Here is a 72,089-nt window from a genome sequence, read left to right as displayed (position 1 = left end):
ATAATAATAATAATCAAGCATGACAATATTTTCTGATGATAATCACATCATAATTAAGCCCACATCTTATGGATTGCGTAACCAGTTTTCTCTCTGACTTTTCACTCGTGGTGATTGGTGACGTCTTTTAACATCGCTAGTAATGCTGGTGTTCTCCAAGTTTAAGGTTATGGAAAAGAGTTGCAGAAAGAATTGAACTCAATTCTTTTCCAACTGTTTTCCATAATAACTTCTTTCACAAACTGGAAAGTCTATTTATAAATTTACTGATGAGTAAACATTCAACTTTCCAATTTAAGAAACCTTGCCCTGTACAAACAGCTTCCACTTCTCGAATTTTCATCATCAATTCCTTAATGCTAATCTCATCTCCAGGTAACTCTCCAGTGGAGCAAAGGTAACTTAGTTAATTTCAATCTTCTTAAAACTCAGTTTTGTCTTATAATTCGCAAAAAAAAAAAAGAAAAAAAAAAAGATTCTATACTCTAATGCGTGTACATTCAGATCTCTAGATTAAATCACATATCTCTATTGCGGATTATTATGACTTCTTCTCTAACTTGGCGTTAAACATCACATATATTGCTTTCTCTGCTGCAAAAGAACTTTGTTTTCTTTTTCGCTTTCAGCGTTACTTTTCTACACAAGCCTCAAATCACTACAATGAAATATAGTTCCCACATCTGGGAATAGGACCGCCACAAGCTTCTTGGCTCTATTGAAAAGAGGGCTGTTAGGATAATTAATGATCAATCTCTTACAGAGTCTCTCCAATCTCTGCCTCATAGACGTTCTATTTCTGCTGAATACCTTTTCTACTTTCATGAGTACCGTTCTTCCGAATTGGCATCTGTAATTCTCCTGATCTTTTTCGGGCACATGTAGTTTCGTCCAATAATCCTTTTCTGATATTTTTTTCTGAGACGGGGTGAGTAGGGAAATCCATAGTTTCGTCCGGTTATCATTTTCCTCCTGGTGCTACGAGGATGGAAGATGATAACATTTTCCATCAACAAGTAAATTATCGACCCTATCAAGTGATTGTGTTTTTAACTACGGAATGTATAATTTTTATTACTCCCCTAAATCCAATATGTAGTCATTTATTTATTAGCTTTCATAGATATTTCCTGTTTCTTTTTTATTTTAATTTAATGTAAACTGCAGATGGAAAAACAAATCTTTATTAGATACAAAATAAATGAGATTAGTGAATGACGCTTAGCAATTATCATTTTCGGTGGTTTATCATTATGGCTGTTTAAGGGCACAAGGGCAGATGAGGCCAAAATGTGCCAGCTCCTATATTATCATTCTACAATAATATAATCATATTGTATAATAATCATATGGTACAACAATATAATCATTTGGCACATTTTGGCCTCAGCTGCCCATCAAAGGAATTCATTATATGTGTATTTGTTTAAGGCAGGTATACAGTTCGGATAGATCAGTACTATTTCCATGGTGTGGGTAAGTGATAAAGGCTCTTACAATCGTGACTGAGAGTGGAAAGTATTTTTTTCTGAAATGGGAATAGTGCGTACAAGCTAAGAGTATATGTTTGACTATAAGTGGTGTTGTACAATGCTTGTATGGAGGTGGGTCATTCCCCATGAGAAGAAATATATGGGTTAGGTGTGTATGTCCTATCTGTAGTCTTGCCAGTACAACTTATTCCTGTCTGAAGCAAGAAATCCACAATGCTGGTTTCTCTTTGATTTGGAGCAATTTGTTATTCATTTGTGACTTCCATATTTCTGGCCACTGAAATGTACAGACTTTTTTAATATGCTACAAATAATCCATGGTATTTGGTAAACTGCTGGAGGTTGTACTGTTTGGTTGCCTGATCTGTTTCTCTCATTACCTGTGCTACAAGAATGCCCTAGAATCCAGAAGAACTTCACTGGCAAGACTACAGATAGGACAAAGAGAGATAGGTTTAAACAGGAAAGGATTCGTTTTATTATGGGATGCAATACTGAAAATTTATTGTCCAGTGCAGATACTTCACTCATGGATTCGGTGTACATTACACTGCTATCGTTGTGGAAAGTGTTAATATTCTCTAAGGCTAATTTAATTGCATATAATTCTGTAGTATAACTGCTGTATTCAATCGGTAGTAATATGGAGACTGTAAAAGAAGGAAAGACAGCCGCGTCACCAACGGGAGAACCTGTTTTCGAACCATCTATGTATATATTAGGCAACTTTACGTATTGTTGAGGGCATGTCCTTTATGCAGTTATTTAATATTTTCACCATTGCTGAAAATAGGTATTGCAGTGAGGAAGATTTACAAACCAGGGCGGATCAGGTATATCATCTCTTGAAATATATTGTCATATTTAATTTTCGAAGTGTGAAGCAAATCTTTTAGTCTAATTCCAGTGGGTCAATTTTCAGTCGAGTTACTGTTATAGAACGCTTTCCATTCAGGGTTGAAAAGTAACGGTCGAACGGGATGGGCTGGAAGGAGGTATGTTTTGGATGGTATAAATTCTGGTTAGTGCACTTTTCCTAGCTGAGTCATGGACACGGCATCATAATCTAAACGACACCTGATAAGATCACGATACAAATGTAGAAGAGTGTATCTACCAGCACCCCCATATCATAGCAGAAATGGACCTAAGTATATTAAGTTTCTTTAAACAAACAGTTCGGAGATATGCTATATGTGAAACAAAGTTAAGTTTGGTGTCTAACATTAAACCTAAGAAACGAAGATTACTGGTGAGATCGAGAAGATTGTTTTATGATCTGAGTGCATTTTAGGTTTTTTGTATAAGTGAACTGCAATTGTTTTTTGTTCTGATAAACGATATTCATTCTGCAGTGCCCATGTTTCTAACTTATTTATGGAAAGTTGCAGCTGACTTTCAGCGGTATGAATATTTTGTGAATGGCAAGATACATTAAGATCGTTAGCATACATATATAGTTTTACAGTATTGGGATGACCTGTGCTATAGTGTTCAGTCGAAATGAAAAAAAAGGTAGAAATAAGTACTGATTCTTGTAGGACACCTTCTTCTTCTTATTGACTCTAGGACAAAGAGAGTACAGATTGATAGCGGACCTGAAAAGTTACGTGTTGAAGAAAATTTCTAATGAATTCTGGTAAGTGTCTTCACAATCAAGCGGGGAAAAAAATTCTCTCATTATTCCATACTTCCAGATAGTGTCAAAAGCCTTTTCAATATCAAGACCATTACAAGATGTTCATTTTTGACGTAAGCATTGCGGACGTTAGGCTCTGCTTTCACCATTAGATCCAAAGTGGTTCTACTTTGTCGGAATCTGAACTAATTGTTGTTCATAAGTGGTTTAGTTTCAAAAACCCAGATAAGCCGCCTGTATATTAGTTCTTTCTAGAGTTTTACTTAGGCAGCTGGTAAGGGAGATAGGTCGGTAATTTTGTGGGAGTGATTGATCTTTACCTTGTTTAGGAAAGGCTAAAATATCGGAATGATGCCAGGAAGAGCGATATGTACCTTCAAGAAAAATCCAGTTATAGAATAATAAATTCGAGGCTGTACTGTTTAGATATTTCAGTATTACATAGTAGATTCCATCAATCAGGTCCAGCCGCACTGTTGGGTGATCTATTTAATGATGTGTGTAGTTCAAATGGTTGATTATAGGCAAGATATTGGGTAGCATGGAATTTTATCTTGCACCTTTCTGCAGAAGCTTTGATTTGAAGAAAAGAGTTGTCATATGCTGAAGTGGCAGATGTTTAGGAGAAAGTCTCTGCATGGGCATTAGCTATTTCTTCAGAAGAAGATAGTTCCTGTCCATTCATGGTTAAGATGGGAACAGAAGGAGGTCGATATTTAACATTTAGTTGCCGAATCTCTTTACGGATAAATCGACTGCTAGTATCCTTTGTGATAGGCAAACTTTATCGATGAGTTTTTTGGGTTTTTTTTTCTAATTTGTCGAACATTTTCTTTTTCCAGAACAGGTTCCAGGCTTTATTTTTTTCCTTTCTGGCATTGATACAAGCTGTGTTCCACCAGTGTTTAAAGGTTTTTGTGTTTACGTGCAGATACGTGAGGGAGGTATTTCTTCGGTAACTGCGGTCAGTATTTGTTTTATAATATGCTCAGTGACATCACCAATGGGCTGTAGTCTAATTAATTGGCTATCAAAGGAAAGGCGGGTTGAATACTTTTCCCAATCTGCTTTGGAGAATTTGGCGCTTGGATTCTGCATATAATTTGGAAATTATTGCTATTATGTGGATCGTTTAAAACTGTCCATTCTATACAATACGGAGGAATAGATAGTTTGATCAATTGCAAACATAGACTGCGAGTAGTAAACACTCGATGTATAATTTATGCACACATTATAATTTGTTGTAAGTCTCAGCTTGATATTTTCGAAAAACATCAGCTTGGTGTTCGATATTTTCATTTCTTTTCATCTATAGCTAGGACATCAGTAAAGCAATATTTAAAGTTATTAACAATCAGAAACTCTCTCTCCAGGTTATTAACACTTTTCTGCGCAGTTAAGTGTACCAAATTTTATTAATCAATGAATCGAATTGATCGAATATAATGTATTGATAATATTTTATTAATCAATGAATCGAATTAATGAAACTACTGAACTTCAGTACCCGATACATTCAGTACCCGATAATTTAAAAATAGGGTGGCAGCAAAAACTAACCTCTCTTTTGAACTATTTACTTTAAGGGGATTTCCTAATACGGATCAAGCTGTATCCCTAAAATGTCACCTGCCGACTTGACCTCGAATGAGACTGTATAAAATAATTTAGGCAAATCACTTTATCAGAGGAAACTACAATTTTCCCCACTTTTCAAACCCAGCCCGACGCGTGCTGCAAGTAGTAGCCAGCATCTATTCAATGTCTAACTAAACTCTCAGGTCCAACTCTTACTCTTCCCTATTTTGATCTCTTCTTCTTCTTCTGATCTCCGGAACAACCTTAGTTCGTGTGTATTTTCCGAAAGTTATAATGTGCAGAAATTCAAGACTAGTGTGCAAAAGTAACTTCTGCTTGCTCAGCCTTCAATCTATGCAATGTACTGGTTCCAAAACCTTTACTATTTAGGGTGGTCATAAAAAAAAAACCTATAGGAGATTGAAATCAGGCTGTCAAAATAATAAATAAATAATTACTGAATTTCAGTTGCGAATGGCAGCCTTAGTTAAGGTGACGTTCAAATGCTGAAAAATCAAGTTAATAAAAACTGGAGACTTAGTTACAATTAGTCCTTTACCATAAACATTCTTTTCAGTCATTTTTGATGGGCTTTTAATCTAATGATTATGTAATTTCTGTAATAATATTTTTATGAAATGTAATTTTTGCAAATTTTTCAAAAAAATTCCCTTCGATCAGTATTTTTAGACACCAATCCTGATGATAACTAAAAATACGAGCATTATAAACCCAGGGTTTATAATGCTCGTTAAGTACTTCAGTTTATCATGCTAATCTCTTCCATATACACATCATTTGAGGAGAGAGAGAGAGAGAGAGAGAGAGAGAGAGAGAGAGAGAGAGAGAGAGAGAGAGAGAGAGAGAGAGAGAGACGATGTCTGCCAATTGTAACAATCGATAAGACAGCTATAAAGTTGCTTTCAGCGGTTTTATATAAATACTACAGGGTTACATCATCTCTGGTATAAACGAAAGATAAAGTTAGGAGATGATGTGCTATTTCAGTGCGCAATCAGGACTCAGTGATCCCAGAGATTATGCAAAAACTGTTTTACTCACAGCATAATGCAATAGCTCAAGGGGGCTGTTTACGATAAACACGAAAAGCCTTCCTGCCTTAAACATACTGACAATTCATTTAAATAATTAACCCAGTTACAGTATAAATACTATCAGTATAAACAGTGCGATTCATATAATTTCTTTCTAACGCCCTGTGAAATCCTTTGAATTTGTGATCGTTCGGGTGTATAAACAGAAAATTCATTTTACTTATATAAAATTCATTGAAAGATAATTCAAACCGGCGGATTTGAACCCAATTTACCCTTGGGCCTGGGTTTGAATCCACCGGGTTCCATCCGAGATTGTAGTTGTCGGGTGAGTGTTGCATGGTATTATCCTTCGGAAAGTCAGGGGACAAAGCCACACACTGATACTCATTAACTTACGTGCTCTGAGGGGCAAAAAAAAAAAAAAAAGAAAGAAAAAAAATTCCAATTTAAATGTTGAAATTAATTAGTTCGTATTCAACTCCACTGAATGGAAACCAATAAAACTGCAAAGAAACAAAAATCATCTTTCAGAAAAATCGACTGATTTGAAAAGGTCTAGATCTATTTATTCGGTTTATCAACTAATCGTTATCACTTCAAGAACGAAAACTAGATAAATCCTTTAATGCTTTATTATATGCTTCCTTCTACGCATAATGACTATTCAGTAGTCAGCAGAGCAATATTACCCATCACAGCCCGAAATCTATTCTATAGGAGTTAAATAACTACAACTGTAAACAATTTAAGTTGAATAAATAATTGTTTTTGTAAATAATTTCGGTTAAAGAAATAAATGTATACAAAACACAACTATTGTAAAAATACTATTATATTATACTAATATAACCGTATTGCATACTAAATTAGATACGAAACTGTATTTTTGAGTGTGTTATCCTCTGAAAATTGGAACTTCAGTATGAAATATCTTACAGATCAAGCATACGTGCTGCTCCATGTAACCTACGACGACACACGTCCCTGCTTTACATCTTATTATGTAAAATTATTCCCCTTAGCCAACCGCTGTTCAGGAATGGCCTATGAAATGAGTAATAATAAGATACTGCTACTACAATTACTACTAAAAATAAATAATATACTAAAAATAAATAATTTACTAAAAATAAATAATATACCCTGTAATTTTGCTTTTCTAGTAAAAAAAAAACGGTTGGAAAGCTATCAGAGCCGTAATGAAATTCAGAACTTCCAAAGGAGTTATTTTTATTATATGTACTTACTGAAAGGTTAAAGTATTTTAGAACATCTTAGGACCTACAACTGAAATGCTCTCTACAATAAACCGGTGGAATAAGCTACCAACCAACATATAGGTTACTGCAAAATCATCATCAGAAAAATCAGTCGAGTTTTCTGAAAGATGAATTTTGTTTCTTTGCAGTTTTAGTTGTTTCCATTCAGTGGAGTTGAATACGAAAGTCCCTTCAGACTTTCGGCCCATATCGATGCTTTTGCACTAACCTATATGTTATTCATTCTACCTCGTAGCATGAGGCCTTTGCCCTTAAATATTTCATAGGCTACCAACCAACTTGATTCAGGAACAGCTCATTCTAATTTCTGACCTGGGTGTCTCGAAAGAGGTAAGAATCACCGGCAAAACCAAATAGTGGTTCAACGAGCTTGTAAAACAGGCGTTCGTGGCCAAGAAAAAGGCTTATCAGAATTGGTGAAATTCCGGATTTAATGAAGACCTCACGGACTATAAGAAAAAAAGGAGCCATTTTCTTAAAAAAGAAATTACTTGCTCGCTACGAAGAGATTCTAAGAAAACTACGATATTCAAAATGAATTGTCAGCAAAAAGGCTACTAAATTTGAAATGAGGAAACTACATTCAGAAGAATGCGAAGGAATACTTTGAAAGGATGCCAGGTGAAGGGAAAGCTATAAATGATTAAGAATATCGGTCAGAGAACATGGCACAACATTTTTTGGTAAAATGCGGTGTTTGTGGGAATGCATTATACGACGTCACTGTTTCTGGAGAAGATCTCATTAGTGCTATTAATGCCTTGCATAACAAATCTACAATTGGCTGAGACAGGTTCTCAGTTTTCATTTTAAAAATATATATAGCGCCTATATTGTTGATGTGTTGTTGCAGATATTCCAAAACATCCTGAAAGATGGAGTTCCTCCCCGGAGATGGAATCGCTATGTGAGGCCAGTGCCAAAAAAAGAAGAACCCTAAATTCCCTTCAGACCTTCGGCCCATATCGATCAGTTGTTCGCTATTAACTCTCCTCTTTGAAAAAAGTAATCCTCCCTGCAAAACCCAACAGTGTTTTGCGCACAGGCCCCTCCACCTCCATACCGTAGTACAGAGGCGATTCACTACTACTAATTTGTTGGAGACCCTGTTTAGAGTTCGACAAGCTTTAAATGAAAATCCCAAATTGATATCATGTTCCTTGACATTAAGGCAGCTTTTGATAATGTTTCCTTATCTGCCCGTGAAAATATTTTGTCAGTTTACTTCCGCATAGAAGGAAATTATTACAAATTATCAAAACCATTTTAAAGTCAAGACAACTAATCGTACAACATCAAGAATTTTGTGAAGAATACACCCTCACTTGGGGCATCCCTCAGGGAGATGTTTTATCAGCTTTGCTTTTCGGGGCCGCCTGGAACCTTTTCTATCGTAGAATCAGTTTTATTTCATACGCCGATAATATTTAGTATTTTGTTGTGTCTAACGAACTAGTCCTTGTGTCCGACGTCAATTCCCACCCACGCCAGCCCTAAGCTTCATGGATTGCACATACGTTTAAGTAAGATAGGTTTAAGGTTTAACTATGACATGTCAGCACAACTGACAATAACTAATAATAACATAAAGAATAGAATAGAGTTATCTATTTCTGAATGGATCACAGATTAAGTAAGTCAGCATCTACACAGACCTTGGAATGACGTGGGATGATGGCCTTACCTTTAAAAGGCACTTTCAGAACACCAGAACAAAAACCCTCGCTGTCATTTGTTGGGCTGTAAGACAGGAGATAACTGGGATTCAGAATCAACAACTAGTGACCCAATACATCCAAAGATGTATCATTCCTGTTTCCTTATATGTTTCAAGTATATGATCTCTGCCCTAAATACTTATACAGTATTAGGAAGTTACTCAGCCTGGAACACTGGTGCTCCAGTGGTTGAATAGGATTGCCGGAAAGCCCTTTACAATTTCGAAAGCCATTGTATATGCAAACTTGAACGTTGCTCCCTGGATACAGATGGTCACCGTGCGCAGCATCTGCACTCTTGCACAATTTCTGATTGAGAGTTTAGATGCCCCTCAAATTGATAACCTTGTGGTCGGGCCACGCTCTGGGGCCCGGCTCTAGTACCCTCATAGTCTCCGAAGCGCTCTCCATCACGCGGAGGGACTAAGGCGACTTGTTTCCTGCGAATACTTTGGAGCTCTTTAGAGATTTAAAATTCGATAGGTATTGCCATGACAAAATCTATAGGAAGCTGATAACAGCGGATTGGTATACTACACTACAAATTTAATGAAGAGGGGAGTGTACATTTCTTTGGAATTTGCGCCTGTGAACTCTTGACCATATATAATGAACGATTTTTGCGTCTTCAAAAGGCTCTGTGAGGACTGCAGAAATTCTATGAGATTCATTCATAGTAACTGTTGTTTGTATTCATGTTGCTTGCATTAAGTGACTGTTGATGTATTTATTCTAATATACTATTTATTGATGTATTTATTCTAATATACTGTTTATTGATGTATTTATTCTAATATGCTATTTATTGATGTATTTATTCTAATATACTGTTTATTGATGTATTTATTCTAATATGCTATTTATTGATGTATTTATTCTAATATACTGTTTATTGATGTATTTATTCTAATATACTGTTTATTGATGTATTTATTCTAATATACTGTTTATTGATGTATTTATTCTAATATACTGTTTATTGATGTATTTATTCTAATATACTGTTTATTGATGTATTTATTCTAATATGCTATTTATTGATGTATTTATGCTAATATACTGTTTATTGATGTATTTATTCTAATATGCTATTTATTGATGTATTTATTCTAATATACTGTTTATTGATGTATTTATTCTAATATACTGTTTATTGATGTATTTATTCTAATATACTGTTTATTGATGTATTTATTCTAATATGCTATTTATTGATGTATTTATGCTAATATACTGTTTATTGATGTATTTATTCTAATATACTATGTATTCTAATATACTATTTATTGATGTATTTATTCTAATATACTATTTATTCTTATGTATTTGTTTATGAATTTATTCTTATGTATTTTCTGATTTTCTTTATTGCTATCTATTGTAGGATGTCTATATTAGCCATCCTCCTAGATATTCTCTGTACAGGAGTGTTAGATAAATAAACTGATAATAATAATAATAATAATTGAATTCTTAAATCACTCCGAAAGAAATTGCAGTTTGGACGCACATAAACGCTTTATTTCGCAATATACTACTTGTAAATAAGATGGTAAAAACGTGATCTATTCTTACCGTATTTATTTTCACCTTATAGTTTTATAGGCTCTATTTTACGGCTAATGATTTTTGGTAATTCTCAGCAGTTTTTAACCATGGCTGATAGCAATATCGTAATTAATTATTAATCAGAAAGGCACTTTTTGTAAAAATCTGAGGATAAATTATGAATCATAATTATCCTCTAAAATGAGTATTCTCCAAAAAATTTTCAAAGTCGGTTCCCACTTTTTGGACGATCGTCAGATTGCTATTTTTAGATAAAATAAAATTTAAAAAAAATTAATTAATTAAAAATAATAACAGATAAATAATAAAGATGGCTTCCCCACCACTAAGTCAAAGAAGCCGGGAAAGTCATCTGTACGGAACTTCTCCAGCGCTACGAGAGTGAAGGAAAGATTTTTCTTTCACTCATAGTCACAGGTGACAAAAGCTGGGTCCACCATTATGACCCTGAAACGATGGAGTGGCACCGTCAAAATTCACTTCTCAAGAAGTTCAAAGTATAGCCTTCTGTCAGTAAAGTCATGGCGACAGTGTTTCGGGACAAATATGGGGGGGGGGATCTTGCTTGTGGACTTGAAGCGTGGCACCACACTCAACTCAGATCGATATGTGGAAACGTTGAAAAAGTTGAAAGCCTGCATCCCTAGAGTTCGACCGGACAAGAACTTTAATGATATTCTGTTTCTCCATGATAACACATGACCTACACCACTCTGCGCACGATGGAGGCCATTGCAAAACTAGGATGCACTGCTCTTCTTCAGCCATCTCATAGCCCGGAACTTGCACCTTCCGACTATCACCTCTTCGGCCTGATGAAGGATGCACTCCGTGGAACTCAGTTTGCGTACGACGACCAACTCAAGCACAGCGTTCGCGAAGCCCTCAGGAGCAAGAGTAAGGACTTTTACAGGATTGGAATATAGCGTCTGACTCGGAGATGGCGGAAGTGAATAGAAAAATGATGATGGCTTTGTGGAAAAATAACAGTGTGTTTATTAATGATTGAGGATTAATTGATGTAAAAGGCATAGTTGTAGGATTTAAATTTTCTGAGGTAAAAATAGAAGGCATTACTTTCGTACCGTTCCTCGTATGTTAGGTTTACCTCTTTGCTGGAAGAAGAACAAAGTTTCCCAAGCTCTTTCCCTTCAGATTGGATTCGAACCAGCCAGTATTTTTTTTTTTTTTTCAAAAGGAGAGGAAAGACGATGATCGTAATCATTGTCAAGTCGTAGAAGTCAAAGTGCTCCGTGACAGGTTATGATGAATTTTCGTCTGGACGATTTGTGCATACAGAGACCGATTTGCTCAAACTACACCGCTACAGTTAGTGGACTTCACGTCGACTAATTCATTCTTCATTGGAAAGGCCTTTAATTACTTCAGATTTCTTTAAAAGCCAGAGTTTGAAAATCTAAATTGCTATTACAAGGATATTTATGAAAGTGTGGGAAGCTGGTCACGGGAAAACAAAACATGAGTATTATTTTCATTAAAACTGAGAATACAAAAGAGATGTTGTTGTTGTTTGGAGCATTAGCAACTAAGGCCATATTGCTTCCGGGATATGTGGTGGTCATTTCCTGACCTTTTCGCATCCTCCGTATTTGGTGGTCATGGGCTGGAACCCCGCGTCTAATCAAGAAGCGTGTGCTACGCACTGCTGCTCCTGGCTACGGAGGCGCCACACAACAAAAGAGATGATAAACATCTTAAAAGAGCTTTAATAATACAAAAGTTTTAAAACTGTATATGAATCAAAGAAGCAGTTGATAACAACTTAAAGCAAACACAAGTCGCCTTCATGACGGTAGCTTTCGTATAGCAGGCCTTCATTCTTGATGCACGTAACAGATATCAGAATAATAACGTTATGGAAACCCCTCTAAAGAGCCTGTTGAAGTATTAATTCTAGGACTGACAGAAGCGTGAAAATGCAAAATATACCATCTTATCTTCTTGTTTATAATTAAAGAAAGAAATAAGATAAATCCAGTGGCCCTGGCCCTGAAATAAAATGCGTTTCATGGTCGCAACTTCTGGCTGCAATTTCGAATGCATAACCTTGTAGGAGATAACATACAAGGCCATTCATCTAATGTTGCTTATCTTCTCCTGTCCCCACAGGGATGCTTGATTTTTATGATAAATGCCATTTCTTCGAGTTACGCTAAGTCCCATTATATATTTTGTTTCCTGTGAATGTGTAATTATAAAATATTTTTAAAATCATAACAGAGTTTTGAATACTTTCATAAGTGTCAGAAATTCCGTATCCAGCTGGAGTCGTGATGATTCTTAATGAGGACAGACTTCACATTGCAACTAGAAAACATTAGTATGAGTACGATATTAGAATGGCTAAATGATGCAAAGGAGTCGACTTTTTCCGCATCTGCGAAAAAAAGAAAAGAAAATATTTCCCCAGAAAAGGTCTTTTACACTTGGGGAATAGCAACCCCAAAATAAATTATACACTTGGCGAGGTTGAATTGAAAACAGTAGAGGAAAGAAGGGATCTGGGATTTACGATACTATGAAGTTTTCTGAGCAGCGTAAACAGGAGGGTTGGAAAGCCCAACAATTTCCAATCAAGCTGCAGGTCTTCAAACACTTTTGATACGCTATAAAATATGTTTTCACCAGAGGTTCTATTCTTCAAGTTTTCGACTGCAGCCAGTTGTTCTGTGACTTTAAAATTTTGATTTATACCGCGTATGTAAATGAGTATATATGCTGTGTTGGTAATATTTTTACTTTCATCAATTGCAATCGAAAAATTTATAAAATCTGTAACTTTACTATTTGACTTTTTGACACAACGCTCGTGTTCTCTGGAAATACTCCAGGCTATAAACTTAGTGTGAGTGCCTCGGGCACTCACACTGTTGGGATTTCCGACATCGCAAGAAATACTGCTGCCAAGCGGAAGCGCACAGAGTTGTAACAATGTTGCAAAATTATATTTAGACGCATTTACATTACATTTTGATTAAACATATCCTTATATACGATATGTAGCAACCAAAAAAGATTTCTATAGAATAAATTTCGACGAGGCGGATGAAATCGTCTGGCGGGCCGGATCCGGCCCGCAGGCTCAGGTTGGGGACCCCTACTCTAAGGCAATCAGGGAGAGGCTCTATGTATAATACTGTCCAGTTTTAAAGCTTACTGATAACACGTTAACTCTCAAATTTGATTAATTTCTTGCATCCACTATATCACGAGGTTGTGCAGTACTCGAACTGCAGATTATTAAAAAACGGAACACTAATATTGGCAAAAAAAAAATAAGATCAAATATATTTTACATCAAAATTTTATCAATCACATACAAATATTGTGCATCAATTCTTATTGATTCTGAAATTCAGAGGCCACGATTCAGTGGCTCACCCAGTAATTTTGTTTTGTGGCATGACAATCATCTGTATATTAATACGGAAGCCGTTTTCTTTACTCCGTCAGTGTGAACGACGGGCTTAACCAATAGGGCTGGAAGTTGTCTCAAATTGAAGATATTTCTTCCTAGGTGTGCACAAAGTTGTGAAAATTTTAAAATTCCGAATAGTTTTATTTTACCGGACGGGCCAGTTATATACTACAAACAAGAATAGTTCAACATTCACTTCATAGATGGAGCCACAGGAGGATTAGCATTAGTTGAGGCGTATGATGCAAGAAAGAAAGCTTATAGAGCATCAGCCAAAAAAAAAAAAAAAAAAAAAAACTTCCCATTTAACCCATCCCCCTTCACTCCAAATGTTTGTCTGGTTCAGCCTTATATTTATTTAAGCTATAACTTTCACAACAACAGATGGAAGTCTGTTCCGGCAATCTACCCGCTGGCTAAATTCCGCACATCTATTCTACAACTGTCTTTCCTCAATTTGAATCTATGCCACCTCGGTTCTTAAGCTGAGCAAGCGGAAGTATCCCATCATCGTTCAGCCTCATCAAACCATTCAAGGCCTTATACATCTCAATCAGATCTCTTCGCAGGTGCCTAATTTCAAGATGCTGCAACTGACAGAATTTAAGCCTCTCCTGGTATCTTACCAGGAGAGGTTTAAATTCAGAGAACCCCTTTGTTTCTCTCACCAATCTTGTTGCCCTTCTCTCTACTCGTTCTAGCAACTCTACATCCTTCCTAAAATGAGGCCTCCAGACCTGTACGCAGTATTCAAGGTGGGGCGTACTTATAAAAAGGTATACGCACCTCCTTGTCTCTGCTAGCAAAATTCCTAAATATCATTGACAAAACTCCATGACCTGCTCTGGCAGCCCGTCTGCACTGTTGAACATGGAAGACTGCTGTACAAATTGGAGCGGTATGGCATTAAAAGTAAGTTGCTGCAATGGATAAAGGGATGGTTCAGGGGGAGACGGAATAGAGATAATAAATGGACACTGCTCTACGTGCTCTGGCCTCCAAGCTGCAGTGCTCACAGAACTTTATAGCACACTGCACAATTATCCCCAGGTCTTTTTCATTGTCTCCTTCCCTGAGTGTAGTACCACACAATTTGTCGGTTCTCTTCGGTTATTGCTACCCATATGCAATACTTTGCATGTGTCAAGGTTAGACTGCAGTTGCCACTTCTCAGCCCATTTTCCCAACTTATCTTGATCCAGTTGGAGTAGCATACTGTCTTGACTGTCGTTAACAACCCTGCCAACCTTTGTATCATTTGCAAACTTGGATATTAAGCCTGATATACCTTCATCGATAACATTAATAAATACACAAAATAACAATGGGCCCAGCACCGAACCCTGTGGAACTCCACTAATAACATTAGTCCATATAGAGCAGTGGACATTTATTACCACTCTCTGCCGTCTCCCCCTCAACCATCCCTTTATCCATTGCAGCAACTTGTCCTTAATGGCATACCGCTCCAATTTGTACAGCAGTCTTCCATTTGCAACAGTATCAAAAGCTTTCCTGAATTCCAAGTGTATCATATCAAAATTATTTTTTTCATCCAGTTCATTTATGTCCACATCGTAGTAGCATCCAATCAAATTGATCAGACAAGACTTCCCCTTAGCAAACTCATGCAGTCTGAACTATTATTGCAGTCTTGTCTAGGTGATCCTGCATCACTTCTTTAACCAGTGACGCCATTATTTTCACCGGAACAGAAGTTTAACTAACAAGTCTATAATTATTTGCGTCACCCTTTGAACTCCCCTTTGTGATTTGAGGATATATTTGCACATCTCCAGTCTATGGGACCTTCCCTGAATCTAAGGATGCTCTCGTAAATATGGATAAGGGTTTGCTTACTTCCCTCGCTGTCTCCTTCAATATAAGTGGATAGATTCCAGGCGCCTTTTTTATGTTTAACTTCAACAATTTCTCCTCCAGTTTGCTCTTCGTTATTGGTGTAACGAAGAGCAAACTACATTCCTCATTTGTGCATGTAGATGCAAAATATGCTCATTAGGTTTGTCAGCAATATGCGCAGGATCATCAACAGTTGAACTATCGATATCAAGTGGACCAATCTGATTCATCTCTTTCCTTCTAGAGTTTACATAAATAAAGAACTCTTTGGTGTTTTTCTTTGCATCCTTTGCCAAGGAGTTCTCGTAATCAGCCTTCGCTAGCCTAACCTCCTTTGTGGCTTGATTACAGACCAGCTTATATCTGTCATAGGCTTATGTGTCACCTGCTAATTTATATGCATTTTTCTTCTCTACCACGAGCCTCATTAGTTCATCTGACATCCATTTAGGCCTAAATCTTGAACAGTATTTCTTAGTTGGTATGAAAAGCCTAGTAGCTTCCAAGATTAATTCCCTGAAGGCCTCCCATTTAGAATTCACTGTTTTTAGCATCATCAGTTGATCCCACTGTATAGAATTCAAAAACTGCCTGACACGACTGTGGTCACCTTTACAAAAACAAAATCCCTTCCCTTTATCCTTGATGGTAGTTACATCTTTAAGTAAATCCGATATCAGTAGACTGTGATCACTGCCACCTAGTGGTTTCTTCATTGGCAGCTTTATCCTTTATGTAAATTATTCAACAAACAGTTGTCTATGTCCCCACATTACGCACGCGAGCTTATTCACTCATTGCCATTCGTTACGTTCAATACCTTCAGAACTCATCATTTTATCGTTATAAACTTCGAGTTTATTTGTTTTTTGTTTAGAGGTTATTTATGGTAAGTAATTTAAGGATTTAGAAGTATGTCACAGTCAGAACGCAGAAGACGTGTCCGTCCCATAATGCTTCTCTGATTGGTCGTGTTGAACGTACCGTGCGGCAAAAAAGAAACATGCCTTTTTGTTTATAAAATATATTCAGGATCGTTCTGAAAGGCCGATCCTGAATACATTTTCACGTATATATTGATACCACATGGGTACTACATTACTTTAGGACAGCTACTGAAAAACTCTGCTACCAATTGCGAAAATTTCGCAAGGGGTATAATTGCGAGTATAATATAAAACAAAACGCTCTTGGCGTCTTTAAAAAATATATGTCCTTGACATCATGAAATATATCCTTATGATTTTTAAAATATATTCTCAAACAACGAAATCTTTAAACAGTAATCTCTTTAAAATCCAGCCCCCTCGGGGACTGAGATTTTTAAATTTTCCTAATTTAGAGAGGTATAAGTACTGGTTGTGCAGAGTTAAACGAGCACATTTCAATAATTTTCCCTTTTATCTATGTTTCTGTCAGCAGTATTTAAACTGCATGGATAAAATATTGGTCTTAATTCTCACAGCAGTACAAACCTACATTTATAATGAGTTGCTTTGGTATTGCTCTACTTTCAACAGATATCTTTAACAATATGTCCACTCCTGACTTTGAAAACTGATTTCGTATATCGCACGGCAGCTCACATTATGCGTGTGTTATCGGTTATTAAAACTGATAACATATTCATAACATCGCTTTGTCTGAACAATCAGTCTGTTTATTTTGTTTCAGTGGTGAATCTTTACGCTGATATCTAATAGTGCTCTTTCTTGCTGGTTCAGCAGTTTTAATGGCATTAACCCCACGATGACTGTCTGCAGTTATCTGTAACGATTCACTTTGTATCTGACTTCGGCGATGTACACTGAAGAATCTCTCTGACCTCATTTAAGCAGTAATTTTTACAGCATTAAAATACGGCACATCTTTCTTATTGCCCTCATCAATCTTAAGTTTACATATTTTTCAAGTTTATTTATTTTCAATAGACTGAAAATGCTTATATGTAGTGCGGAAATTAGGTGATGCAACAGGGGCATAGGAAACGCAAAATTCAATAAAAATATTGCAAAATATTTTCTATAAATAAATAATTTAAAAAAAGAAAACTTAAATAATTTTTCATTACAATATTATGACTTTGGACTAATCGAGTGCTATACATACATTAAATATTGATCAATATTTGCTTATTACATTTTAGTCATACTTACCTAAATGTAATACTCCTAGCCATCTTGCCGTGATGAGTAACATTTCTTAACGTCTAGCTAACACTGTGTACTCTCTCTTAGCAACAATCTTCATTGTTTCTAAGAGCTCTGCCCCTCAATGAATACTGATGTACTCGTATCAACTGCTTCATGCGAAAGAAGCTTCAGTAAATTAAAATGTATTAAAAATTACCCGAGATCGAGTATGAGGCAAAAATTTCATTTCCTGCTGTCATTTCATTAGAGAGCTTTTAAGATGGTAGAGCTTTTAAATTATAATTAATTAGATAAATTATTTATTGATTATATGTATATTTTATTTCTATTTATAGTAGCCATTTACTGTCCATTCTATGTTTCACATGGTCTGCAGAATTTCCATTTATTCTTAAAAATAACAAATATTAATATAAATATAATAATTTTAAATAAAAGGGATTTAAAATAAAGCAGAAGCATGCGCCACGAATGGGCTTTGTTTATGGCTGAAATTTCCACTTCCATTACCAAACTTAAAGACCCCTCGTTTTATGGTTAAAATTGGTCATTTACTGTGCTACTTTCACCTTAGTACGAGGGGAGTTCGAAAAAGATTTGTATTCGCCAGTACTTGTGATAGAAAGTAGAATTTTTTCTTCTGTTTGATACTTTGAAATCGCTATAGCAACCACACAATTTTTGGTTTAGATCTGATAATTCATTTTTTTCTTTGCAGTGTGAATGAAGTGAAGTGTCGCAATAGATAAAGCGGAATACAGATCAGTGATTCGGCTCCTCGTTTTGCAATGGAAAACACCCAAAACAATTTATGTTTAGGAGATGTTTATAGAGAAGAATGCCCAGGTTCAGAGTTGTTGCATATTGGTATGAACAATTTAAATGTGGAAGAACCTCAGTGCATGATGAATAAGTCCCAGAATGCCCAGCAACTGCTGTAACAGAAAAGAGTGCTGCAAAAATCAAGGCATTATTCCTGGTAGATTAATGCGTCAAAGAAGTAGCTGCAGAGCTACGAATTAGTGTAGGGTCTGTGGAGAATGGGTGGCCAGTGCAACGTTGAGTCACTATAGTGTGACACAAACACTGGGAAAGCGAAAATGAAAGTCGGAGTGCATTATAGGCCTAGTGACTCTTCTGAGTACAATGAACGACTGTACAGAGAAAGAGAGTGGGTCAGTAATTCAGAATGTCTTATAATGGTGGATTTTAACTTTCCAGATGTTTACTAGAATTTGTGGGTTGGTCACTTACACGCTAACATGAATTTTGTGGATTTATCGGATGACTTTTTGCTACAGCAGCATGTTAGAGGGGCAGCAAGAGAGACTAGTAATCTTAATCTGTTTATCAGCAGTTTGAATATAAAGGCAGAACTAGACAAACTGTTGATTTTTTTTTGGCTGATGTAATGCTGAAATAATTTTCAAATGTTTTGGCCGTAACCAAGTGGTTAAACGCGAGGCTACAGTAATACATGTGTTTGAGCTAATGATTCTACTTCACATGACTGCTAAATACAGAGATGTTCTTTCATTCTTGCTATTTTGTAAACTCCTCTGACCCTCTGTCCCGAAGTATAAGCAGAAAATTTATTAACTAGAAAGTTCAAGTACCTAAGCGAAAAAAATTTACACAGAAGGCAAACAAAAAGATGTGAAAAATTGCCAAATTTGACAAATTCATTAAAGAGATAGTTATGATTGATTTAAACGTCGGCAGATCCCCTAGAGCGTTAATATCACAAATGTTACTTAAATCGATGATGTACTTATCAATTTAGTTACGTTTAACAAACTTAAACGCACTACAATCGTATTAAAATCGATATAACACAAATTATTACGAAATTATTTTAAAAGGAACGTAACAGTGAATATATTTGTAATTTAACCAAGTAACGTTGAATATTTCTTATTTTCTAAACACTTTTTACTACTGAATTTTTAAATACTAAAATGAATATTTAAAATTTCGTGAAAAATCAAAGAGATCCTGTTCTTTATAAAGTTTCGTCTTTACGTCTAAAGACAAAAATTTATAAATTCTTGTCAGCAGGGATAAAGAGGTGATTATCCCGTTGCATAATCCATGGTTAGGCGGAGTCTTCAGTAAGTACTCATAGTGGTCTGGCGGCTTCATTTTAGGAAGGATGTGATGTTGTTGGAACAGGTGCAGAGAAGAGCAACGCGATTAGTGAGGATAACAAAAGTGTACTCTTCCCAAGCAAAAGGTCAGTTCTGCAAATTGCTACTTCCTGCGACTAGGCACCCGCGAGGTGATCCGATTGTGGTGTTTAACCCTTTCGAATGAATTGAGTAAGCTTAGAGCTTGTGGAAACCTTCTCCGTTCTCAGACCACACTCATGAGGGGGCATAAATTCAAATTGAAGAAGGATAGTTGCAGGACAAATGTGTTAAAAAATCTACCTTCAAATATAGCTGATTGAACAAACTTCTCTCTGGTGTGGTAGAAGTGGGCAGTTTGAATAAATTGAAATTATAAACAATTGGAGGGGATAGACAGCTGATGTAGGAATGTTATCTTTTTTTTTTTTTTTTTTTGGTTGGTGCTACATAAACTTGCTTTTACTAATACTCATTAGTATTAGTAAATGAGGACATTGTTCGTATGGGGGAGACTCGAAGAAGGTCGAAGGTGTGAGGAGTGTGGCTGCAGAGTTCGGTATCGCCCATAGCATCGTCTCACGTGCATGGTCGGCCTTTAGAACGACAGGTACAGCTGTTCGAAGGACCAGTGGTGGACGACCACTTGGATGGACCACTGTGTTGCCATTTTTGAATGAGGTCGCTCTGTACTTAAGTGAGGACTTTGTTGATATGAATTAGCCTGCCCGTTCTCGCCGATCTAAATCCCATCGAACACATATGGGGCGCTCTGGGGAGACACCTAGCGGCACATCCACACCCACCAGAAAATGTTCACCAGCTGAAGATGACGCCGACAGAGGAATAGGCGATGTTACCCCAAGAACTTATCAACAACATTGTTCTAAGTATGGACAAGCGGTGCAAAGCCTGCACTCACATTAGGGGTGGCCATATCTCCTACTGAGGACCACCTCTTCCCTTTGTTCTATCTTTGGCAGTGATGCATTTGTATCATGGCAGCCATTGCTATGTTGCCATTTTGGAATCGATTTGAATCCTTCTGTATCGATTTGTTTCCGTTGTTGTGTCGGTGTTGTTTCCTTCATCATTTCTGATAATGAGGTTCCTTTTGGATCTCCCATCGTTTGTGACTGAGCCTATTTTGAATAATGTTTACTATCGCATCATATCCTTTTACCCTTACCCAGTGTGTCCTATGGTACCATAGTACAATGCGGGTAAGAGACTCAGTAGCCAAACACCCAGTCCTGCAACTTCTATCCATACTTCTTCTTCTAGATGTTCTGGAGAGGGTAAGAAGAGTATTATCCTGGTTTTAACTAGGTATGCATGGCTGGATAATAGTTTGGTACGGTCCCCTACCCACCCATGCGGACTTTACATGATTCCTTAAGGCGACGGCCATCAAAGAAGGCATGTAAGAGATGGCTCCATCACTCCTTCACAGATGTTTTTGTCTCAAGTCTAACTCTCGCATCTATTCTATGAGCAGTTCATTTATTCCACATAACTCTTGTTGGATAGATGAAATTCCTGGAAACCGGGAAAGCCATCGATAGCACCAGCAATGTATCGAGAAATCCAAACACAACCAGCAATGTATTGAGAAAGAGATCTAGAGACCTAATCAAAGATGAAGATGAGTAACGCAGCTTTTCGAGGCATTCTTTCTTTATCAGGGGGATGGCCCATCTTAATGATGGAATCCCCAATCAGTTATATCTGCATAGAAATCCCCGATCCCCATCAGTTACATTTGCATATATCTGTATTTCGTGGTTGTTGTTGCACATTATCGGACTTCACCGAAATTCTGTCCACTTCACTCACGAGCGGCACGTGACCATCAGTTCCATCAGTGGTTTAGACTCCCAAGTAGCAAGCCTTATTTTCAGATATCTGAGATAATGCCTGTGACAAGCCTTAAGGACCAATTTTCTTAAATCTCCCGATATTAAGAATAATTTGTGGTGAAGTTCTTCTCTTCTTTAGGGGAATCGTTCAAGCAACATAGCGCCAACCGGGAAAGCCATCGATAACACTAGCAATGTATTGAGAAATTCAAAATCAAAAACACAAGAAAATACTGTCCACTTGACTCACGTCAAGTAAATAGTATGGTTAAACTTCAGTAAGAGACTGTTACTCATGGATCTTTGCGACTAGGAGCAATGGATAAGCTTAGGTCTGCCCACTGTTTCATGCTAATTGACTGCTAATCACCGATTTTGAGGTAGGGCGAATGCCATTCTGAGAGCAAGTAGAGGCAGCTAAACTTAGAGGCTGGTAAACCTGACTTTCTTTGCAGTAAGAGTTTTTGTTTCCACTAGTGAAAAAAAAGGTCAGGTTATATTACACCACTAAATGCAGAACGAATTCAAGCAAAAAAAAACAAAAAAAAAACGTGCATACTAAACATCCATGGGTATTTCTGAAAATTTAACCACAATTTCATTTGTAAACCCTTGAAACAAAAAGAAAATTCACTTTTCACTGTTAATAGTTTAAAGGTTGTACTCGCAGCATGTATGTAAATTACTATACAAGTATTTTTCATTATGTAGGGTTCGGGGATATTAAATGCTTACCTAAGAGGTTTTTTTTCTTTTTATTATTATTATTATTGAGAAAGATCTTTAATTATTGGTGCCTGAATTAGCAGCCGAAATGGAATTATTTAGTGGCAGAGAAAAAGAGAACTTCGTTAGTTAAACTCAATGCCTGAATTTGTAGAACTGCTAGAATTAAAATATGGAACGTTGTGAACAGGAACTTCAACAATTTCATGTTTATGCGTAATATGAAGATCTCAGAAATAGATTGATTCCGTAATGGGGTAGATTACACAAATATTGGCAAATATCCCTCTCGCACAGACTATATACTTATATTATATACTGAGAATATAATTAAAATAGGATATACTACTTAGTTTATTATAATATTGTTGATGAAATAGGCATATCTGCTGATGTTACGATTCTCAACCTTCAAAGGTGCCAAAGAAATTATTCACCACCCTACTGGAATCTGTATTAAGTTTTAAATCTTAATTTTTTAAATTGTAAACAATTCAGAATTCATTTCGTTTTATTTAATAGCAAATTAGAGCCCAAGCGCAATTTCCTAGTTTATTTCTGTTTATCCAAGATAATGAATATTTTTTTAAATTCAACGTTCTTTAACATGTTGACTGTCCACTTCGAAATTCCACTAATTCAAAAAGCCAAAGCCAGAGGAATTTAGGGAGCAATTTTTTTTAGACGTAGACGGAAGTTTACTGGAAATGGCACTCAAAGAATCAGTAGATCATTTTTTTATGACTTCAAAATTTCAACCATTATATTAGAGAATGTTGGCGTCTTATAAGACGCCAACTTTCCACATTTTGGGGAAAAGAGAGGAATTACTCGCACAAGATAAACTTAAACTTGTAATTTACGCACGATGTAAATTACAGATTAAAGCGTTTGTTGCATTCATGATTCAATAAAATCAATTAGGAATAAAACGAAGAACTTCTTTGGTCATTGTGAATTAAAGTATGCGAAACACCAATCATAAGAGTACTTACCAGTAGGGGAGGGCGGAAGTGACACACCAAATAGGAAAACGATATTAAATTCAAAAACAAAACACACACAACAGTTCTGTTCTATTTAACTCATATAAAAGAACGCTGCGGCGAACATCCTCAGTTTCAAGTAAAAATGGAGGTACCGAGTTCTAAGCACCAAGTTCTAGTGCAAATCAACTGACAAAAAATCAAGACGTCCTGCTACACACGAAGCTCGAATGCCATAACTAAGAAACCACACCCCTACTAATCAGATTACGCAGTTGGATTTTACAGTTAAAACAGGGATTGAAATGAGAAATTTTGCCGCGCACGCAAGACTATTTTTAAGCTGTCTTAAATTTAATAATTAATCGTGGCGTTACCGATGCATGTGATGAACGAACCGGAATGGAGTACATGTGCTTCCGCCCCATTCTGAGCCCTGAGTTAAAACAACTTCTTAGTGAAGCGTTTTCATCGTTTCGAAGCCGTTAATTAAAAAAAAAAGAAGAAGAAGATGGGAATAAAAGACAATGAAAAGAATTCCCGATCGATTCACTGTTCGGCGCTACAGAAAGCAGATCAGTAATCTAACAATTCGTTTGACCAAGTTTCAGCTCTTTCCTCACTATTATACGTGTACAACTTAGGTGCATTAGACGAAATGTAACGCATTTCGAAAAACCCCAGTTTTAACCGGGGGAAGAACTTATCTGCGCCTGAGATCGACTAACTCAGCCACGAAGTGAAAATAGCCCATAAGAATTCCTCACGTCATACGACGGGATTCGAACCCGGGCCTTTTCCACCCGGTTTGGGCAAGACTGTGATAATACCACTGTGCTACCGCGCAGAGTAGCAGATAGTTTAGATAGTTTAGATATAGCAGATAGGTAGAGCTTTGATTTAATTTTGATTTTATTGGAGCAAAAACGACTGGAGTTATACTGCACCAGGAAAAATTAAAATTCCATGAATGGTAGAGATTTTGTTAACCTTTAAAAAGGTTACCTGGTGAAATTGTTATACATGGATAAATAAATAAAAAGCATTATAAATTTAAAAGTACATTATCCATTTTAGATATGTGTATATACACTGAGTGATCATGAATTATGACCACCCCCTATGAAAACTGAATGCGACCCATCGACCATGTGAGGTACAAGAGTGCGGACTTAGTCGACCTACGTAGCATAGATAAGGTGTCAGTGGTTCAGCAGGTAGTAAAATTTCGAGAGTGACGGGTAAAAGGAAGGATTTTTTGGACTTTGATAAAGGACAGTTTGTGGGTGCTCGACGAGCTGGTACCTCGATTTCCCGAAAGGCTGAACTGGTGGCGTGTTGGAGAGCCGCCGTAATTAAAGTGTACAGGACTGGAGTCGAAATGGTCAAACAACGACCCGACGTCAAAACTGCAAAGGTCAGCGAAAGGTTGATGTTATAGGTGTGCGTCGTGTCTGACGACTCGTACAGGCGAACAGGCGCAGCACTGTTGAAGAGTTGATTACCCAATACAACATGGGCCAACCCGGAACAATATCTGGCATGACCATACGTAGCACGTTCGCATGTATGGTCTATACCAGCAGACGATCCCTACGGCATCCTCTCCTAACCAAAGTTAATCGGCGTAAAAGACTCGCCTGGTGCAAAGAGCATGCAAGTTGGACGTTAGAAAACTGGAAGGTGTGCTGGTCGGATGAGTCACGTTATTTACTCCACACCGTGGATGGTCGTGTATGGATTTGACGTCAACAACATGGGGCTCTTGATCCATCATGCAGGTTTTCAAAAGTGCAAGCCGATGGAGGCGGTTGTATGGTGTGGGGCATGTTTCACTGGCAGGAACTTGGACCCCTGATGCCTGTGGAACAACGGATCAGTGGTCTCTGCTATCGTCAACTAATTGCTGACTGTGTACACCCCGCTATATTAAACTTTTTCCCGAATGGCGATGGCGTCTTCCAAGATGACAATGCGCCGAGGCATCGGGCATTTGTGCAGGAATGGTTTGAGGAACACAGTTCTGACTTCAGCATATTGATTGGCTTCGAACTCCACAGATATCAATTCCATAGAGCACTTGTGGGACACTATGGAAAGGCATATCAGGAGTCTGGATACACCAATCACCTCAATACCTGCATTGCTGACCGCAGTACACACAGCTTGGTTGGCCATATACCTCCCGAACGCTTCCGACATCTTGTTAAATCAATGCCACGTCGGATAGCTGCTGTACCGGGGCCAAAAGGAGGACCTACGAAGTATGAGATAGGTGGTCATAATTCAGTGATCACTCAGCGTATATTAATAGCTTATAACAACTTAAAAACTACTGACACATGACCGTTGTCTGATAAAACCTGACAGAGTGTATAAGGCTCAGCCAGTTGGCTAAAAGCTGTGAAACAAGCATTTCTAAAATTGGTACATTCAATAAAATAAGTTTAGCGGATAAAATGGTGTTGCATTGCTCGCACATAGGAGGATCATCGGCCCTCAGCAGAAAGGAATGTGCCAGATGACCGTGTCCTATGCAGATCCCAGAAAGAACAACTTCCTCTTTACGATTTCTGCGCAGATCGGACTGCCATAATTTGATTACAGGCTTGATTTGATAAAGTTTGCTTGTAACCTGCCGATGCCACGAATCTTGCCACTGCGAATGTAACTAACTCCGATTTTATTTGCCTGTAGTCTGCCAGGTCAAGCGGAATGACATAGGGGGATGACAGGTCAAGGGTTATTCGCCAGGGTTTCCGATATGGTTGCAGGTATCGAGTATCAGGGTATCAGCCAAACCGTTTCCTCTAATCCTAATGTGGTTGGGGACCCAGAAGCAGCGGATGCCAAATTCACCTTCATGGAGACTGTATATCATCTGCTGAATCCGAGACAGCATTGGATTAGTAATGTGTGTCGTCGCTGATAAAGACTGAAGTGCAATCAGCGAATCGGTGTAAATAACAAACCGTTGGTATTGGCGACTTCTTATGTGATCCAGAGCTAACTCTAATGCATGCAGCTCTACAGTGCATATGCTGCATTCAAGGGGAATCTGTTCAGATACAATATTATCTCGAAAAACAGGGTGAATCTGAACTAGGGTGGACTGAATTAATCCACCCTAGTTCAGATCCCACACACGGTTCGGAGTTCGAGCCGTCTTTGTAAACTGGCGAGAAGTCAGAATGTTCAGATGGGTGTTGTGAACAGAGCTGAGGGTAAACGGAAGATGGGACATTAAGTCGAGTTCTTAAACGGGAAGTCATAAGCTAGTAACTTCTCGTTTAAGAATTAGAATGCCATGGTGGAACGGGCTGCTTTGGTGATTGAGCGACGTTGCGTACTGTGATTTTAAGCTCTTGGACACGAATACCAAATGGACGATTGGCATTTCGACGAGTATTATAGTAATCGTAATAGTAGTGCGACGAGTGTTATAGTAATATTATTCGCCATAAAGTGCAAGAAAGCCACAGGCTTTTGCTGAGGAAACACAAATTATATGCTTTTCTCCTCGCTCAAGTAATTTCCAGTTGCCCTTTGAATTTATTCAAACTGTCAGTCTTAATTACCTGCCAGGGCAACTTGTTCCGGCTATCAACAACTCGCTGGCTAAAATAAAACTTCCTACAATCTAATCTAAACCTCAAGCCCTGTAATTTGAATTTATGACCCTGGTTCTGCAATGTTTTTTAGAAAAATATTAATTGTAATGCGTCTCCGGGGGTTTCCCCAACTCCGCAGTGAGAATTCCACCTTCATTCGTTTTATTAATTCCTCTCAGATCCTTATAAGCCTCAGTCAGGTCACCTCTGAAGTGCCTGGTTGCCAAGCTCTGTAGCCCACGTTATCGGAGCCTTTCCTCATATGGTCGTCCTTCTGCCGATCTCACCATTCGAGTTACCCGTTTTTGGACCGATTCAAGAAGCTCGATGCCTTTTTCCAGGTGAGGTCTTGATACTTGAACACAATATTTCAAATGTGGTCTTACAATTACCTTACACAGTGGGATTATGATCTCCCTATCTCTACCTATAGGACAGCTCTCGATAAATCATCGATAGGACACGGCTTTCCTCGCTGCCTGTTTGCACTGTTCAGAAAACTTCATATCTGCCCGTATTGTAACTCCCAGATCCCTTTCCTCCTTCATTGTTTTTAATTCAACCAAACTAAGTGTATAATTTATGTGTGGGTTGCTATTCCTCAAGTCTAAGACCTTGCATTTAGCAACATTAAAATAGCAGCCACTTCTCTGACCATCTTTGAAGTCTGTTAAAGCCATCTTGAAGGAGCTATGATTGACACTGATCATTAACAACTCTGCCAATCTTACGTCATCTGCAAAATTTTCACATCACGCCTTTTACCCCTCCATCGATGTCATTTATGAAAATGAGAAACAACAGTGGTCCAAGAACCGATCCTTGAGGGACCCCACTCCTGAGTTACACCAATCAGAAGAATATCCATTAATCACAGCCCTCTACCTTCTCTCATGCAGCCACTGAGCAATCCATCTTATAATCTTACCAGTAATCACAACCTGTTCAAGCTTATACAGTAACCTCTCATGAGGGACAAAGTCAAGTGCATTACTAAAAAAAAAAAAAAAAAAACTATCAAAATTATTCCCTAAATCCAGCTCATGAGTAACTGTCTCAAAATACCCTACTAAATTAGTTTAGCATGATTTACCCTCAATAAAGCCATTGCGTGTCCTTCAGAATGGTATACTATTTAAGTAATTTAGATTTGGGGGTTGTCAAAACTGACTGAGAATCAACCAGCACATTGACAAACTCATCAGTCATGCGGTGCACCTGAAATGGAGAGCGTAACAACACCTGCATTACCTCTCTTACAGAGTCACAGCAACAAAATATGTCAGGACCATTATGTACTTCCCGCTACTTGATGGAGCTGAAATCTGGGCGGGCGTCAGCAGCACCTACAATTAGAAAACATATCTGAGCATAGTGGCATAGTGTTTTGTGGAAGGCGCCACCGGTGGTTTTCCACATCTGCGCCATGGTACTTTGTGAAGAATTTACAGAATCTCTGTAAAAGCCAAAAAAATTGTAATGTCTGGTTTGTGACAGAGTAGTGCTATGTTCTGTTGTTCTGTCTCTGGCTGCTTGGCCGCAGTGCCCCTAAGGGAACCCCACGTTGCCCACCACCATCACTGGGAAGTGAGCCAGGCTGGCCTCCGCCAGGGTTTCCTGAGCTTCCTGACGGACACCAAGTAAAAATAATAAAATAATAATAAAAAATAATAAAATAATAATAAAAAATAATAAAAAAATAATAAAAAATAATAAAATAAAATAAAAAATAATAAAATAAAATAAAAAAAATAATAGGTAACAAAAGAGAGAGAGAGAGAGCTAGAAGAGAGTGGCATAGAAGGAGAGAGGATTGAAAGGGGAATGAATTTGGGTGGATTGACAGGGGAGAATTAATCTACCCTAGTTGGATTAATCCTATACTTCGCCTCGCGAAGTATAGGAAAGGGTGTGGATTTAAAAGTCACAGGGGACAAGCGCCCCTGTATAATTGCCAATGGCATAGTGCCTGTAGATCCCGCACTGTGGTCAGTGCCAGCAATCCCGCACCTAGATCGGTGCCGGCAGTATATCCTACCCATTTCGGGTTTGCAATGACTTCTAAATCCCGCACTCCGAGGAGTGCCAGCATCCCGAACCTTGGATGGTGCCTGAAATAAATCCTACCCTATTTGGGTTAGCATCGTCATGTCTGTGTTGTTCTGGGGGGGGGGGGATGGAGAGTTATCCCATGCCGGTCTGGTTTAGTTCTTGGGCTCTGAGTTCTGCAATCTTAGCTCGCCTAAGTATAAATGTTTCCTGCGGGTAGGTGGTTAATGCCTTATAGGTATCTTCCACGAGTAGCAGAGTGAATTCTTGATTGCGAGGGTTCCTCTGTATTGTGGTGAGGAATTTAAGCCTAATATTGTCGTAGCTGCAGCACTCATACATGAGGTGCTCCCAGAACTCCTTTTCGCCGCAGTGGCAACGTGGATCACTCTCGATTTCCATGGCCATCAGTTTTTGTTGGATGGATCCATGCCCGGTGATGATAAAGGTCACGTGGAGGCCAGGCGAAAACCAGGGTGGAGGTTCTGGGTGAGTTGAACTTATAGATGGAAGGAATCGTTTTGTGATGGACCCCCTTTGTTGTGGTGTCCCAGTCATGTTGCAATATCTCTTGTAGATGTTGTATTATCCGTTGTCTTTCCTGCTTGGGGCCGTTTGTGGTCTCAAGTTGAAAATTAAGCAGTTGGGTTGGAACTCCCTTCCTTAAATAATAAAAAAGCCATTTTTTAACCACTTATAAGTATAGTGGTTGGCATCCAGTTAATACCTATAGAGCAGGGATGCTGACGGTGCGGCACGCCCTGCAAATTGAAAGGAGCATGAACTTCTGGATTGAATCCAGCTTACGTTTGTTTCTTTCTAGGGTGGCTTTTCGGTACTAGATGGAGGCACCATAACACACAATTGGCACTACACCACTTGGTATATGAGAGTAAGAGTCATGTGTTTCAGCCCCGAGTCTGCCCTGCTGACCCGCCTTATCATAGCAGTGTACCTTTGAATTTTGTTGGCTAGATACTTTAGGTGGTGGTGGTGGAAGGTAAGCCCCAAGTCTAAGAAGATACCTAGGAGCTTGACTTCAGTGTGCAGTTGTATGAGTGTAAAGTTTAATTTTATTGTAGGTGGTCTTGTGATTTGTAGCCTGCCTTTAAGGAGTATGGATTTTGATTTCTCTCCTGAAATGGTAAGGTTGTGCAGGGCTGCCCAGTTCTGTAGTTACACCAATGCTCCATTTTCCATTGTCTCCAGGGTCGCCCTAGTATTAGCACATACCAAAAAGGACAAGATCCTCCGCGAAGGCCAAGGGCTCAACTCCCCCCAGGTCCATGCCCAGTAACTCCTCGTCCAGGACAATAGACCAGAGGAACGGGCCAAGTACAAAGCCCTGCAGACAGCCTCAATCGATTTACCTAGTGACTGTCTGGAATCTGTTGGTAACTTGGACTTTTTTGCCAGTTAAATATGACCTTAAGCTGTTGTATAGGTTGTTGGAAACATTTGACTGCCGAAGCCTCCGAAGAACACTGGGCCATCATATATCTGGGCAGTGGATTATTGGCTCCTCAAATGAATCTATAAGCGTAGGTTTCCACCCTGTTCATACGACTGAAATGGCCCTGGGAATCCCAAGCTGCCCTCTCTCATTGATGAAAAAAGACTGGTAATCATGGTAAAGAAGTTGACGAGTCTGATCACGTCTCCTTCATTCTGAGATCTCAGTGGCTGGATGATTCCACCTGCCCAGCTCAAAGCCACCCTTACTATTTGCCCTCTTCATTCACGCCTCCACTTATCGGATCGTTTCCTACCATACCAGATGCTCGGACGAATCTAAGACATCGATGCCGACCTTCAAATATCTGCTGTCAACCGACGATATAGACGTGGGACACTTGGCTCTCTCTCTCTCCCATGAACTGTGAGGACAATAGTCACTACTGTAAATCGTATATGTATCAGTTGTCATTTGGCTTATTTAAATTTAATGTTCCAATAGACGCGAACTGTCAACTGCATCTGCCAATCACCAAACCTCTTAACTAAAACAGGGAATCGCGACCCTAGGAGACGTGGCGCCCGATCTCTTGACAAAGCGTTACAACCCATCGCAGCCGTCTAGACAGAAGTGCAACTGTCCTCGTTGCTCCACTAAGGATATAACAGGTTTGTTACAGTGAGTATACAAACTGAAATGTGCAGAGAGTATAACCAAATTTTTCATACAGAGCAGGGGGGGAGGGGCATAAGGCTTACATTTACAGTCCTGCTGGAAATTGGTTTATACAAAGAAAATATCTATACATTCCATGTATAAATTAGCTGCTCGCTATCTTACCTTTAACATATATTATAAGTTCAAGGTTAAAGTAAAAGGCATTGACGGATTAACTTATCAATATAAATAGTGTTCACAGTGTACAACACGTGGCAGATTTATCACTTCGAAATGAGAGTTGCAGATTTAAGCGGGTTAGAAGCAGATGTCGATAGTGGAAGACAAAATTTAGAAACTTTTCCCACAAAGCTTTTTTGGTTATCAAACATGCAGTATCGTTTATACAACGAATTACATTGTGTGTACGATACTGCATACGTATTTTCAACACTTGTAGAGCAAAATAAATTGCTATTTTATGCAGAGTTTTATTTTTCAAATGGGTGGTGCAAGGAGAAAACAGATTGGGTGGAGTTGATCAGAACGATTGAAACTAATGCCATGAATCGTCTGTGAATTGTGTGTATTCCATAGTACTTTTTTTACTATTTATGAAGGATGAAAAAAAATAAATAAATAAACAATCCTCTCCCAAGACTAACTTATTCGGACGGTATTAAAACATTCCCTATAGTCCAGAAATAATGTTCTCTTACCAGAGATTTATCCTGCTATTTATGGCTATAATTGGCAAGTACAGGAAATGCTTGTGGTATTAGAAAATGTAAGGCGTGGCGCGTTAGACTCGCTCCCAAACTTTGACTTAAATTGCGTTGACATGTAGGGTTTCAAAATGGGAACTGCATTTTCAAACTGCCTGTTGCAGACATCGGCGGATAGGGGAAACCCTGGAGTCCGCAAAACTTTAATAAAATACTTTACATGTTGCAGACACCTTTTTACACTCAAAATACAATTAAAAATTCCTCAAAGATTTTACTACGGAGAATTTGCATATCAGCAAGGAAGAATAATCCCAAATCATTTTTCCCTAAATTTGACTTTTTTCTTTAGAATGTGTTAGCCTCATTAAAATAGAATAATAATAATAATAATAATAATAATAAGCATACAGACGCATTAAATGTCACAAAATGAGAAAACTTGTTTTCTAAGAATTAATCTTTAATTCAGAAAATTTATGTACTTAATGAAAGTCCAACGACTGTTGTTAGAGTTTCATTGAGTTTCTTACAATTACTGCGAACATGGAACATGAAACAAAGGTAATTGAAATCATATCACTATGAAACGGACCATCAAGAAACATCACATTCATAAGCTATAAAAGGGAACTTTTTTCAACAAAAAAAAAAAATCGCTCAAATAGTAATGCTGATAAACACCCATCTTCAGAAATTCAAACAAAATTTTTCTGAACTAATTTAAGATTCTTATTTAAACTCTAAGGTTTCTCTAAGACATATTTGAAATGAAATTCCAAAATTAGACCATTCATTAAGTCAGCTTAAGAAAACTCTAAAAAAGTCTTTTCTTTTTTTTTATACCATTCTTCGCTTTTAAGCTTTTAATAAAGTATCATCAAAACGACACTCAAATTGAGGAACGTAGGCATCTGAAAATATACGTCCAGCTTATAAAAATTTCCTTCAGATCTTGCAAAGTAATAACATTTGAAAGAAAGTCGCTTATTACCGGCTTGAAGTTTCATTTTGGTCTGTGCGATATGGAATTTTGGGTGCACTACCAAAAGAGGATTACTGGAATTTCGGAGGATTATCACCCTTTGCCTATGTATATTGCACCAATATAATTACTTTTCATTCCTGTCATGAAAGAGCCACATCACATTCCATCAGTACTGTTGTCAGAGAATTATTACATCGCTTGATCACGAAGATTACGCTATGGATTGATCGCCTGCTTGACCAATGGGAGAAGTGCGGCGAGGTTGATGGCGGTTACACTGAGCAGGGAGGAATGGAGGCAGGTTGTTGTGGCATACCGTTTCTGTTCACTATTGAGGTCCATAGTATATTACAGATCTCTTCACTAGAAGATCACTGGTGCAACGTCCTGGAACTGGTGCACATTGATTATTTTCTCATATATTGAACAACTTCACCTAGATTGTGACCACTTCTAGCTACAAAACTTGACATTCAGGTCGCTTGAATTGTTTCTTCCGTGTCTCTCTTGATACGTGACTGTCTTCCCACCCTTTCGAGGGCCTTCTTCTTCCACTTCCGCTTAGGTGAAAGAATTCCCACCCAACCTGCGGAGGATGCCTTCCCTTACATCCTCCGTCGCTCTGTCTATACCTCCTTTCCTTTACTCTCTCCGGTACATCCTGTACTCCCTGTATCCCCCCCCCTTTTTTTTTTTTTACTTGTTCTTTCCAGAAAGCTCAGGCGACCTGGAGGAGACTAGTCAGAGAATTATGGGCAGCCTGGCTACCTCCTAGTGGTGTGTGAGGGCAACGTAGAGTCCCACCAGGGGCGCTGCGGCCAAAAACCAGGACACCCAACAGAACGCAGCACAATACTTCATTTACAACACAAAAAATTTTTCTGGCTTTCACAATGATACTGTTTGTCTCCACAGAGTTCATATGGCGCAGATGTGGGAAACCACCAGAGGTGCCTTTCCCCCAACACTATGCACACTATATGTATTACAGATCACATAGGGGAAACTTCCGAAATGATCTGCGTAACTACAGTAATGATTGATGAAATGCTTTCAACATCTCCACAGCCAGCATTAAATGCGTCTTTCAGAGAATGGTTAGAATTCCAACTGCAACTAAAATCCTCCTAGGAAGGAATTCTTCATCTTTTACTCTCATTCAGGAAATTGCCAAATGATCCTAACTGGTTATGGAAGTAATGATCGACTTACACGTTTATGAGGTCTTTGGTAAAGAAATGCAAAACAGCTCTGTGTTATATCATTTAAAATATTACTTTGTTTTCGATTAAAAGGCAATGGGTAGATCTGTCTCTACTAATTTCTCTGCTGAGAATACTTACCAAATTATAAATGAGCTACAAGGAGACAGACCATAATCGAATTTCCCGAGGCTTTAGAATCATCAAGCACGATTTGTTTGTTTACACACTGTCCTGTTACAACGTGCTAAAATCTGCTTGTTTGATTCTACAAATACCTTCGATACAGAGATCAGTGTATAGCTGTTAAGGGTCAATATTCCAAGGCATATACTCTATCATTGAGTATACTACATAGCTCTGGCCTTGGAGCACTACTGTTTATTTATTTATTTTTTTTTATGAATGGCATTTGAAATGCTTTCTTTATGCTGACGATTTCAAAAATGTAAGAAACTGATAGCACGAGTAACGGTCAACGGCTGAAGAAATCAATCATTCTTATTAATTGGAGAAAATTTGTAATAACCATTTAAATTCGATGAAAAAATTCGCCTTGCATGGTTTTTTGATAAATTGAAACAGTGATATTGGGAATATAGGAGTTGTATTTCGTTTTCAGTCCTATTCCAAAAGCATGCAGCAACTACACTAGTTTCAAGTATCACGTTTTGTGAGGACGAGTACCGATATTTTTCCCTCTTCCAAAAGGTGTAACTTTTCTCTGATTCTGTTCAGAAATTTATATCCTAAATTTATCTTTCTTATTGTTGCTCTGAGGCAACTGAATCTTTACGTTGTACAATCAAATTACACACACACACACACACACACACACACACACACACACACACACACACACACACACACACACACAAACTCTATTCATATCTCATTTTAATAATCAGGTGACTTTCTGACTGAAGTCCTAATCCAAACTGAATAATTAACGCCAAGTATTTTGAAAAACATTTCGAAAATTATGTTATAAAGCATATGAACCATACTCTTAATAGCCACTCTGTCATTACATTTCTTATACATTTCATTTTGTCACGCATTTCTGTTCGTAATTTTGAAGGACTACTACGCTGCTCGACAAAATTAACAGAACACGTAGAAAACGTGGTATAATTAATGCAGCTTGCGATGAAGCGGACTATATTCAATATGGTGGTAGTGGTGTACGATAGAATACCAATGAAATCAGGAGACAGCGAGAAACTTCGGACAGCTATAAGGGACATTTATAGGGGTTGTATAACAATTGCCAAAAAGGTCACATTACAGAAGCCTATACAAGATGCTCGAAAATAAGGACACATGATATCAGTATGGCTTATCATCCAACCCACTAAACAGGCCTGAGAACGGCGAACCATGCTCGATATAAGGGTATCTATAATATTTCGTGTGAACAAATCCCACCAGCGCAGACCATAGTTCACCCAGTGACCGAGAAATTGGCTATCGGCGTGCAATGCGACGTCCCAGACATGTTCGATTAGATTTCAGTTTAGTTATCGTGCTGGCCAAGACAGCCATTGGATATCTTCTGTTTCAAGATTCCTCCACAACTGGAGCTCTATGTGCAGTGGCCGTTTCTTGCATCAAAAGAAAATCTGGGCCAACCGCACCCCTGAAAAGTTGCACATAGGGTTCGAAGGTCTGTTCACGACACCTCTACGCAGTTAAGGTACCCCTATCAAAAACATGAAGAGAGTTGCGGCCCTTGATCATTATTTCGCCTCCACCGTAAGTTTTCCTTTTTGTGATGCTGGAGGGATGGTACTGCATTCCTCTGTCTCTGATGAATCTGTTTGTAAGCTAAACCGGGACTTATGAGAGAACTATACGTCATTTGTCAGGGCTGTAAGTCACATGTTCATGGCACCAGTTTTGACCAGCTCTACTATGGTTTGAGGTTAAAATGGGATACAAACTATTGGCTTCCTTGTTTAGAGTCCACTTGAATTGAAGAATCTTAACGCAGCCCGGTTGGAAGTGTTTTCATCTATAGCCGCAGAAACCTGAAGAGACAAAAAAAAAAATCTCAATTATATTGGGGCCACACATTATTTCTAATATATACCTATATATGTATTTTGTCTGTAAATTGCGTGTTCTCTAGTCGACTTGCCTGTTTTGCTGGACGAAAAAAACCCAGTTTCTGGGGAAAAATACCTAATACCTTGTTGTCTTCGCCTGAGACTGGCTAATTCAGCCACGGAGTGAAATATGCCCACAAATGTTCCTCGCGTCATCGACAAGATTCGAAAGCGGGCCTTTTCCACCAGTGTGGGGAGGACGGTGACGATACCTCTGTGGTACCAGCGCAGACAACCCGAAGAGAAGTAGTGTGTATAGCGTTGGGGGAAAGGTGCCTCCGGTGGTTTCCCACATCTGCGCCATATAAACTCTGTGGAGACAAACAGTATCACTGTGAAAGCCAGAAAAAAATTTTGTGTTGTAAATGAAGTATTGTGCTGGGTTCTGTTGGGTGTCCTGGCTTTTGGCCTCAGGCACCCTAGTGGTACCCCACGTTGTCCGCACACACCACTAGGAGGTAGCCAGGCTGTCCGTAATTCTCTGGCTAGTCTCCTCCAGGTCGTCTGAGCTTCCTGGAAAGAAACCAAGCAAAAGAAATATAGAGTACGGGATGTACCGGAGAGGGTAAAGGAAAGGAGGAATAGACAGAGCGACGGAGAATGTAAGGGAAGGCATCCTCTGCAGGTTGGGTGGGAATTCTCCCACCTAAGCGGAACGTGGAAGAAGAGGGACCTCGAGAGGGTGGGAAGTCAGTCCCGTATCAAGAGAGAAAGAGAGAGAGAGAGAGAGAGAGAGAGAGAGAGAGAGAGAGAGAGAGAGAGAGAGAGATGAAACAATTCAAGCGACCTGAGTGTCAAGTTCAGTAGCTAGAAGTGGTCACAATCTAGGTGAAGCTGTTCATAGTCGAATCTGCCCGAATTCGAGGTGGAGATGTTCAGTATATGAGAAAAGTGCATTAGTTCCAGTACGTTGCACCAGTGATCTCCTTTTGGTGAAGAGATCATGAGCGAAGGCAGAGAAAGCGTGGTACTGGTGTTCCTCATTGATCAGAAAATGTTCATTTCCCTCGAAGCAAGGTATGTATTTTTGATATGAGCAACGTTCTCAGGTCCTCGTAGAGCGGGCAAACATAGAATAGGTGATCCCAGTCTTCGCTTTCATCACAAAGACAGCGAGAGTCATCCACGATGTTCATAGAGGCAAGTTTATGATTTATGGATCCATGGCCTGTAATCAGGAAAGTGGTATATAAACCCATGGTGTACCATGCTGGAGCTTTAGGGTAGATCTGGGCTATTTGAGGTAAGAATTTGTTAGTGATGGAGCCTTTGGGGTTGGTTTTGCCATCTGTTTTGCCAAGAATTAAGAGGGTAGAATGCAAGGCGCTTTTTTACTTCTTTGATGGTGCTTGCCGTGTTTGTAGGGAAATCCAGGATGGTGGTAGGGAATCCCTTTGCGAGCCGATAGTGCACGCCTTTGCGAATTATCTGCAGGTCCAGAGGGGGAACTCCTGCCAAGACTTGGAGCGCTGGGTTGCTTACTGTGCAGCATGCACGGGTGATAGTGAGAAGGATATTACGCTGAATTGAGGTGAGCTTCCTTTGGTTACGAACAATGAGTGCACGATGATACCAGACACCTGCACAGTAGATTATAGTGGGAATAAATACAGCTTTGTATAGCATTTGCATTGAGCGGCGATTTAGGCCCCAGTCAGAACTGCTGATCCTCTCTACCATTGCGGTGTAGCTACTGACTTTGCGATGAAGGTAGTCTAGATGCAGGTAAAACTTGAGCTTGGGGTCGAGAATTACCCCAAGGTACTTCATCTCAGTTGCCAGTTTGATGGTTCTACCAGCAATTTTAATCTGCGGCGGCCTGCTTATTTGAAGGGTTTCTCTGAGTAGAATTGAAGTAGTTTTCTCGGGGGATATATGGAGTTTATGGAGGCTGCCCCATTCTTGTAGATTTTTAAGAGCTCCGTTGGCTGTTGTTTCAAGGGAAACTCTGAAGTTTCCAGTGACTGTCAGTATCAAGTCGTCTGCGAAGGCTTGGGTGGAAACATCCCCAGGTCTAGATTCAGGAACTCGTCCATGACCACATTCCATAGGAAAGGACCAAGGACAGAGCCCTGGGGGCAGCCTCTGTAGATATTTCTGGAGACTTGTCGATAAGCATTTCTGACTGCAACACTTCTCTTGTGCAGATAGTCCTGTATGTTCCAGCAAAGATTTGCTGGAACACCCAAAGAGACAACTGATGGGATATCACAGGGTTCCGTCTTGTTGTTACAGCCAGATAGTTGACTGTTCTGATTGACGTATCCCTCTGGCGACCTTCTCTAACTGTTCTTTTAATGATTTCTCTCTCCTGAAACTGCTTCCATAGTGGCATAGTAGCAGAGTGTTTTGTGGAAGGCGCCAGCAGTGGTATCTCACATTTGCATCATGTGCCTTTACTAATGCTAACCTTGCAGAAATAGATGTTTCTGATGGTGTAGGTTTACGTGTGTTTTTGTGAACAGTCTTGCCCTGTAATCCTCATAATAAGGACAGTAGTACATTACATGCTCCCAGCTTTCAGGTTTTCCGCATATGCAAAGTGGGTTTTTTCTATGTCCAGATCTGTTAAGTTTTTCCTGAAGGGTACGGATCCAGTTCCAGCAAGTAAAATGTTATTTGGAGGCCCGGTGAAAACTAGGGAGACTTTGGGTATGTTTGGGAGACAGAAGGTAAGAAAAGTTTGGTAATAGCTCCTTTGCTGGTGTTGTTCTCTTGTCAAATTTGAACAAGTTTGTATGCAATACGTTTTCCCTATTTTTGGGATCGTTGGCCAGATCAAGATGGATGTCAAAGATCTCAGAGGGAATACCTCTCTTTAGTCTTTGAAATAGGCCTCTCTTGATCACCTAAAGATACATGGGTAGATATCAAGCGAGGACTTGAAGGGTCGGCGTACTAACAGTGCGACAGGCTCAAGTAACTGTGAGGAGTATAGCTCTCTGAATTGAATCCAACTTAGCTTTATTTCGCTGGATGTTGGCTCTGGTACACGAGACTGCCGCACCTTAGCAGACAATTAGCAAGAAGATGGTTTCATATATTAGTGCAAGTGTCCTTTGTTTAAGGCCCTAGTTTGGCCTACTAATTCTGGCAATCAGTGCCGTATATTTCCTAATTTTGGTTACGACATGAACGAGATACGGGTAAAACGTCAGCTTTATATCGAGGATGATGCCTAAGTATTTTATTTCAGGGAACAATTTTATAGGTGCACCATTAATTTTTATGGTCTGTGGTCTGGTTAGTTCAAGCGATTCCTTGAGCAAAATTGACACCGGCTCACTAGAAATAGTGAGGCGGTGTGTGGAGGCCCAGCACTGTAGCTTTCTGAGGGGAAGATTGGCGTTGACTTTCAACTGGGCTCGAGAACAAGCATGGATAAGCAAGACTAGGTTGTTCGCAAAGACCAGAGACACAGCACGCTCACCGTCCATATCCAGGAACTCATCCAAGACAATGGACCAGAAGAAATGTCCAAGGACCGAGCCCTGAGGACAACCACCGGTGACTAGCCTTGCTAGTACTTGGAGGTGAGCATGATCTTCTGCTTGGTTGAGGTATGAGGAAATACATCTGTAAAGGTTGATAGGAGTATCGGCATATATAAGCCTCTTGAGGATGCTTGGCCACCACAGGCGATCGAAAACGCCAGCTAAACGCCACCACTATCACGGCCAAGGAGTATTTCACAGGACTGCTTTTTTCCGGAGAGATGAGGTACTAAAGGGCATCCTCCGTACCAGTTTCGTGTTTGAATCCGAATTAGTGGTAGGATACTAGGTTTGATTCTGTGTAGTGTGTTTCCATCCGAGTGTGTAGAAGCCTTTCAAGCAGTTTGGAGAGGACAGGAAGCAAGGCAAATGGTCTACAACAGTTTGGAATTTCTGGAGGTTTTTCAAGACCTTTGATGGCAAGTTTTATATTAGTCTACTTCCAGATTTTGGGAAAGTATACAGAATCAAGACAGTTGTTAAAGGTAGCTAGTATGTAGTGAGAAAATCTTTCAGCAAACTTTTTTAAGACGTCCACCTCAAGAAGATCATTTCCAGGAGTTTTATTGTCATTGTTTTTGTGCAGAGCAGTGTGAAGTTCGTCCAATAAAAAGGGCGGTTCAGTGTGATCGGTTATACATTCCTCGTTCCTGGTAATAATACGATATTACTAGGTTGATCAGCAGTCATGGGGTTGCTGTCGATCGGAAAGATGAAGTCCAACATATTGTTGACAGATTCTTCCCAAGTTAGGGTGACCAAACCATCTGGTTTCAATGTTGAACACAGAACTTCTCCTCTAGGGAGTTTTTTGATCACGATACGGTATACCACTCCCCAGGAATCGCCGTTACCCATTGAGGAGAGCAATTAATGCCTGGACTTTTCTTGGATTTTCTGATAATATCTGTGTACGCATTTCGGAGCAATCTGTAGGTTTCTCTTGAAGCGTCAATTTCAGGGAGAGGAAGTGAAGCACGAATCCTCTGGAAGGCCTTGCGGGCACGGTGCACTCATTTTCTCTGGCTGTCCAATTCATGGTTCTGCCAAGGGAAAAGGCCTATGTTTTGGAATGGCAATAGAGCAAGCTTGCTAGATACTTTTGGGTAGCGTTACTGCATTATTCTCAGGAGTGGTTTCTGTCAGGATGAAAGGATTGGCAGGTAGCAAGCCTTCAAGAACTTTGTAAATGCAGTTCCAATCCTATTTTATGGTACAATAGCTGATGACATTTTGGGGACTAGGTGGGGGGGGACAATATCAGCAGTGCGACACAAGGAGAAAGTGATCGCCCTGTGGTCACAGGTCGTATACGCATCATTAACTTTCCAGTTGGTAAGTATACTGGAAATGGATGGCGACGCTAATGTCACGTTAATGGTGCTCTCCCAGAGGGTACTGCTGAAGGTTTGAAGGTTCCCAGGATGGTTTAAGAACCAGAGATTGGATGACGTACTATGATTTTTAGCGTTTCTCACCAACCATGGAATAAAACGAAAGACGAAAAACCCAAATTTTAAAATATTAATATTTACAATAAATTATTTACAAACAAAATACCATATTACTGATAGTAATTTTAAAATAAGACAACTGTGATATACAGGATAATAATAAAATACCGAATTTAAAATGCAATAAAATATACTAGGTTAAAAGCGCTAAAATACCAACTGAAGCTTTCAAAGGCTTCTGCCTTCTTTCTCAACAGTGTACTTCTATTCTGCGGTGCATCATTAAATACCAGCAGGTTCACGGTGCGTCTCACGTGAACGTGTACTGTTCCCGTCAGAACCGGAAGTGGCTCGGGAGCGTTTCAGGCAAAAACGTTCATCCCCTCCAAGGATTACCGCCTCAAAGAGGGGATGAATGCGTGTGCCCCTATCTCTATTTATATTTTTCTCAGTAGAACTAATTCGCGAGCTCTTGAGCCACTTGCGGTCCCAAAATCTATGCGCCCGATCAGTGATGACCGCTTCAACTGGGGAGATTTGATGTTGCTTCTCCCAGAAATGTTCAACTATGGCGGATTTACCATAGTCTGCATTTCTTATCGCATTTGTGTGCTCCCCCAGACGATCTTTGAGACGCCGTTTTGTTTCTCCTACATAACACTCCCCACATTCCGGGCATTTAATACTGTATACGACCCCACTTATATTTTCATTTAAGACAGGATCCTTCACCTGTGACACGATTGTGTGCAGCTTCCTGCCTGGGAGCTGCACACAACGTGTCTGGTAATTCCTTAATACGCGAGATAAACGCTCGGATAAACCCGGATAGTAGGGAATGTATGCGGTGGCTATTGGCGTGAAGGACTCACATCTACTCGGCCCTCCACTAATGTATTTCTCTATGATCCTCCGGGGGTAGCCACACTTCAAAAGAACCGCCGTAACACGTTCATACTCCAAGTTTCTATCATCTGAGGTACTACAATGAGATTTTGCCCTATCCACTAATGCCCTTACCACACTGTTCCTGTGATGGTTAGTCTGAGCTGTGTTGTAGTGTGAGTATTGGCCCCTGCACATAGATTTTCTAAATACTTTTGTTTTCAAATGCTGGCCTTCTCTACAAATCAGCACATCCAGGAACGGCAAAACCCCTCCTTCCTCTACCTCAGAGGTGAATTGTATGAACGGGGAGAAGCTGTTAAGAAAATTCAACGTATCATCCTCACTCCCTTCCCGAATAACTGAAAACGTATCATCAACATACCTTTTCCACGGACGCATAGGGAGAACTGTAGTGTTAAATAGTCTGGACTCGAGCTCTTCCATCGCTAAATTAGCTATGATGGCACTGATGGGGGAGCCCATAGCTGCACCGTTAACCTGCTTGTACATGGTGTTATTAAACACCATGGTAGTACTCGAAAGACATAACTCTATTCCTTTACATATGTCCTCTAAGTTTAGTTGCGTCCTATTGTTCAAGGTGGTGTCTCTTTCTAAAGCCATGTACGCACAGTGTATCCCATGGTCAATTGGGATGCAGGTAAACAACGATGTCACATCAAAGGATATCATAACCTCGTTTTCTTCTATACGTTGTCCTCTTATGAATTGTACAAATTCTTTACTGTCTCTGATACTATGTTCAGAGAGTCCAACTAATGGTGACAGTAGTTTGGCTAGGAAACCAGATAATGCATACGTGGGGCTGCCAATAAACGAGACTATCGGTCTGAGTGGCACACCCACTTTATGTATTTTTGGCAAACCGTAAAATCTCGGTATCTGGCTTCCTGTGGCATGTAATGCCCAATACCGCTCCTTTAAAATCTTATTGGATTTCATCCAACATTGCACCATCTTATTAACTTGTCGTTCCAGATTCGACAGGGGATTCTTATGAATAATCATATAGGTTGTGCGATCATTTAACAAATCTAATGCTTTGCTTACATATGCCTCTTTATCCAAAACCACCGTTGCTCTACCTTTATCAGCTGGTAGGACCACAACATTATCGTCCTACTTAAGACTTTCTAGTGCTAATCTTTGCTTTGTATTAAGATTCGAGGGAACTTTCTTGGCTTGACTTAAAATAGCTGCTGTTTTCACATGGATTTCATTGGCCATGCACACAGGTAACTTACTAGCCGCTCTCTCAATGCCCATAGCTATTTCTGCTATGGGCACTTTGGGCGGAATCGTAGCAAACTTAGGTCCTGGATTTAACACTTCTATTTGATCATCAGTCAACTGTTTACTACTGATATTAACAATAAAGTTACTATTGGTACTATTACCACTATTACTCCTGGACATGGTTTGTTCTTTAAGCCTATCAAACTTATTCATTTGTCTTTGTCTGTAACTGTCAGAAATCCGTTTTGCTTTGTTCGATACCACACTAATCACTAATGTCAAATGTACAGAGGTTAATCTCTCACTTATCTTGTTTAAGCACCTATACTTATCTTTCCTAATGTGGTACAAGTTCTTATGTAACTTATCAATCCAAATGCTTATGATCTTTCTTTGGTACCACTTAGAAACATTAAACAACCGCTCGTCTTCAAAAGGAGGTTTAACTTGAAAGCCACGAGGTGTGAGGTTATACGTCTTACATCGGTGGGCAAACCTCAGATGTTGTTCATGTTTAGCTTCTCTAGCACTATGTTTCTGGTATTCTCTAATGCACCGCACAACTGTATGGCCATAGCATCTAAACAGTTCTTCAAATAGGCCTCTGGGGTTGGGTATACTCATACTATGATTTTTAGTGTTTCTCACCAACCATGGAATAAAACGAAAGACGAAAAACCCAAATTTTAAAATATTTAATATTTACAATAAATTATTTACAAACAAAATACCATATTACTGATAGTAATTTTAAAAGTACAGGAACAGTACACGTTCACGTGAGACGTACCGTGAACCTGCTGGTATTTAATGATGCACCGCAGAATAGAAGTACACTGTTGAGAAAGAAGGCAGAAGCCTTTGAAAGCTTCAGTTAGAATTTTAGCGCTTTTAACCTAGTATATTTTATTGCATTTTAAATTCGGTATTTTATTATTATCCTGTGTATCACAGTTGTCTTATTTTAAAATTACTATCAGTAATATGGTATTTTGTTTGTAAATAATTTATTGTAAATATTAAATATTTTAAAATTTGGGTTTTTCGTCTTTCGTTTTATTCCATGGTTGGTGAGAAACACTAAAAATCATAGTATGAGTATACCCAACCCCAGAGGCCTATTTGAAGAATTGGATGACATAATGAAGTTCCCCAGTTCTTCGCCATTTCTGGTGCCTGTACAGTCTGGTGTTGTGTCGTGCCACATTGGAGAGCGACAATTTGCGTCCATTGCAATGGGAAGTTTACCCTCTGGGAGAACATCAAGAGCTGTCTGTATTAAATTAATAGAGTGTGAAATGGGCTGTCCTGGTTTACTGTAGATAGAAAGAACGTGAACAGATCCAAAGGCTGAGTTAATATGGGCACATGCACTTGTGGGTGTGCAAAGGGTTGAAATCCTATGGTTTTTCTCATTTTGGAGTAAGGTAATGGTACTGCTTCATGCTATGGCTTCCCCAATTTACAAAGATCCGCTCTTGTTGATTTACAGTTTGCCAGGTCAAAGGGGAAAGCTCAACAATCCCGTTAACTGCAGACGAGGTTTTGGACCTGGTATTGTATTTTGGGATGACATGGGCATCCAACTCGCCTAACTCGCAGTCCCAGTGCTAACATACTCCTTCTGGATCATAGATTGGACTAAAACAATGCTGGAGGATATCATGATAAAGACAAGGACAATGATGACATTGAACCGCCAATACCATCCGAGGTCAGCCGTGGAGAGACTGACAATAGCTCGGAATGGGAGGAAACCACCTGATAGACCTCATCGAGAAACAGAAAACTAATTTACATAGCGGTGCACAACACTGGCAACCTCCAGAAAACCCACGAGGAAAAAATCAGGAAGTACACGAACCTAAGACAATAAACCAATGAAATGTGGCATATGCAACAAGTAACGACCATCGCGATCATTGTATCAACCACCTTTAAGGTGTTAAAGACCCTACATAACAGCCTAGCATCAATAGGGCTTCCAGAGAACACCTACAAGCAACTCCAGAAAGTCGCAATCCTGAACACCTGTAGGATAATCAGAGAGTTCCTCGACCAACAGTAACACCAGACATTACAACCATCCTATGTACTTGGTAGTAGTACCCATCACGGAATGGAATCCCCCAATCAGGAAGAAATAATATAAGAGTAACAATAATAATGATAATTACATTATTTATATGAACTTACTGTTGCAAACTCTAGGAGCTAAAACATGAAATAAATCTGAAATCGTACTGAAAATTTTAATTTAAATATCAAGGATTTTTTAAATTCGTACCTTTTACATGTTCCTTTCATATTGCTATTCATAATTTTAATAATTTATTTAATTATGCAAATATTATACATGAAATCCGATAATTACAAACCTCGGAGTGAATTTTCATAAAGGCATCGTTTTAAATTCAATATCTACCACCGCGGTTTTCAAACTTTTATTGATAACGGCACCCCTAAGTCATTTATTTTATTTATTTTGCGGGACCTCTACTCAATTTTCTGCCTGTTAGATCCAATTCTTTCTCTGTGTGTATATATATATATATAATAATTTAGAAATTTAGAAATTTTTATATATAATAATAATAATAATAATAAATATATATATATATATATATATATATCTTGTTATCTTGTTATTCATTATTATTTAACTTTCATACTTTTGATTTAAACTTGCGTTCTTACACACTTAATTTACTAAACACACTGCGTTTGCGTTCTTACATACTATCGACTCAATTTATTTCTAAATACACTACGTTACACAATTTATTAATCTAAATACACTGCGTTGGGGCTACCTCACTCATGTTTCTGGAGTTTTAAAAATTTAAAAAATTTTAAAAAATTATTTTTATATCCATTTAATTTATTTTTTTTTATATCTATTTCATTTTTTATATCCATTTCATTTCTACAGCTTCTCCATCAGCATAGAAACACAGTGTTTGGTACATGATCAGGTGTAGCCCCCTGATGAAATACCTGATCTATGTACCAATTTTTAATTTTTAATTCTTTAATTTTTATTTTATAATTTCAATTTTTATTTTATAATTTTAATTTTTATTTTATAATTTTTATCTCTATTACCCTCCCCTCTTTTTCTTTCAGCTTTTGTACATATGATTGGCCTGTTAATTCGGCATTAATTCAGATTTAATTCTACTTAATTTTCTATAGGTTCTTAACATTCTTTTTTTCTTTTTTTTCTTCAACTAGGCTCGGCATTTTGTGTTAAATAACTTCTCCATCTATATTTATTTTTATTTTAATTTATTTTTATTTTTATTTTATTTTATTTTACTTTCATCGATGACACTTATTTATATACATGTATCCTGTTTTGCTGCTTTGCGCATTCAACACGTACTGTTTTTCCTGTTTTTCCTTTTTTTCCACTTCTTCGTTTTCATATTTCATATATATATATATATATATATATATATATATATATATATGTGTGTTATATGATAGTTATTACAATAATATAATTATAAAAATTACATTTCTTAATACAAATTATATATACACAGTATATAATAATTCTTTATATAGCGGGTATAAGTAAACATGAATTATAGATCACCACAAAATTAAAAAGATACTATACACCTTTTTATAATGAAATAAACATATAAATTAAAAAAAATAATAATAATAAACAGTTTATGTAACTTAAATCCAAATGACGTGGCACCCCTGAATTGTTGATGCGGCATCCTAAGGTGCCGAGGCACCCCGGTTGAAAACCTCTGATCTAACAGAAGGATTTTTGTGATGGGAAATATAATCCCAAAAGCAGTATTCATCTACAAGACAACACTCACAAACCTGTGTGTGTCAGAATAGAGAAACTTTAAGGTACTAAATGGAGTCATCGTTGGTTCGAAGGTGGAAAGATTACATGTTTGGCAGAGCATGTGGAATTCTTTTTCATTTGCAATGTACTAATACAAGTCCTTCAATACCCTCTTACTCATATTTTCAGTATTAAGCATAAATAGGAACCAAGTTTACCTTAAAACAATAATATTAAAAATTTTGGTTCTTTCAACGGCAAAGTTTCCATATTTTTAAATATTTATGTTTGAACATTTTGTATTCAAAACCATGAGGGGAGTGCTTGAAACTCATGAAACTGAAAGCATTCTTTTTATATGCATTACAATGATTAAATACGCACTTTAAACAAAATTGCTTCGAATTCGAATCAAATGCATCAAATGCGAACTTGAAATAAAATTGGTTTGAATAAAGTCTATCGCTTCTTACATTATCGTGTACGAAGCGATAGAAGGCTCTAAACGTGTCTTAGCCTTCTTAGAAATGTTCAAAAGTCAAGTACAGCCAGAATCACGCAAGGATGCAGACAGAAATAAGGTATTAAAATAGAACTCTCCGATACCCGTTATTACGTGATTCTTGCATGTTTGGTGATAATCCCATCCAGAACACTTCTGACCAGACTTAATCTTTGAACTCTGTTGAGGAGCTTTTTACAATTTGGATAAGCCTCAATTGACCAACGCGCTAAATGCTACTGAAAACCAGCGGAATCGTACATACCTTCGGCTAATGACACGGTAACGACAACTATCTGATTACTGATAAATCACAAGGACCGCTCAACGATGCTGAGGGGCCTCGACAACCCTCTTGAACTTGCCTGACGTAACACGACGAAGATGACCAACTATATAAGCCTGGAGAATCCGTTTAGAAGTCAGCTGTTGTGAATCCGACACGGCAGCAAGGATGCTCGTCTTCCTACTTTGTGTAGCGGCAATAGCCGGTAAGATCTTTTAAACATGAGAATGTATTTCTAATTATTTCCCTCTGAATTTGTGTTTAATATTTTTCGATTAAATAAAACTTAAAGTAGATTTTATAAATATTTGGTCAAAATATAAAGTATTGTAGAGATTCGAACGTTTAGAACCGCAGTCCTCTTTAAATATATTCTCTTTAAGTTTTGTCTGTGACTACTAGTTTTGGCTATTCAAACTTAAGCTGTATAATTCCCTAAATGTACTGATCCTTAATTATTGTTTAATAGTATTCATCAATCTCTTGGCCTACTACCTGCCATTCACCCACTAAGGATCATTTTTGAGAATCCTCTCTCACTAATCTAATCCACGTACTTGTGCGAGCTATTGCAGTTGCCTCAATTTTAAAATGAACACTAACCCCAGAATATCAGCGAGTATCTATGAATATTAAAAATATATAACTGGGCCATTTAGCTTCATTCAAAAATAAATAAATAAAAATATTTTCCCGCATTAGCGTACCAATTATTACTAAAAATGGTACTGTGCATCTTTGCTTGATCTGATTTATGATTAATTCAAGATTTGTTTGCCTATTTTTAAGTGAAGCTCTGGTTACTGCTATTGTTCAAGAATTCGAGCATTAAGTAGCAATGCAACAAATTTTAACTCCCTTGGATCTTCCCTATAGACTTCATTATTCGCATATTAAAGATACATGAACTCTGAAGTCCATAAAGTATATTTTAACGAACATCGCTCTTGATTTGTATATGACGACACAGTACACGCTCTAACAGACTGGTTCATTGATTAAGAATAATGCTTTTTATAATTTTGGTCTATAATTTGGTTTATAATTTTCTGAAAATCGGTTGGTGAGTTATTCAGAGTTACGAGGACTTAGGAGTTTAATAAACTTTAACAAGAAGTAACAGATGTTTGAACATTTTTTTTTCTTTTTATGCAAATTGAGATATGCCTACTTGAGAAAACACAGCGATTGGTCGTTAAGTCTCGATTTTGCTTAAAAATTACATAAAAATAAGATTCTTAATTAAATAGTTAATTAATTATGTGTGTATTATAATACATTCAAACCATGCGCGGATATCAGTACGGGGCAAGAACAGTTCTTAACCTTTCTAATTCCAAAATCTGACACAAGCATTTAACTTTTCGTTCACCCATCCTAAAGGAAAAAAATGCGCTCATATGCAGAATTATGCGGTTTTGAAATGATACAGATATTCTCGGGTATTTCTAATAAGAGGTTAGTATTTGAATTCCAGTTCTCAAGAATGTGTTAGAAAGATTATCTTAACCAAGCCAATATTATGTGTACAAAAAGTCCAAAATAACGATTTTATAACAAATAATGACGTGCGCAAAACCAAATTTTCGAACTTGTTTAGTTTATTGTTGAATTTGTTGACATTTTTCTGCACAATTAACGTATTTAAATCTTTTGAAGTGGCTTTTTTCTTATAGGAAACTACAATGTTTATGTGATTTGGATTTTTTTTTTAATTCTGCCATTTATCCAGATTTCCTAACACTTGATTGATAAACTGATATGTTATATTTCATATGAAAATATTACCAGTAAATTATGAATACTGTACAGTATGTACCTGACTCTACAGATACTAACCTAGTTCATTTCGAAAATCATAAAATCTTTTAGTATGAGTTTCCCACTCTACTTGTATTTAGCAGAATGAACTCATAAAGTATGACACCTTAACATGAAAAAAAGTAATTGTTTTCTCGAAGAACCAAGCATTATTAGTAAAATTCGCATTAAAAATGAATCTCTAATGTAAATTTGGTAATAGGCGTTTATCATTTGTCAAGTATTGTAGATGAATTTTAAATTACTTAATTAGTATGTTAAATACCAGACAATTAACGATTTTGTCTTTTATTTTTAGCCGGCGCTTCTGGAACTGGTAAGTATTTTTCTTTTTAGCAGATAATATTTTACAGTAAGGTTGTTTCTATTTAATTAAATCTAATGATCCACACTTATCACTGTAAGCGTAAAGTCGTTACAAACATACTTTTGGTATGGTAAAATTATTGACTATATAATGAGTTTATTTCTTTATTTTTGCTGACTAGTGTAGCTACGGTATAGTTTTAGAATTTAGGTATATTTATAGAATTTAGTTCTATAAAATGAAATGCAAACTGTTTAAAATTTCAGTTTTGGGTTTGCATATCCAATCAAGTTTTAGTCTGTAATATTTTCACATATAAGATGTCTCTATTGGAATTTATCCTCGATTAATGTTCAGTTTGAGTGATTTCGGAAAATACTTTCGCGTTAATCACCGTAGATTTCATATATCACCCCAAGATCAGGTTTTTGCTAAAAATTGAATTTAAAAATAATAATAATATTTGCTTCAAATTTGGATGCATTTGTAGTCAACTTAGTTGCTCGTTCGGTGAGTGGAAAATGATGTACGTGCACTACACGTACATCATTTTCCTGTTATAAACTGCAAGCATTTCAAAACTTTTTTGATCAGATTTCTTCACTGGTGCGTCAAAAATTTCAAAAATTTTAAGCATCAATTAAAATGATTATAAAAAGCGATGTTTTTGTTACTTTTCTAATGGGAACCAGCATTGGTTGAGCTGGACGTTATGAGATATATTGGCTTGTTAGGTCACTGAATGAAAAAAGTTACGATGTACAGTTTTGCAAAATAAAATTACATTTACATCATAACCGGAGTAATTATTATTTTTCATTATCTATTGAGAAGTGCAAATATGAATTAATAATAGCATTTATGATTTAAATAATACGTGAATCGGGTTCGTTCCACTTCAGGCTATGCACATGATCGGCAATACGTTTATCGATACTCCGGATATGTTCAAGCTGGATTCCCTGGACTGAAACCTCAATATTCTGTTGCTGCATTTGAAAGTGATGTCATCGTTCAGGCTCGCCAAGGAGAACTGGTGTTCAAGGTAAGTGCTTCATTAATTTCTAAAATAATGTTATCAAACTAGTCACATCCAGTCTGATATTTCATATTATATTCCTTCTACATATAGGCCACAATAGCTTTAAGCATAATTTCCTTACCAACAAATAAATTACCTCAAAAAAGTAATCAGTTTTAAAATTTTCTTTCTCTATAAATTACAAGAATGCAACGTTAATATAAAATATTAATGAATCAAACAGGTTATTAATATATTATAAACACATCTTTATATGAATGCAACAATAATAAAGTAATTCATTTACACCGATTATAATTAAAGGAAACAAACTTTCGACACTTTTAAAATATCTTGCCTTACCTATTTCTTTTTATGCCATTAATTATTATAAAGCGAAATGAATGAAAAGAGAAGCTCAAACAATTCTTTTATTGGGATTTTTTTATAGATCGATAACTTGAAAGTCGATGAGCAAAATGACGTCATCGAAGATATTGATGAGTACCAGTTCAGAATGAAACAACATCCTCAACAGAATGAGTTCGGCAAGCCCTTCAAGGCTCAAATCCAAGACGGCCTGGTACGTTCAATGCAGGATGACCTGATTTTTTTTTCTCTAAATTTGTTATTGTGATTGAGCCCGTAAAATAATAAGTGTAGTTCAAATTACAATTTCAAACTGTACCTTTTCAAGACATAAATTCGGCCATGGACTGAAATGTTAAACACATAGAGAATTCAACAAATTGTGTTCAGAATATATTCAACAAATTGTGTTCAGAATATATTCAACAAATTGTGTTCAGAATATATTCAACAACAGATTCATAGAGAATTCAACAAACTCTCTGTTTTCTATTCAATTATATAATATGAATTCAGTATATTAAAATCGGAAAATTTTGGTATAAGCTCTCAGCTCCATGAGGTCAAGAAATATGTAACTTAACTTATTAATAATTTCGTAATATGCACCTAATAATGAGTCGTAGCCAAATTTTATTTGTGATATAATGTGATTAATTGTGATTAATTTCTCTATTATAATGTAAAAAGTCCCTCAATTCGTGATTATTTCCCAAAAGAGCGATTTTAGAAAATAATTCAAAGATTATTGAGTTCTCTAAGTACCAAAGAAAAAAAAAAACAAATCAAAAAATCAATGCAAATTTAAATATGTAATATTAGTGATGCTATTTAAGTAATTATAGCCATTGTAATATTATCTGTACGAAGTTTTAATGTATAAATTAATACGTTTGTTTTCCAGGTGAAAAGGTATCAGGTGTCAGAGGACGAGCCAGAATGGTCTGTCAATCTGAAACGAGGTCTGCTGAGCTTCTTCCAACTCAATCTTCAGGAGCAAAATGCACTCACCGAGGACAAACGAAGCTCTCGCCAACCAACTGTTGAAGACGCTGACTATTACAAAGTTATGGAGGTAATTTCAAGAAGGCTCTGAATTCTTATTTGATTCCTTTAACATTAATGAACTGCACTCTGCCATTCTCAGACTATGAAAAGTGCTAGAATAACTTTGTTTTTACTACTTGTTCTTTCAGGACAGCATCGGTGGGGAATGTGAAACAGCTTACGTAATCACAAGTCAACCAGACGACGAAACACCTGAACAGTACGACGTGCTCAACGTGACCAAAACCATCAATTATGAAAACTGTGAAGAGAGAGCTTACTGGGCAATCTCTAGTCTCTATGGTGATGACTGTGTTGAATGCGAAGCAGATCAATCGGTAAGACATACTTATTTCTCAGAATCTCTCTCTCTCTCTCTACAACACTGTATATCTAATTAATGGTTAATAACAAAAGAATAGGATATGCTGTAATGCCATCTCTAATTAATTTGTTTTTATTATTCCTTAGGAACCTCTACAGGCCAATGCTGTTTATACCTATGACCTCCGGGGAGATCGCAACAACTACGTAATTGAGTACGCAGAGAATCAAGCTGCTGCTGTACATGACCCCTTTGGAGATGAAGGTCAGGAAATCCAGATATTTTTGAAGTAAGTACTGGATTGCAATATTCCTGGTCTTATAACGTGAATTATACACTTCAATAGTTAACAAATTGTTGATTAATGCTGAATCCAACTCTGAAAAACTTCCGACGGTTTATTAAGACAATAACTGGATAGTAAGATATGTAAAAAGGCGAGATGGAATGAAAGTGGTATTTTAGAATTAGTTTTGAACGAAGCAAGGTGTTATGTACAAAACGGACGGGGTAAGAGTTGTTAGAAAATATAAAAGTTATCTTTTATGATGAATGTAAACATAAAATTTTCTTGTTATTATGTTAAAGTAAGAGACGCCAGCTGAAGTAGGAGGTTCCTTTTTTTAAGTTCATTCTCTAATGAGGTAGAACATTCTCTAATGAGGTAGAACTTAAACTTTCCTTACATAAATGCCTCTTTGAAAAGTTGAGCTAATGTTGAGCTAATGAAACGAGAACAGTTGAGATTTTTAATGTTTGGTATTTACTTAAGATGTTCATCGCTTTCGTGTATTCATCTGGGGCTCCGTTTTTTTTTCTGATGATAAAATTATACCTCTATCCGAGTGGAATTAATTAGCCAAATAGGCTTCATGTGTAGACTTTCAGTTGACCAATCGCTTTTATAGCGCGCTCACCTGATTGAAAAGTCGAAGCATTTAATTACAGTATACAGGAGATTCGAAAAGGCAAATTTCTAACACACCGTATTAGCACCTGCCCAGGACGGACTGCGTGCGTTAAAATTATTGACTTCTGTGTCAATAATTTTAACACAGAACTTTATAGACAGATTTCTTTTATGCAAATTAAGTAGCAAAATATTTTATTTTACCACGTTTGTACTGTATTGATATGAATTTTGAGATGTTATGTTCTCTTCATCCAGACTGCAGGGTTGAAAAATAACTTAATATTTAATATTTAGAATAAATACACTTCAATGGAAGCATTCAGAAAAACCTGATATTATTACTCTGAAGTATTGTGTTGTATTTGCATGACATTTTAAATAGCACCTAATTTAATTATATTTTTTTTATTTTCTCTTATCACAGCCGTACCTTGGAATTAATCGAAGAAGGGCCAATCGATCGTGAATTCACCGTTGAGGGGAGTGTTGAAACTCACCAGTCACTGATCTTCCAGATAGATGATGAGAGAGACCTTGAGAAAGGTGGAAGACAAGAAGACATAAAGAAACCTCACTACCTCTACAACCTGTATGGTTATTCCTCTTCACCTAACGAGGTATGGTTATATTGCTTATTGCAGTAAAACCAAGTGTACCACTTCGATAATTTAGCAAATGCACGAGTTAGTGTCAAGCAAATGGAATTACTTTTTTACGGCACATAATGGATAAAATCATCCTCGCAGATCATAATGAAAAGGATAATAACTATAACTGAATCAATCATTGTGTAAAAATATCTTAATAGAATATCTTAATTATAAAATATCTTAATTACCAAAAGACAATTTTACCAAATTGTCCAAAATTTGGTAAAATAATTACCAAAAGACAATTTTATTTATTTCATCACCGGGCAGAATGTGTAGTATATAGGTACGGAGTTTAACATTCATATGACTGTTAAACTCCGTACCTATTAACACCAACTCATATTAATACCAATATGAGCTTCATTGCAACAGTAGTTTCCATATTTAGCAGCTGTAATTTAATATGGCTGTCTTGTCATATTGTCGAATTTTAATTATTTGTGAATCATGAACTGACTACCGACATTTTTTGTCTGTTGTCAGGTCATGATTATTTGCAATGTATAATCTGTGATGGTCTATACTCATTTGTCCCAATGGTTTCAGGTCAAGAAAATGGTTACTGAGCTTGCAGAATTAACAGAGAAACGCGAGAAGGAATCCTCCATCGAAGCGCTACAGAAGGACAACCTTCCAAGGAAATATTTGGAACTCGTGAAAGCTTTGTCAACTCTGTCTTATCAGGAACTGAAAGAGGTAGAAAGGGATGTTGCTGATTCTCCACAGAAGCGTTACAGTCGGTCCGGTGATGATGAAGATCCACAGAGGTATGACTACCAAATATGAATGATAATGCTATTATTAATCTATTAATTTATTTATTATTTTTATTTTAAATGATTGTAAAAAAGTTGTCCCTGAAATTTCTGTACATGCTGAGTATTAAAATATGACAGAAATCACAAATCACAGAAATTATTTAGTCCGTATATAAGTAATTTAAATAACTACTTTTATTTTTACTTGATGAAAAATGCTGTACCAGAACGGATTGATACTAGAACCTTTAAAAAAAATCTTTAAAGTAAAATCTAGATTTTTACTCTCTTTTTCTTACTTCTTTTAAATTATTAGCAAACTTTTTTAACTTTGATATAATTTTGATGCATATCAAAATTATATCAAAATCATATCATACCTAACATTCAATGAAAAATTGTTAGAACGTTTAAAGTAATGAATTAAACAACTTCGATTTCTTCAGGCAAATCTTCTTCGATGCTGTCTCTGATGCTGGAACCAACCCCGCCGTCCTTCTTGTTAAAGACATGATTCAATCGAAACGTGTTTCCAAGGAAGAAGCAAAATATCTGATACAAACCACACCACCTCACATCAAGGAACCATCCGAGCAGCTGCTCGATGAAATTATCGTAAGTACACGACAATCCCTTGATGAATAAATTTTCGAACTACTGAAATGTTTAAACTCACATTATTTTCAAATTCGAGGTCTTATTTTCAGTACAGTAATTTCATTAATGTGCCTTCTGTTTGATATTACAGGAACTGTGCGAAGACCCTAGCATTAAGCAAGATGAAGATCTTATCTCCACCTGCTACCTTGCCTTCAGTAACCTTGTTTATCACTCCTGTGTTAAATACAACGAATCAGATGACCAGCACGTCACTACAGAAGACGAAAGTTGCACCCCTAAAACAGCCGCTAAATACTTACAAGTAAGTAGAACTCCACAAATAGTATTAAAAATCACTGCGCAGCCTGTTAATAAATAATATATAATACGTATATCTCAATTGCATGCATTTTATCTAACACAGAGATTGAGTTCAACTTAATAATATTTAAATACGAATTTTATCTTGCTATTTTTAAAAAATCGAACCATGTTGTCAATAGCAAGGATTAAGCACATGTCAGATTCGATACTCCAGCAATAATAATAAAATTAACATTGAATTCCTAAAACAATTATTTTTAACTCAATAATATAAGTACTGTTCTACTGTATTTACACATATTCTCTTTATATTATAAAAATATTCAGCATTTGATATTTTTTAATTTAAGCATCTAGAACAGCAAAGGGAGATGAGCAGACGCGAACACAATGACATTCCCAACATTAAGATTGCCGGCAACTTCGGTATCAAAGAATCCCTTCAATACTTGCAGCCCTACTTTACCAATGAGGATGACTTCCCCGTACAGCGGAGAGTAGCTGCTATTTGGGCCCTCCGCCGTCTTGCACAAAGAAAACCAGAACAGGTGAGCGTATTGTGAGATAATGAGGTTGTCCTAAAAGATAACCTTATGTTAATCTTCAAAAATATTAATAATTTCTGAAAAGGAAAAGAACTGTTTAAACTTCAATTTTTAACTAATTAGCTAGAGTGTAGAATTACCTATTTATATATAAATCGCAAGTAGATTTATAAATCAAAGGCATTACAAACACTAAAAGCAAAGTAACATTAAAACATAAGGGTGTACTGAATTTGGAAAGATTGTAGCTATTTTTATCGAAGACAGCGATGACGGTTCCTATAAAAATATGTTTACCTATCAGGTTCTACGTCAACTGGTTCCCATCTATTTCGACGAGTCAGAGGACCATGAAATTAGGATTGCTGCCTTTTCTGTAATAATGTCCACCGAACCCGAACTTTACGAATTGGAAGCTATTGCGCGATCCCTGGATGACGAAGGTGACCAGCAAGTTGCAGCCTACGTCTACAGCACCTTCTATTATCTGGCCAACTCCACACATCCATGCCACAAGTTGATGTAAGTAACAAACAAGTCGGCGAAATCTTATAAAAGACATAAACAATAATGATCTTATTTGTATTATTTGCTGGTAACTAAGCTTTCGCTATTTGTTTCAGCTCTAGCCGAATCAATGACATGTCCTACATCCTGGAGGAGTACTACGATGACTGGATGGACATGGATGCCACCGATTCCACCAACTATTACAGCACAGGATACGATGGTAAGTAGAAATACTGAATATAAAGGAATTCGTTCAGAAATACATGCATGTAAAAGAGCTAGTGTTTGTTTCTAACCAAACCGATAATTTTCTTCCTCCTTGTAGATGACTTTGATTACGGCGGCTTCACTCAGATTTCCTTCATTGCTAGCAACACGAGCTACGTGCCCCGTTCTGCCCGGCTCAGGTTGAATGATTACCTTTTCGGTCAGTCTTACAACACCCTGGTTGTCGGATATAATGCCGTAGGCGTTGAGAAACTGCTCGATAAAGTTTTCGGACCCGAGGGATTGTTTTCCAAGAAGTCTGGGTACGGCGTATTTGGTGGTCGCCAGTCACGCGGTGGCTTCAACACAGCTGAGGAAGTAAAAGCTATCAACGACAAGGTAATTATATCCCATAAAATCTGGTTAAAACAAAGCATTGATATCTGATGTATTCTATTCTAACAAAATTATGGGGTCATCATTGCCTCTGTGATACACGTTGGAAACTTCAATGACTAGTGGAGCATTTATAACCATAGGAGTATTCCTTCATTTAACTATAAGAAACACATATAATGTGAGCAATGATGTAAGTCCGACTATTCTAAAAGGTTTTAGATGCTTAATGGCTTCGGGTTGGAACAGTTTGAGACCAGGGAATTTTTCGAAATCGTTGTTTCCAAATAAGTCCCAACAGCAAATTTGTGATGTACAGCCCTGAAACTGAAGACTAAAAAAAAAAAAAAAAAAAAAAAAGGCGCTGTTTTTAGAATATTTTCCATTGCTGTAAAACAGGATTGCGGAACTGCTGTGTTACAGTTCGCAATCGCTGACTTACATTCTAAAAACGATATTCATCACAACTTTCTTCAATTCCGAAGTCCAGCTGAAATGAAATGAAGTGATTAGCAGTTCACGATTAATCGCTCCATAGAATCCGTCTGATCTTTATTTGCACTGGCAAGAATCCGCTTTTTGTGCGGGGTTCTACCATAATGTTCCATATGGTAGATATATCAACATTTTGTACTGATTCTGCTATGTGTATTTATACCCCCAGTAACTGGTTTTTTTTCGTCCAGAAAAACAGGCAAATCGACCAGAGTACGCACGCCATTTTCAGACACAAATATGAGTATATATAAGAAATTACCGGGTGACCCTGATATAATATAATTTGGTTTTGCTTTGTGCATTTATATATCTTATTATAATGTATTTTAATACGATATATGGCATTAAAATATAAATGCACAAGTACCATATTAAAATAGACGTTTGTGATGGGTCTTTTTTAAATTATTCCTTATTAATTGTATTATGACTTAGGGAGATTATTTTAATATTAGTATTGATATTAGCAGTGGCAAATGATGCAAGAAAGCAAGCTTATATAGCTGATGCTATATAAGCTTGCTTTATAAAAAAAAAAAAAAAATCCATTTCGTTTACAAATGTTTATAAATATAAATTCTTCCTTGAATTTATTCAAACTATCCATTTCTAGAACAATGGATGGAAGCTTGTTCCGACAATCAACCATCCGCTGGCTGAAGGCAAACTTGCACCCATCTATTCGGCAACCATCCTTCCTCGATTTGATTTTATGTCCCCTCATATGCGTAGTCTGATCAAGAGGAAGAATTACCTCTTTATCCATGCTAGCAAAATTTGTATAATGTATGTACAGAATCATTAATGTGTAAATATTGATATTAAACATAAAATGTGTATATAATATTTCGGGAGGAGACTACGTGTTCAGTATATGTAACTCATTGCACGTAGTATCTCGTACCCTGATATGTACCTAGCACCCTCCTGGCACTTCGCCGTCCCGGGGTGGTTTCCTTATGGAAATAAACAGATAATAATAATAATAATAATAATAATAATAATAATAATTCCTGATTGTATAATTGACAAAACCTCAGGATAGGAGCTGTCCTGGCAGCCCGTCTGTACTGCTCAAAGAACTTCATAACTGATCTTTTCATTTTCCACTATTCTGTGTGCAGTATAACACAGTTTGTACTTTACTTTGGGATTAGTGCAACCCATATGCAGTACCTTGAATTTCTCAACGTTAAACTTCAATTGTTATTTCTCAGTCCATCTGCCTAATTTGTCTAGATCTATTTGCAGCATATCTTGATCACTGTCATTAACCACCCTGCAACATCTGTATTATATATTATGTTATTTTTTAGTTTTTAGGAGCATTAGCAACTAAGGCCATATTGCTCCGGTATATGCGGTGGTCATTCCCTGACCTTTCCGCATCCTCCGTATTTGGTGGTGACGGGCTTGAACCCCGGTCTAATCAAGAAGCGTGTGCTACGCACTGCTGCTCCTTCCCACCTGGCTACGGAGGCGCCTCTGTATTATCTGAAAGGCTAGTTTCCAAATAATTTTGATAGGGTAGAGTTTGTTTCGATACATGCTCTAATTTCTCAAATTTATTTTTATTTATTTATTTTTATTTTTATTATTTTTTTAGTGTGATTATGAGATTGAGAAAGGTCTAAATTATATCACGTAATAATCATATAACATTTATTTAAACAGCTGGACATCAGTACTCGGGAATACGAACCTATCAAAGGAAATATATTCGTCAAGGTCATGGGACATGATGTGGTTTACATACCATTTGATGAATCTACCATTGATAGTCTCATCCAAGATGGTAAGCTTTTGATTCAAAACAAATTTTGGCTTAGAAATACGTTGCAGATAAAATGTTGGCTTCTGATTACAAGTATACTCGCTAAATAAAATAAAAATATTCTTCAACAATAACTAAATTTCCTACAGTATTAAAATTTTTTAATAATAATTTTTAAAATTTTTTTCTAATAAATAAATAGCAACAGGTAATTTAATCCATTTTAGAATTGGACGTACTTCTGGTTTAATTTAAATAGGGCAATGCTTTACCAACAGCTCTGTTTAGAATAACTTTTTCGTTCCCAGATCTGCTTCGTCTGCCACAGTCCAAGTTAGGTCAACAACTCCAGAAGGATTACAAACGTTTCACTCTAGCAGTAGACAAGACAAAGGTCATCATTAGCGAAGTGGGTGTGCCAATAGTCAGCCAGGTTAAAGTCCCCATCTACGTGCACTACCAGAATGAAGAACTGAAGGTCGATATTTCTCCAAGCTCCACCAGAGGAGGAGGACGTTCTGGTCAAGTTCCCATTGATGTGAAAATTAAAGTTGAGGGCCAATTGGTGTAAGTAACCAAGTTTACTTTATTCTCACGCTTTGAATGTAAAAATAAACGAGTAGTGTCTGAATGTCAAAAGAATAAACTGCAGAACTTTTTTAAGTATTTTCAGCAGCGTGCAAACTGAAAATATTTCAAAGGTCTGTTGAACTCTTAATTTAAAAATAGCTGGACTATAAGGATAATTGAATCTTCTGGCGAACTGCGCGGGTATCACAGTCGATATAATCACCGTCGTTCCCACACTGGGCGGTAAAGGTCCATGTTTGATATAAAAAAGCGAGAGCTGCGTTGCACTGTTATAAATTATTTCGATGTATAGAATGCCCTAAATTACTTAGCCATTTAAAAGGGCCTATTGCAACCAGTTGTAAGGGAACGTTATTTCTCAACTGGACTTTCAAACTAAGCGCGCAACGCAACGCAGAGGAAGATTTCAATTCTCTGATTTTATAAACAATAAATGCTCTTCTAAAATTATTTATTGCACATGTATTATTTGTTAAAAACGATCTTTCAATGTTGAGTGTTAAATTCTGTGTTTTTCGCAGTGTGGATAAAGAGATCTTCAGAACTTTGAAAGTAGTTATCCCAAGTAGGGAAACTGTTGTCGGTGCAGGAGTTCATGTTCATGCTATCCTTTCCTTGCCAGTCAATGCCGAACTTAAGGTTAACCTAGCTAAGCCCAAGGTGTCGTTCAAGGTTACCCCTGAAGTTCCTCAAGATATCTATCACCATCATGCCGAACCTTTCACCTACGTCGATTCTTACGAAAACCAGCCACCAGTTCCACGTGAAGAAAGCAGGGGCTACAAAACACTGCATGAAGATGAGGAATTAGAAGAGGTAAGCAACGCACTTCTTTATTAATAGCAGTATTCTTTTCCATATTCTGATGTACCTAAGTCTGGGTGGAGTTCTGGATGTAGTAAACATAATTCGTTTCCTGAAAATATCATAAATAAGAAACACAATTATTTCTTCTTAACTGAAAAAGTTCATTAAAACACAGCAGAAGTAAAAGTTTCTCTGTAGTGAGACCTCACCGAAACTGTTTTAAAACCAATAAACTTTTGTAACCCCCAATACTTTGTTCTGATCAGAGAATTCTAACAAAAGTAAAACTCACACAAAAATTAACCTTTTGTTACATCACAAAAAATACGAAAATACGAAAAATACCGCAGTATTCATTAATATTGCGTTTCTCTTACGCATCTTACTGTAAATCATCTTATTTTTTTCGCCGCATCTTACTGTTAGCATCTTAATTTTCTCTTCTGCATCTTACTGATAAGCAGTTTACTTTTCTTTTCCACAGTTTGAAGATGAATACTTCCATGACACACTTGGTCTCGGTGTAGAAGTTAAAGCACAGTACACTGACATCTGGAACGACGCAGGATCATGGCAGAATTTCCTCCAGGAGACTGATCTCCGCCAGCAGTTCTACTACTGGCTCACAAACCCATACGCTCACCCCTACAGTGTTGATATCGCTCTCACTCCAGCCAGCATTGGCTTCACAAAAGAGGTAGGTTCTGCAACAGTTTTTAAATTACAGCAAAAGCCTGTAATCGTGTCCTAGCTTTGACTCACACTCTCCTATTTTTTTTTTTTTTTTTTGGTAGATTGAAGCCACTTTGAAATACGAATACAAGGGCATTGACGAGCCAAGCACTGGTTTATCTTCTTTCGATCTCAGTGATGAAGATGAAGATGAAGACGGCAAACGTGGTTGGAGTTCATTCAGTGACGAAAAAAGTTATTGGGGTCCTTCCAGAAATAAAAGAAGTAGCTGGCTTCCTTCATTTAACGAAGATACCCGTGACTGGCTTTCCTCGGCTGAAGATATGAGAAGCAGTCGCCATTCTTCAGATGCTTATAGTAAAACTGGTCGCCACTCTTCAGGTGCTTATAGTAAAAGCAGTCGTCACTCTTCAAACAAGGACTGGCTTTCCTCAGGTGAAGACGAGCGAAGTGGTCGCCATCATTCTTCTTATCATAAGGGTGGACCCTATTCTTCATATCAGGAAGACAGCTATGATTGGCTTTCCTCAGCTGAGGGTGAGAGAAGTGGTCGTCATCATTCAGGTGCTTATGGTAAGGGTGGTCGTTATTCTTCATACCGAAAAGGCAGTCTTGACTGGCTTTCCTCACTAGAAGATGAGACAAGCGGTCGCTATTCTTCAGGTTCTTACGGTAAGAGTGGTCACCATTCTTCAAGCGATTACGGTAAACGCAGTCACAGTTCTTTTACTGATGACGAAAAATCTTATTGGCCGTTTTCAAGTGATGAGAGAAGTAGTTATCGCTCAACAACTGAGGGTGGTCGAATTGGTAAAAGTGGTCGCCGCTTATCAAGTGCCAGTGAATTCCACCGCCACATCCTGAAGGCTGAAATCGTGGGTCATGGACAAAGAGAAAGGAAAGTCGAAGGACAGATCGTGTACAAGTACAGTGAAGACGAACTGATCCACAAGCTGGACGTGCTCTACAAAAAGGGTCCACTTTCTTCCTCCGATCCTGAGAGCTTTAAGGTATGTAAAAATTATTATACAGACAAACTTAATCGTCTTCACCAAATAAACTAAAAAACATCATAGTCTGCTTCTTTGTCTGTTTGTTGATTAAATTTTGCTTATGGTAATCATTAATTTGGTGGGCCATAAAACTTTCTTTTTATACGATTTTAATCTAATTATGCATTATACATATACTAATGAAATACTACGATTCATGATTTGTTCAATTTTTATTTTTAGGTCTGCGCAACTGGTGAAGTTAAATACCCCGATTATGACTATCAGAAGCTGATAGACCTCGACACCAAAACTCTCGACCATGACGTACAAGCTGAAGTTAAGATTCATTTTGGAAAGGATTGTCAACAAGGTGGAAAGGTAGTGATATTAGTTTTATCATAATCAGAAGCAGATATTATCTACCATATTTCGGCGTTTAAATTTCTCTTTGAAGGAATAAAAATGGTCTAAAATTTTATGGTTCGTCTATATTTTGTTTTTTTATAAGCCGAAAATTGAATTCCAAATTTAAATTAAATGTAGATTTAATATTGAATTAAATGTAGTAATTAAACTTGCTTAGAGTTAGAAAGATATGAATAATTTGCTCATTTTCTTCATCAGAAGAAAAGAAATTCATGGAGTTATGTTTGCGGTTTGTTGTGTGAAGTCTTGAAATGTAAATATTTTAATAACATTCAGTTTCTAATAGTAACGCGCTTCCTTTTGTTTTCAGAGAAAACAATTTGCAATATCGCAATCGGCACTAAACAGGTAACAAGGTGTGGGTCGATTTTGTCACATTGCACAGTTAACTTTAAAGAAAGAAGTAAGAGTATACACCACTCCCTTACGTAGAAGGTCAAAATACAAATCAAAGTATAGGCATACAAAAGTGATGCAAAGTTATCACCTATGCCTGTAGGTTTGATTTTCGACCATCTGCATAAAGGAGTCACTCATATGCCTACAATATTTTTACAGTTTGCTGTGCAATGTAATAAAATATCATCAATTTATTACATCGCACAGTAGTAAACATTTTGTTTAAAACAAAGAGCAAAAATAATCGAATTAATATTGGTAATGGGTTTTAATTTGGATTTTACCGTATATAACTTATATTATATAACTGACATTAACCAGTAAGCCAGATCGTAAACGGAGGTGGAGGTCAACTTACGCAGCGAATTAAGCACTAATTTTCAAGAACATTTAAATATTTATCGCATATCTGCTACATCTATTCTACAGATCGCAATCCAAGGTACCTTTGAAAGGACTGAGGAGCAAGAGGAACTTGAGAGCGAACGTCAGAAACCTGTGACACTTGAAGACTTTAATCCCTATGCCTACTACTATCAGAAATGCAAGGAGGACCGGAAGGAAGATGACCTCACCTACAGCCCTTACTGTCTGGAATACCTGAAGGCAATCACACAGCTGCACAAGTACACACTGGACATCCAGTACGAAAACGTAAGTCACAAATTTAGTAATAGAACAATTTAAATGTTCTAAAAACGAGATTATAGCATCCAGTTATTAATGAAATTTCACGATTCATTATAAGTTGTATTTTTCCTGTATTTACAGATTCCACAGTATGTGAAGAATTTGACCATCAAAGCAAGCGAAATGTTGAAATACAACCTGTTCCCCTACATGGACAACAACGTCTTCGATACCGAGGTTTCAGGAAACAAAATCCGCATCGAAGCCAACTATTCTGCTCAGGACCCCATTGTGGACATCCGAGTATACAAACCCTACGAAACTACGTTCTATACTCATGTACCTGCCTTAGACTGGCAACCCATCACCACCACCCCGATGTTGGACTATTCCATCCTGAACGAGTTTGTTCCTCTATACGAAAATGGTAATTAGTGAATTGGTTAAATTTTTAGTACTTCATTAAGGTCAAATACTCCCTGGTAGTATATTTGGTAGAATCGCCATCCTTTCCATACCGGTAGGAAAAGACCTTAGTTCGAATCTTGTCAATGATGTGAGGAATACTTATGGGGCTTTTACACAGTGTGGCTGAGTTAATCAGGCGAGGGTAGCTTGGTATTTTTCACCAGAAACTGATTTTTCGCCCAGAAAACAGGCAAATCAACCACAGAACAACCCCAATTTACAGACATTATACTTGTATATACGACGCAACGTGATGAAATGTAATAAACTTAAGTCGTTGATGCGCCTAAAACCATAAGCCAAAATACAGTATTCACAGCTTCATATGAAGTTCGCACTGTTCTTTACCTTATTCACAAAGAAACTAAATTTAGTACACGCCGTATTATATCCTTCAACTTGTCGCAATAGACTCCATTCTGTCGATCTTAGTGACATATTTAATCGGCCATATTATTATTTTTGAAGTCACACGCATAGTTACTGTTTAATTCCGAATTTATTTGTTTTAAGAGGGTTCCATCTAATGGATGAATAAAACGAAATCTAATAAACCTGAAATTCCATCTAATAGATTATTACTCAAAATTAGTACAAAGATAATAATTAGATGATAAACTCGAAACATATTAGCGTAAATAATGTGCAGAACTCATTCTCCGCATCATTTTAATATTTTAAAATCCATTTTAAAATATTAAAATTAACTATGCTTGGTTTCCTGATTAATATCCTTGCAATACCTTACTTGCTAATTAGGTTTATGCCATTTTAATTAATAGCATTGCTTAGAATAACGACAATGATCTAAACTGTATTGTCACTTTCAGCTGACTGTTCCGTAGAGAGCGAGACTGTGAACACTTTTGATAATGTCACCTACACCCTTCCACCTATCCAATGCAGTAAATTGATCGCCAAAGACTGCTCTCCTCAGGAAGCTTTCACCGTTGTAGGAAAGAAGATCTCGCACCCCAAATATGAAAAGGTACAGTGCATACAAGGGCATTGGTCTTTTATACAAATTGTTTATTAGTTAACAACCCATGAAGTTCATGCTACCACAGTTTATTCAGCCTGATGTTAACTGTAGTAATTTATTAATTTCCTAATTGTACAAAAACATTATAGTTCGCATCCTAAGACGTTTGATTACAAACTAATTGGTATAAGGAATATTAAAAAAATCTGTAATTAAATATTATCGTGAGTTGTGTTGAATTTTTTCCCTGTAAGAGACTTTGTTAAGAATTATTTCATCCTGCTTGTAGATTGTCAAGGTCTTCCTTGGTGACACAAAAATTGAAATCGTTCCCGGACGAGAAGAGGGTGATCTGATCGTCAAGGTAGATGGCCAGAAAGTTCCAGTAACTGAAGATGACACATACTACCACGATGACCCTCAAGATGATCTCCAACAAGAGAAATTCAGCATTGACTACAATGGACTGTACTACACAGTGGAATCCTACGTGTATGGTGTTACAGTTTACTTTGACGGAAAAGCCATCATTGTAAAGGTGAGTTTTATAAATTATTTTGTAGATTTGCGCATTAATGTGGTATTAATTCATTTGGAAGTTGGGCTAATAACGGCCGATGAGATCACTGGTAGGTCAATATGAGAGACAAATAATTACAATTAATTACATATTTGGTCCAACGATGTTTTGTTATCCCGTATCATTTTAATTCAAATTATTTATAAATTTTCTTACAGAATTATGTAAAGAAATAAGTAAATAGATTTTCTATTATATCTTTAAATTTTGATGAGGATTTTATCGATAATACCGTGTTTCAAGAACCACCTTTAACATTTAACATTAACTGATGTCATTTTTATATAGTTCCGTGTTCTTTCCTATAAAATTGCACTGCAGTTTCTCTCTCTCTCTCTCTCTCTCTCTCTCTCTCTCTCTCTCTCTCTCTCTCTCTCTCTCCTTAAACGGTTGAATGGCCTTCCTTGCGTAAACTGCATGGCCTTTAAATTTTTAATAATTTGATAAATTAACTTAATTGCTAAATTTACATTAATGCTAGATATAATTTGGAAGGTGTTTTCATATGGAACCTTCTAATCATCGATATGTCTTTCACAACCGCAGGTATCAACTTACTACCAAGGCAAATTGTGTGGTCTGTGCGGAGATTACAATGGTCAGACTGAAGATGATCTCAAAGGCCCTCAAGAACATGTCTACTATGACACCGAAGCTTTCGCATACAGTTATACCATTCCGGAAGAAGGCTGTGATGTACCTCACCACCGAAGACAGCCTTTCTCTCAGAAACGTGAGTGCTTTTATGCATAATACTTGACTTGGCTACTGATTTATAACCGGCCTCTGAAATGTATTATAACTTAAAAATTTCATAATGAAAATAGGAAACATGCTTAATTTTAGTTTTTTTTTGTACTTTTTCGATAATGTTCCCTTATTAAATTCTTATCATGTTCTACTGGGGACATCAGGTTCAGTTGAAAACATGTAAAATGGTAAATACGATAAGTTAAATTAATAAATCATAGTAAGAATAATTGTTGTTTTTATTCCCTCATTAATATAATGAAAAAAATTCTATGAATCTCATTCCATTACGAACTGAGCACCTTTTGTACATTGTTCGCATACGTTCGATATTGCTATTCCCAATAATTCTGCGATGTAAATAAATAAATATCAAATGATTTAAATTAACCATCAATTTAGTGATATCAACTAGTTAAAAAAAAGTTCTGTCCATAAAATTTTAATAAATGACTGTTAGTGTTGCTACTAGTGTAATAAAATTGTAACTAAATGAAATATTTGAATAAATCACTTCTGTGCTAAAGTTTATTGTTGCTTAATTTCTAATTATTTACTTATAGATGGAGGAAGAGGAGAACAATGGGGAAGAGGCAGACAAGAAGAACAATGGGGAAGAGGCGGACAAGAAGAACAATGGGGAAGAGGAGGACAAAGACAACAATGGAAAAGAGGAGGACAAGGACAACAACGGGGAATAGGAGGACAAGGACAACAATGGGGAAGAGGCGGACAGGGAGAACAATGGAGAAAATGGATACAAGGAGAAGAATGGAGAACAGATGGACAAGGAAAACAATGGGAAAGCAAACAACAATGGGGAAGAGGAGGAGAAGGTTGTACTAAACTCCGAAACCGCCGTGTACACATTCTACAGAGCCGAATGAAGTATGTATGTTTCTCCAAGGAACCTCTGCCTGTGTGTGCCCCCGGTTGTGAAGAGACCCGACTTGTCACCAAGACCGTTCCATTCCACTGCCTTCCACTTACTGACAACACCGCCCAATACCTGAAGAAAGAATCCCAAAAACGTGTATTGGATGAGATTAAGAGGAAGTCCGAGGACCACTACGATCAAGTCCAATACCCGGAAAGCTGTCGTCCAACACATTAACCCTGAATCCGTCCGATCCAACTAGAAGCATGCATTCATAATCTTTTTGCTTTTTCTCCCTTCTATTCATTTCCCTTTTCTGTTGTTCAAATGCTATAATTGCTTCTAATATAGTTGTACAGGAACTTGTGATTTACCCTCAATAAAACTTTTGTTGTTTCACTAAATATTAGTTTAATGTGTTTGTTAAAATACTGGGATTTTAATATCAGATTTTAATAGATATCACAAACATCTGGAATGATTTTCATTTATGAAACAAACTTAAAACGGTTTTAAATTAGTTCTGACAATTACCACAAACCACTCTTCCACTTCTTTCTTCATTTACACATCACAGTTCATTGATTTATAGTTGTAATCAAACTTACGGTCGTCTTAAAACTCACAGATATCCACTTGCTTACCTTTGTTTTTGTTTTGTTTAGGTTGGTTTTTTTTTTTTTTTTTCAGTCTTCAGGTTTAAAATTCGATTTTAGAAAAATGGACCTATATCCATTTAATGTACTTTTATACTTAAAAAAAAAAGAAATATTATTTAATCTTTTAATATTAATTTTCAACATCACTTAGTTTTTTGCTTCTCTTTTATTGAGTCTCAAGCCACGATTGGACTCGTGAAATAAAAGATATAGTCTGAGACGAGTTGATCCTTTCGGCAAGTTAACTGGATGACATGTCATTCATATTTGATTTCAAAATCAAATCTGGCTGGTATACCTCCATCGACTACAAAACATCGATTATGTCAATGCACCATAATGAAATCGAGGCTATTCTGTAGTAGTAGTAGTAGTAGTAGTAGTAGTAGCAGTGGCATGTGATGCAAGAAAGCAAGTGTATGAGCTTATGCAGCATCAGCCAAAAAAAAAAAAAAAAAAAAAATCACATCATTCCCTCCAAATGCCTGTCCAGTTCCTCCTTAAATTTATTCAACCTATCAACTTCCACAACGACAGATGGAAGTTTGTTCCAGCAATTAACCACCCGCTGGCTAAAGGCAAATTTCCGCACATCTATTCTACATCTGTCTTTTCTTAATTTGAATGTATGCCCCCTTAGGTTCGTAACCTGAACAAGTGGAAGGATCCCATTAGAATTCAGCGTGCTCAACCCATTCAAGGCCTTATACACTTCAATCAGATCACCGCGCAGGTGCCTAGTCTCCAGCCACTGCAATTTGCAGAACTTAAGCCTCTCTTGGTAAGAGGATCCCTTCATTCCCCTCACCAATCTTGTTGCCCTTCTCTGTACACGCTCAAGTAAATCTACATCCTTCCTAAAATGAGGCCTCCAGACCTGTACGCAGTACTCAAGGCGTGGCCTGACCATTGCCTTACACAGAGAGATAATCACCTCCTTTTCCCTGCTAGCAAAATTCTTATATATCATTGACAAAACCCCATGACCTGCCCTGGCAGCCTGTCTGCATTGCTCAGAAAACTTCATATCTGACTGCACAATTACTCCCAGGTCTTTTTCATTTTCTACCACCTTAAGTGTAGTACCACACAGTTGGTACGTTTCTCTGCGGTTACTTCTACCCATATGCAGTACTTTGCATTTGTCAAAGTTAAACTTCAGTTGCCACTTCTTAGCCCATCTGCTCAAATTATCCAGATCCTGTTGCAGTAGCACACTGCCATTACTGTCATTAACAACCCTGCCAACCTTTGTATCATCTGCAAACTTCGACATTAAGCCTGATATACCTTCATCAATATCATTGATAAATATACAAAACAACAGTGGACCTAACACCGAAACCTGTGGGACTCCACTAATAACATTAGTCCAAGAAGAGCAGCACCCATTGATTACCACCCTCTGTCTTCTCGCACTTAACCATCCTTTTATCCATTGTAGCAACTTACCCTTAATACCATTCTGCTCCAATTTGTACAATAGTCTTCCATGCGCAACAGTGTCAAAAGCTTTCCTGAAATCCAAATATATGATATCAAAATAATTTTTTGCATCCAGTTCCTTTGTAACCACATCATAATATCCTACTAAATTTGTCAGACAAGACTTTCTCTTAACAAACCCATGCGGTGTCTGAATTATTGCTGCAGTCTTGTCTAGATGATCCTGCAATGCATCTTTAACCAGTGACTCCATTATTTTACCCGGAACAGAAGTTAAACTAACTGGTCTGTAATTACTCGTGTCACCCTTCGATCCCCCTTTGTGAATTGGGGATACATTTGCACATCTCCAGTCCGTGGGAACCTCCCCTGAGTCCAAGGACGCTCTCATAATTATGGCTAAGGGTTTGCTTAGTTGCTTTGCCGCCTCCTTTAATATAACTGGATAGATCCCATCCACCCCAGGCGCTTTTCTTATGTTTAACTTCAACAATTTCTCCTCCACTTTGCTTTCAGTTATTCCAAAATCATTAAGTATCCTGCTACAATTTGATAACCTTCTGCCTTTTTCAAACCTTAATAATTGTGTGAATGTAGATGCAAAATACTCATTCAGTTTGTTTGCTATCTGAGCAGGATCATCAACAGTCGAACCATCGATGTCAAGTGGACCAATCTGATTCATCCCCTTCCTTTTAGAGTTTATATAAGTAAAGAAATCCTTGCTGTTTTCCTTAGCATCTTTTGCCAAGGATTTCTCGTAATCTTCCTTCGCCTGCCTAACCTCCTTTGTCACCTGATTACAGACTAGCTTATATCTGCCATAGGCTCCTGAGTCGCTTGATAATTTATATGCATCCCATGCATTTTTATTCTCTGTTACAAGTCTCATTAGTTCATTAGATAACCATCTAATCTGTAACCATGTAATCTGTTATAAAGTTAGAAATATTTGATCACTAATAACTGCAGAAGAGATTTATATTTCACCAGATCTAAGAGCTTAGGTGTTACAAGCTAAGCACCAAAGCAACTAATGCTATGAGGTGTTAATACATTGTTGTTGTAAAATGCGTTGTTGTTGAAGTAAGGTTTTAGGAGCATCAGCGACTAAGGTCATATTGCTCCATGTACAGTATATTGTCTATAAATCGCGTGCGTTCGAAGGTCAATTTGCTGTTTGCTAACGAAAAACCCGAGTTTCCGGGAGAAAAACCATACTACCCTCGCCTGAGATCGACTAACCTAGCATTCAACATTGTGGAAAAACCGCATAAAAATTGTTCTTTTCGCTAATGGGATTCTTTTTAACCCGGTGGGGAAAAAAATGGTCATTATATCCACTGTCAAATCCGCTAGGGAAGATATAGTGGCAATTTGAATAAATAACGGACAAAGGACTAAGAAACATTATAGGAATATCATTTCGAATATGATTGGGTCTACCACGGGAAGGCTATGTAATTTTATGTGAATATACGTATAAGAAATAATGTGGTGGTAGGCAATGGCATACCACCACATTATCTGATGCCACAGAGACTATAACAAAACCAACTCCAAAAACTGCTGTTAAAGGAAGACCTGCAACTAGGTGGAAGGATGGGATCAGTGAACCTTTGGGCGTGATATTTCGCGATGCTGCTCGTATAGCACATGATCGATGCAGTTTGCGGAATTTGTTGGTGGCTACAACAGCTTCTCATGGAACTATGTGATTGGGAGAAGAAGAAGATATAA

The 72,089-nt window shown here is 37.5% G+C and overlaps 1 protein-coding gene and 1 long non-coding RNA gene across 2 annotated transcripts; both read left to right on the top strand.

Annotated features, from left to right (window-relative positions):
• The first annotated feature begins 48,125 nt into the window (after positions 1-48,125).
• Positions 48,126-51,098, top strand: LOC150077371 (uncharacterized). Its single transcript, XR_016547731.1, has 3 exons — positions 48,126-48,183; positions 50,098-50,115; positions 51,009-51,098. It is a non-coding gene; the product is annotated as an uncharacterized LOC150077371 (long non-coding RNA).
• A 539-nt stretch (positions 51,099-51,637) lies between these two features.
• LOC150077370 (vitellogenin-2-like) lies at positions 51,638-68,481 on the top strand. The gene is made up of 24 exons (XM_090385876.1): positions 51,638-51,710; positions 52,401-52,571; positions 52,693-52,881; positions 53,015-53,157; positions 54,206-54,398; positions 54,981-55,201; positions 55,639-55,807; positions 55,941-56,114; positions 56,467-56,664; positions 56,966-57,183; positions 57,285-57,391; positions 57,497-57,777; positions 59,947-60,067; positions 60,355-60,613; positions 61,159-61,453; positions 61,929-62,141; positions 62,239-63,147; positions 63,373-63,510; positions 64,387-64,611; positions 64,729-65,014; positions 65,886-66,043; positions 66,327-66,575; positions 67,164-67,350; positions 67,931-68,481. The coding sequence occupies exons 1-24, from the start codon at positions 51,645-51,647 to the stop codon at positions 68,479-68,481; spliced, it is 5,721 nt and encodes a 1,906-aa protein (XP_090242002.1). The 5' UTR covers positions 51,638-51,644.
• Positions 68,482-72,089: the final 3,608 nt, after the last annotated feature.

The sequence above is a fragment of the Mastigoproctus giganteus genome, chromosome 12 (assembly GCF_048544385.1).
Source record: "Mastigoproctus giganteus isolate SK-2022 chromosome 12, ASM4854438v1, whole genome shotgun sequence".
Classification (NCBI taxonomy): Eukaryota; Metazoa; Arthropoda; class Arachnida; order Uropygi; family Thelyphonidae; genus Mastigoproctus; species Mastigoproctus giganteus.
This window is presented reverse-complemented; position numbering and strand designations above follow the sequence as displayed.

Coding starts and splice junctions, on each gene's coding strand:
- LOC150077370 (XM_090385876.1), top strand. CDS start 51,645: ATGAAACAACATCCTCAACAGAATGAGTTCGGCAAGCCCTTCAAGGCT. Junction 55,202..55,638: donor GATGATGAAGATCCACAGAG/GTATGACTACCA, acceptor CGATTTCTTCAG/GCAAATCTTCTTCGATGCTG. Junction 67,351..67,930: donor ACAGCCTTTCTCTCAGAAAC/GTGAGTGCTTTT, acceptor ATTTACTTATAG/ATGGAGGAAGAGGAGAACAA.